General features: G+C 37.7%; 1 protein-coding gene and 1 pseudogene across 1 annotated transcript; both read right to left on the minus strand.

Moving 5' to 3' along the window:
- Positions 1–10,209: 10,209 nt before the first annotated feature.
- Positions 10,210–46,683, minus strand: LOC129657099 (UDP-glucuronosyltransferase 2B31-like; annotated as a pseudogene).
- A 972-nt stretch (positions 46,684–47,655) lies between these two features.
- On the minus strand, positions 47,656–66,814 carry LOC129657100 (UDP-glucuronosyltransferase 2B17-like). Its single transcript, XM_055587412.1, has 7 exons — positions 66,778–66,814; positions 65,509–66,003; positions 64,408–64,573; positions 52,557–52,644; positions 50,456–50,543; positions 48,037–48,256; positions 47,656–47,935 (listed from the first exon to the last, which is right to left on the minus strand). The coding sequence occupies exons 1-7, from the start codon at positions 66,812–66,814 to the stop codon at positions 47,656–47,658; spliced, it is 1,374 nt and encodes a 457-aa protein (XP_055443387.1).
- Positions 66,815–72,089: the final 5,275 nt, after the last annotated feature.

The following is a 72,089-nucleotide window of genomic DNA, read 5'->3' on the forward strand; positions in this document are numbered from 1 at the left end:
TAAAGCTTCTCCATCTTTGGCTGCAAAGAATATAATCAGTCTGATTTCACTGTTGACCATCTGGTGATATCCATGTGTAGAGTCTTCTCTTGTGTTGTTGGAAGAGGGTGTTTGCTATGATCAGTGCATTCTTTTGGCAAAACTCTATTAGCCTTTGCCCTGCTTCATTCCATATTCCAAGGCCAAATTTACCTGTTACTCCAGGTGTTTCTTGACTTCCTACTTTTGCATTCCAGTCCCCTATAGTGAAAAGGATATCTTTTTTGGGTGTTAGTTCTAAAAGGTCTTGTAGTTCTTCATAGAACCGTTCAACTTCAGCTTCTTCAGCTGTACTGGTTGACACATAGACTTGAATTACTGTGATATTGAATGGTTTGCCTTGGAAACGAACAGAGATCATTCTGTCGTTTTTGAGATTGCATCCAAGTACTGCATTTCGGACTCTTTTGTTGACCATGATGGCTACTCCATTTCTTCTAAGGGATTCCTGCCCACAATAGTAGCTATAATGGTCATCTGAGTTAAATTCACCCATTCCAGTCCATTTTAGTTCGCTGATTCCTAGAATGTCAATGTTCACTTTTGCCATCTCCTTTTTGACTACTTCCAATTTGCCTTGATTTATGGACCTAATATTCCAGGTTCCTATGCAATATTGCTCTTTACAGCATTGGACCTTGTTTCTATCACCACTCACATCCACAACTGGGTATTGTTTTTATTTTGGCTCCATCCCTTCATTCTTTCTGGAGTTATTTATCCACTGATCTCCAGCAGCATATTGGGCACCTACCGACCCGGGGAGTTCCTTTTTCAGTATCCTATCATTTTGCCTTTTCATACTGTTCATGGGATTCTCAAGGCAAAAATACTGAAGTGGTTTGCCATTGCCTTCTCCAGTGGACCACATTCTGTCAGACCTCACCACCATGACCCACCCATCTTGGGTGGCCCCACACGGCATGGTTTAATTTCATTGAGTTAGACAAGGCTGTGGTCTATGCGATCAGATTGGCAAGTTTTCTGTGATTATGGTTTCAGTGTATCTGCCCTCTGATGCCTCTAGTAACACGTACCATCATACTTGGGTTTCTCTTACCCTGGACATGGGGTATCACTTCACAGCTGCTCCAGCAAAGCACAGCCTCTGCTCCTTACCTTGGACGAGGGGTATTTCCTCATGGCTGCCCCTCCTGATCTTGAATGCAGAGTAGCTCCTCTCAGCCCTCCTGTGCCTATGCAGCCACTGCTCCTCGGATGTGGGGTTGCTCCTCTCTACTTAATATAAGTAGACTCAATTTAATATAAATAGACTAAATATGTGAACCATGAACTTCCAGATGTTCAAGCTGGTTTGAGAAAAGGCAGAGGAACCAGAGATCAAATTGCCAACATCCTCTGGATCATGGAAAAAGCAAGAGAGTTCCAGAAAAACATCTATTTCTGCTTTATTGACTATGCCAAAGCCTTTGACGCTGTGGATCACAATAAACTGTGGAAAATTCTGAAAGAGATGGGAATACCAGACCACCTGACCTGCCTCTTGAGAAACCTGTATGCAGATCAGGAAGCAACAGTTAGAACTGGACATGGAACAACAGACTAGTTCCAAATAGGAAAGGGAGTACATCAAGGCTGTATATTGTCACCTTGCTTATTTAACTTATATACAGAGTACATCATGAGAAATGCTGGGCTAGAGGAAGTATAAGCTGGAATCAAGGTATCCAGGAGAAATATCAATAAGCTCAGATATACAGATGACACAACCCTTATGGCAGAAAGTGAAGAGGAACTAAAAAGCCTCTTGATGAAAGTGAAAGAGGAGAGTGGGAAAAGTTGGCTTAAAGCTCAGCATTCAGAAAATGAAGATCATGGCATCTGGTCCCATCACTTTATGGCAAATAGATGGGTAACAGTGGAAACAGTGGCTGACTTTATTTTCTGGGCCCCAAAATCACTGCAGATGGTGATTGCAGCCATGAAATTAAAAGATGCTTGCTCCTTGGAAGGAAAGTTATGATTAACCTAGGCAGCAGATTAAAAAGCAGAGCATTACTTTGCCAACAAAGGTCCGTCTAGTCAAGGCTATGGTTTTTTCTGTGGTCATGTACAGATGTGAGAGTTGGACTATAAAGAAATCTGAGAGCTGAAGAATTGATGGTTTTGAACTGTGGTGTTGGAGAAAACTCTTGAGAGTCCCTTGGACTGCGAGGAGGTCCAACCAGTCTATCCTAAAGGAGATCAGTCCTGGGTGTTCATTGGAAGGACTGATGTTAAAGCTGAAACTCCAATACTTTGGCCACCTGATGCGTAGAGTTGACTCATTTGAAAAAAACCCTGATGCTGGGAAAGATTGAGGGCAAGAGGAGAAGGGGACGATAGAGATGGTTGGATGGCGTCACTGACTCAATGGACATGGGTTTGGGTGGACTCAGGGGTTGGTGATGGATAAGGATTACTGGCATGCTGTGGTTCATGGGCTCGCAAAGACATGACTGAACAACTGAATTGAACTGACTCACTGAGATGAAATTGTTCAATCAAAAGATATTGGGTGGCTGAATAGGTTAAAAAAAAAAAAGACTAAACAAAATCCAGCTATATGCTGCTTATAAGAGACTCACTTAGGTCTTAAGGATGCTGCTGCTAAGTCACTTCAGTAGCTCCTGACTCTGTGCGACCCCATAGACGGCAGCCCACCAGGCTCCCCTGTCCCTGGAATTCTCCAGGCAAAAACACTGGAGTGGGTTGCCATTTCCTTCTCCAATGCATGAAAGTGAAAAGTGAAAGTGAATTCGCTCAGTCATGTCCGACTCTTAGTGACCCCATGGACTACAGCCTACCAGGCTTGTCTGTCCATGGGATTTTCCATGTGAGAGTACTGGAGTGGGTTGCCGTTGCCTTCTTTGAAGTTTTAAGGATACTCATAGACTAATAATGAAATTATAAATAAAGATATTCCATGCAAGGGAAAACCAAAAGAAATTGAGACTAACTTGTATCAGACAAAATAGGTTTTAAGTCAAGAGCTCTAACATGAGACAAAGAAGGCCATTATGTAATGGTAAAAGGGTCAATTTTATGAAAGTGTATAACTATGTTAATATATACTCCCAGTATAGAAGCACCTGAATATGGTCTAAAAAAAAAGTCACAGATCTGAAGGGGAAAATAGCAATGAAATAATAATAAGAGACTTCAATATCCCACTTTCAACAACAGAGAAATCATCTAGGCAGAGAATCAATAAGAAAATAATGGAAATTATGAATGATCTGAAACTAGAAATCATACAAAAGAAGAAAAACTGGAAAATTCAAGTGTAAATTAAATAATGCCCTCTTGAACAACCAATGAGTAAAAGAAGAAATAAAAAGAGAAATATGTAATAAGAAATATCTTGAAACAAATGAAAATGAAAACAAAAAATGCCAAAATGTATGAGATACAGCAAGGAGTAATATGATATGTTTATGGTAATAAATGCACATATTAAGAAAAAAACCTCAAATATCCTACCCTGAAACATGAGGAGTTGAAAAAAGAGAAGAAGTTAGTATAAAGAAGGAAATGTTAAATATCTGAGTAAAATAAATGAAATAGAAATCATAAAAACAGTTACAAAAGAAAGGAAACTATCAGTGACATTTCTAAGAAATCAGAGTTGTAAATGTCCCTCTTAATACATTCTGATAAGTTTTGTTATGTTTTGCATTTTCTTGTGTGTGTGGGTATTAGTCACTCAGTCATGTCTGACTCTTTGTGACACCATGGACTGTAGCTCTCCAGGCTCCTCTGTCCATGGGATTATCCAGACAGGAATACTGGAGTGGGTTGCAACTCCCTTCTTCAGGGGATCTTCCTGACCAAAGGATCATGAGGTTCTCCTGTAATTGCAGACAGAGTCTTTACCGTCTGAGCCACCAATTGTTCTTAAATTATTTTTTTAATTTTAATTATGTTTTCATTTGTGATTCATTTATTTTTGGAATATATTGGGAAAATTGCCATGTGTTTGTACATTTCTGAAATTTTTTTTGGGTATTGATTTTTATTGTCATTCTGTTTTGGCCAGAGACTATACATCATATGATTTGAGTTGTATTAAATTTATTGAGACTTTTTTATTCCCTAGTGACAGCCTATTTTAGAAAACGTTATGTGCACTTGAGTAGATTGCGTATGTTACCCATTTTGAATGGGGTATTCTGCAGATATCTCTTTAACCTAGTTAGTTTATAGCATTATTGAAGTTTTCCATTTCCTAGTTCATCTTCTGCCTAGTTTTATATCTGTTACTGAACATAAAGCAATATAGCATCCAAATATTAATGCTGGGTTGTCTGTTTCTCTTTTAAGATCTCTTTTTGTAGATTTATTAATTTCTTTATTTTTGCTATGCTGGATTCTCTAGTTGTGCTGAGCAGGGGCTACTCTCTCGTTGTGGTATGCAGGTTTCTATTTTGGTGGCTTTTCTTATTGTGAGGCATGGACTCTAGCATGCTTGGGCTTCAGTGTCAGTTAATCAGTCATGTCCAACTTCATGGACTGTAGACCACCAGGCTCCTCTGACCATGGAATTCTCCAGGCAAGAATACTGGAGTGGGTAGCCATTCTTTTCTCCAGGGGTTCTTCTGGACTCCGGGATCAAACCCGAGTCTCCTGCACTGCAGGCAGATTCTTTACCATCTGAGCCACTGCTGCTGCTGCTGCTGCTAAGTTGCTTCAGTCGTGTCCGACTCTGTGCGACCCCATAGATGGAAGCCCACCAGGCTCTCCCGTCCCTGGGATTCTCCAGGCAAGAACACTGGAGAGGGTTGCCATTTCCTTCTCCAATGCATGAAAGTGAAAAGTGAAAGTGAAGTCGCTCAGTCGTGTCCGACTCTTTTCGACCCCATGGACTGCAGGGGTCCTGCAGCCTACCAGGCTCCTCCGTCCATGGGATTTTCCAGGCAAGAGTACTGGAGTGGGGTGCCATTGCCTTCTTAGTCTGAGCCACTAGAGAAGCCCAAAATTTATTTATTTCCTTTTGGCTGCACTGGGTCTTTCTCTAGTTGTGGTGAGCGGGGGCTGCTCTCTGGTTGTGGTGTGCAGGCTTCTCATTATGGTAACCTCTCCTGTTGTGGAGCATGACCTCTAAGGTGCTTGGGCTTCAGCAGTGCACCTTGCGGACTCTAGAGTGCAGGGTCAGTAGTTGTGGACCACGGGCTTAGTTGCTCCGTGGCATGTAGGATCTTCCCTGACCAGGGTTTGAACCGGTGTCCTCTGCACTGGCATCCAGATTCCTAACTACTGGGCACATGGGAAGTCTCTTTTCCTTCAATATATTTTGCTTCGTGTATTTTGATCTCTGATGTTAGGTGCATATATCTTTATAATTTATGTACACCAGCTTGGATTGGGAGTGCAGTGAGGCAGCAACTATCAGCACAAAGCTTCCCTACCCTGTTTGTTGGCAAGCCAGCACATGTGCACTCTTTGAGAACAGATTCTAAGCTTCTCTAGCCCTTCTATCTGTCTCAGCAGCCAAAAGGGCTTGTCTCCTCCACATAAGACCTCAGGACTGGGATGTACACTCTATGGCTCCACTTACTTAATCCCCAGGGTACAAGTCTATCTCTGTAAACCTTCTCTTCCTTTCAGATCCGTTCCAAGGGGCAGAAGACCTAAACCTATGTTTTTATCCATCTTACCCAGTTACATGGTAATCTTTATTATATCATTAGTTGTTAAAGAGTTTTTCCAGTTTCCAATTAGTTTCCTGTGTGAACTGTCGCTCATGAAGATATATATTTGATATGTTTATGGGGGGAGGTGATTCACCGTCTTCTTATTCCACCATCTTAATCCAATCCTGTACCATAAATTTAATTCCTACAACTTTAATAGGAAATGTTGTTATTTTCATTTACATTTGAAACATGTTATATTTAAAAATACATCATGTATATGGGAAGACTAAAATTATTGTGGAAATTTTCCTATGCATTTAAATGATAATAGTTAATGCAAATTGCATTTCACTCTATACAGCAATTATTTTTACTGCTTAACAATGTTAGCACATTCAGCCTTTCATCAACCTCATGAGTTAGTTAATACCAATTGTGTGCATAGCGCTGTTGTGTCTAACTCTCTGGGACCTCATGGACTGTAGCTCACCAGGCTCCTCTGTCCATGGAATTTTCCAGGCAAGGAAACAGAGGGGGTTGTTATTTCCTCCTCCAGGGGATCTTCCTGATTCAGGGATAGAACCCGTGTCTCCTGCACGGGCAGGTGAATTCTTTAGTGCTGCACCAAATGGGAGACTCAGTTAACACAACTACCTAATCTGTATTTCACTGAACAGCTGAAATAATGTCATTGATTAACTTGCCCACCCCACATAACTCTGTAATAGTTTTGCAGGGACTTAAATTTTGGCTATCTGTGTTCCAAGTGCAACCTCTAAATCATTATGGTATGGTGGTGGCTCCCCATTCTGAGTTACAGTTATTTTCAAAATGTAACATTGACTGTTATATTTTAATTGTAATATTATGACAAAAGTATAATTATTGTCTCTGTTATCTGTTAGTATGTATAATTTACCCTTAAATATACTGGCTTCAGTCAGTTCAGTTCGGTTCAGTCACTCAGTCGTGTCTGACTCTTGGCGACCCCATGAATCGCAGCACACCAGGCCTCCCTGTCCATTACCAACTCCTAGAGTTCACTCAGACTCACGTCCATTGAGTCAGTGATGCTATCCAGCCATCTCATCCTCTGTCTTTCCCTTCTCCTCCTGCCCACAATCCCTCCCAGCATCAGAGTCTTTTCCAATTAGTCAACTCTTTGCATGAGGTGGCCAAAGTACTGGAGTTTGAGCTTTAGCATCATTCCTTCCAAAGAAATCCCAGGGCTGATCTCCTTCAGAATGGACTGGTTGGATCTCCTTGCAGTCCAAGGGACTCTCAAGAGTCTTCTCCAACACCACAGTTCAAAAGCATCAATTCTTCAGCACTCAGTCTTCTTCACAGTCCAAGTCTCACACCCATACATGACCACTGGAAAAACCATAGCCTTGACTAGACGGACCTTTGTTGGAAAAGTAATGTCTCTGCTTTTCAATATGCTATCTAGGTTGGTCATAACTTTTCATACTGGCTTAGAACAACAATAATCATTTTATCTCTCATAGTTAGTTGTGGATGTTGGCTGGGTTTGGCTAAGTGATGCTTTTACATCATGACTCAGATGGTTAGAGTCTTGTGATGATGGGTTGTAATCATCTGAAGGACGTAGCAGGTAATTGATTTGGGAAAAGTCAAACTGGTGGAAGCCTGGAACTATTGGGACTTCTTAGGCATATCTATGTCTCTCTTCACAAAATGGTCATTTATCATGGAAACTTTGGGTATGAGGAGTAGGGAGATAGAGAAGTGAGAAAGAGAGAGATGAAGATTAACAGACATAGACATAAAGATAGAGACAGAAAGAAAAATGGAGACAGAATGTGTTGTATTTCATAACTGAGCCATGGAAGTTAAGCTGAAACATTTGTGAGAGAGCAACCAGACTTAACTAAAGTTCAAAAGAGAGGAAATTACTCAATGGGAGAGCTGTCATAGTACTTGCAGTTGTGTCTCAAAAGCACTACAAATCTAAGTATAGATGTACACCAGCAGAAGTCCCTAAGCTATTGAAAAATTCATTAAATATTGATGCTTAAACCACAGTAATGAAATTTTTGTGAGTTAAGATTTTACAACTATTGACATTGTAAATACAATGTGGCAATATATTTATTTATAATACTTAAAACATAAAATAGGTGTCCTAAAAAAGGCCCTAATTTGATATTTATATTATCCCAAATTTCCAGTCATTTTAATTTTTGAATGAAACTAATACATTGATAACATGATATTAGAATCTTAGGAGTTAATATCATGAATTAAATATGTTGATTTCACCAATTATTTTTAAAGTCACATAATTAATTATGAATGTCAAATAATGAAATTTAGAGAATAAAAATTTAAATTCCCATCATTGGAAATTCAGTATATTCTTTAAGATCATTTCCTCTGTGGTTATATAAATTTACATAAATTTAATTTTATTTCCAAAGGAGAGTGTCATGCTTAGGCTATGTAATTCCTAGTACTTGTTCTTTATCTAGTAATGTGACATGGAGAGCACTCAACAGTATTTCCTATAATCTACCTGTTTACTCCAGTGACCATATCACTCATGCATACCTATGCTGTAGGTTTGTACACTGACAGCCACTTAAGTGCTAGTGGAAGTATTCAGAATATAATGATGACCATACACAAGTCTTTCTGCCTGACAGATAACTAGATATAGACTCATAAAAATACCATATATTAATGCTTATTTATGGAGTCTAGAAAAATGGTCCTGATGAACCTACAGGGAAGGAATAGACGTGCAAACATAGAGAACAGACATACAAATAGGGAAGAAGAAAGGGAGTAAGTTCAGAGAGTAGCACTGACATGTTTAGACTGCGCATGTGTGCTCAGTCACTTAACATGCCCCTCTTTGTGACTCCATGGACTGTAGCCCACCAGGCTCCTCTGTCCATGGGATTTTCCAGGCAGAAGTACTAGAATGGGTTTTCATTTGCTACTCCAGGGGTCTTCCCAACCTAGAGATCGAATCTGCATCTCCTGCATTGGCAGGCAGATTCTTTACGACTGTGTCAACTGGGAATCCCATATATACACTACCATGTGTAAACTAGATAGGGGCAGAAAACTGCTGTAAACACAGGGAGCTAAACTTGGTGATCTTGGAGAGGTGGGATCTAGAGTGGTGGAGTCAGGGGATGGGATGAAGGCTCACAAGGGAGGGGATATATGTATACCAATAGTTGATTCATGACATGGTAGAGCAGACACTAACAAACTGAAAAGCAAATATATTCCAATAAAAAATAGCAAAAAAGAAAAAGGAAAAAAAGGATCCATTTCCAGAGAAATAGTTCTACCATAATATTTGTTCTACAAATCACTTGTAGGAAAATAACTAATTGACTTAATTTGCATTTCTGAAAACATGAGTGGCCTTTGTCAGTTTTTAGAGGTCATTGGTCATTTCACTCCTGTCAATTTCTTGTTCATATTCTTTATTTATTTCCGTATTGGACTGTTTGACTTTTTGTTGGGGATTTGTAGTAGTTCTCACGGTACAATGACTACTGATCCTTTTTAGGTTGCCTGTGTTGCAGGATAGATTTAAGGAAGAATAGTTAAGCCTACTGGCCTTCCTAGGTGGCACAGTGGTAAAGAATCTGTCTGCAACGTAGGAGACACTGGTTCAATCCCTGGATTGGGAGGATCCCCTGGAGTAAGAAATGGCAATCCACTGCAGTATTCCTGCCTGGATAATTCCACTGACAGAGGAATCTGACAGGCTATAGTCCACGGGGTCCCAAAAGATTTGGACAAGACTTAGCGACTAAAGAACAACATAATAGGAGGCAGGTATCAGCTACTATATTTCTAATTCCACAAATATTCCACTGGGAAATGAGTTATAACCTGGATGAAGGCAAATGGCTCACCATGGTTTTAGATAAGAAGTGATGCTGAGGCACACTGATGCACAGTAATAACCAAGAAGTTTTAGAGGTCTTAAAAATGAAACAAAATTGTGAAATTTTAAACACAATTCCAATTATTCTTTTTTTTTTTTTTTTAATTTTATTTTATTTTTAAACTTTACATAACTGTATTAGATTTGCCAAATATCAAAATGAATCCGCCACAGGTATACATGTGTTCCCCATCCTGAACCCTCCTCCCTCCTCCCTCCCCATTCCATCCCTCTAATTATTGAACAGATTCTGTAGCAAGATAAAGCTACACTATTCTGCACCAAAGTAAAGATAAAATACTTTAAATATCTGCAAAGTAATATGGATATTATAAATAGACTTCTCATTGTTCTTGTGTCTATTCATAACATGTAAAACACTAGCATATTCAAAGATATTTCTTTTCAGTATAACTTTTGAGTTAAAATAATAAATTTCAATATGTACCCATATAGTTTCATGTTTATTTTATTTTTCATGAGCTTTTCTCTTGGCATGACATATTTCAACTCTTATACAGAAAATCCCTTGAAAACAAACTTTAATCTGAGATGCTGAATTGTGAAAAGCCATTTTGTCACAGGAGGACAGGATCCTTATCATAACTCCTTCTTGTTGGATGAGTTCCATCTATGGAGTAAACTTGCTACAGTTCTCAGATACAGATACTCCCTTTTCTCCTTCTTTCCTGTTTTAGCAAACTTCCATAAACAAACCAGACAACACTTTGTGATGACAAATACAACAGTTGCCACACAGGCCAGCAGGAACCCAATCATGTCCAGAGAGTGGAAATAGTACCAGGTGAGGTCCTGGGTGACTGGCCTCAGGTACTTGGCTCCTTTGTGGCATGTGGCAAACTCAATCCAGAAGACTGTTCAGTTCAGGGGCCTTACAGGCTGATCATGGTGAATTCTTGATAGCCTCATAGCATTTTCTTTCTATCTAAAGAAGTACAAAGATACAAACATTGAAAGGAAGCTACTTTGCTTAAGTATACCAATGGCATAGATGGTTTTCAAAGAGTCATACAAATTATTCAAAGTAAATGTCATACAGTTACAGAAAAGTGAAAGTGAAAGTTGTTCATTCCTGTCCAGCTGTTTGTGACCCCATGGACTGTACAGTCTATGGAATTCTCCAAACCAGAAAACTGAAGTGAGTAGCCTTTCCCTTCTTCCAGGGGATCTTCCCAACCCAGGGATTGAATCCAGGTACTCTGGCATTGCAGGCAGATTCTTTACCAGCTGAGCCACAAGGGAAGCTACAATTACAGAAGTAGTAGTCTATTTTTAGTTGGGTTCTCATTGAAAGTTTGATTTTAAGTTGAAATTTTATGATTGACAGTTATTTAAAAATTGAAAATGGAAGGTCAGGTGGGAAACTACAATCTTTTCTACCATAGGAATTGTATGGTATTCTAAACCATTCTAAGCCATTCTAAACACTGTAAGTTGGATAGTTGAAAGGCGAGTTCAGGATGATGTACTTCTCGTAGTATGATAAAACAGAGTAATATTGTAATAAAAAATGAAATGACTCCTAACCAGTCCAGGTGCTTTGACTCTTCTCCATTCCACCATCTATTTTCTACCAGTGGACAAAGTTATTTTTTGGAGATACCTATTAGGTTATTACATCTCTCTACTCAAAATTTCTGTCTGTCTTCTTAACACATTTAGAATAAAACCCAAATCTGTTCTTTGGTCCATAGTATCCTACATGCTCAGACCCCTGGTAATCTCTTCCTTGATCACTTTGTTCAGGCACTCTGTTGTAGGCACATTGGCCTTCTAGCTGTTTCTTGATGTTGCAAATGTTTTCTTACCTTAGCACCTTTGAACTTGCAGTCCCTTTTGTTCTTCTGGAACATTCTTCTCCACAATACCCTGGAGCTTGTTTCAGGTTTTTGATCGAAGTCTTTGTCTCAGTATTATGTTCAGAGTGGCAGGTGTCTTTTCTTGATCACATTAAGATAGTAGTCAACGGCAATTCTTCCATTGTTTTTGTTTGTTTCTTAATTTGTTTATTTTGCTATTTACTCTCTAGACATTTTAAAATTTGTTATATATTCTAAAATAAACCCTTACGTATGAAGCATGCATGAAAGCTGCACAATTTCAATTAAACAGCTCAAAACTCAAATAAGCTAGAAAATCATCACCAAGTGAAACACAAATATAACTCCTACCCAGATCAGGCTGTAGAGTGTTATAAACTCCTGATAGGCATTCCTTCCTTGTGGAAGCTTTCAGTCACTTCTCTCTTCCCCAGATTAAGTACTAGACTGACCTCTAACACTGTACAATGATTTAACTTGTGTACATATTGGAATCACATGGTATGTAGTTATTTGTGTCTGACTCGTGTAGATGTTGGTTGATTCCACTGTTCTATAGTATTCCCTTGTTTGACAGTACCATAAATTATTTATTCATTCTTTGATCATTGGGCATTTGGATTGCTAACAGCTTTTCGGTCATTACTAGTTATGTGGTTGTAATTATTCTGATATATGTATTTTGGTTTATATATTTATAAACGTTTATTAGTTATATATCTAAGAGTGGAATTGCTGAGAGAAGGCTGCATGCATGTTTAGGTCTCTTTAATATTACTAAACAGTTTTCTGAAGTGGTTTATTAATTTGTGTTCTCATCAGCAGTATGGAAAGTTTCCTATTTCTCCACATACTTGTCAATGCTTGCTTGTGATAATTCTCAAATTTTAGCTTTTATGTTGAAGTAAAAATGAGGTTTAATTTATATTTTCTTGATTTCTAATGAAGGGGATAAAGCTGTATATATTTTGCCAGGAAGTGTAATCATTTGTATTGCTTTTTTTAAAAAAAATATGTCTATTGTAAGATTAAAGTAATTTCTATTTTTAGTTTGTAAAATATTTCTTTTGATATCATGAATGGATGTTGACTTTTATCAATTATTTAATCATTGGACTGGTCATAATATTTTTCTCTTTTATATTGACAATTTATTGAATTATATTCATTTTTATACATTTAAACAAACTTTCAATCCTGGAATAAGTCCATTTTGATCAAGATGTTCTGTACTTTTTAAATGACATTCTAGTTCTGTATTTGATTTGTGGAAGGATTCATGTTAAAAAATATTTTTTCCTGTAATGTCATTGCCTTGTTTTGATAGTAAGGATTACGGCCTCATCAAATGACCTGAAAAGACCTAATATATTTGACATTATCTAGAAAAGTTTGTAGAAGATCGATAGTATTTCTTTCTTAAGTATTTGGACATATTTGTTGATGAAGGCATCTGAGCTGGAAATTTCCTTTGTGGGAAATTTTAACAGTTTTAACATATTCAATAAAGTATGGAAATATTTAATTATTAAAGATATATTCTACCAATTTTCATAAAAAAATTGTGTTTCAGAGGACACTGGCAAGAGAAAAGTAACTTACTGATGGAGAGTATATTTGTAAAACGTATATCTGAAAGAGACTTGTGTATATGACACATATGAGTTCTAATAGCTCAATAATAAAAAAGACAAGTTAAAAAGTGGATAAAGGACTGGAAGGGACACGTCTCTAAAATGATACAAATGGCAAATAAAAACATGAAAATATTTGCAGCATAGTAGCCATAGTTCAGTTCAGTTCATTTCAGTCTCTCATGAGTGTCCGACTCTTTGCAACCCCATGAATCACAGCAGCCAGGCCTCCCTGTCCATCACCAACTCCCGGAGTTCACTCAAATTCATGTTCAAGTCGGTGATGCCATCCAGCCATCTCATCCTCTGTCATCCCCTTCTCCTCCTGCCCCCAATCCCTCCCAGCATCAGAGTCTTTTCCAATGAGTCAACTCTCTGCATGAGGTGGCCAAAGTATTGGAGTTTCAGCTTTAGCATCAGTCCTTCCAAAGAACACCCAGGACTGATCTCCTTTAGGATGGACTGGTTGGATCTCCTTGCAGTCCAAGGGACTCTCAAGAGTCTTCTCCAACACCACAGTTCAAAAGCATCAATTCTTCAGTGCTCAGCCTTCTTCACAGTCCAACTCTCACATCCATACATGATCACCGGAAAAACAATACCCTTGACCAGACGGACCTTTGTTGGCTAAGTAATGTCTTTGCTTTTGAATATGTTATCGAGGTTGGTCATAACTTTCCTTCCAAGGAGTAATCATCTCTTAATTTCATGGCTGCAGTCACAATCTGCAGTGATTTTGGAGCCCCCCAAAATAAAGTCTGACACTGTTTCCACTGTTTCCCCATCTATTTCCCATGAAGTGATAGGACCAGATGCCATGATCTTCGTTTTCTGAATGTTGAGCTTTAAGCCAACTTTTTCACTCTCCTCTTTCACTTTCATCAAGAGGCCTTTTAGTTCCTCTTCACTTTCTGCCATAAGAGTGGTGTCATCTGCATATCTGAGGTTATTGATATTTCTGCCAGCAATCTTGATTCCAGCTTGGGCTTCTTCCAGCCCAGCATTTCTCATGATGTACTCTGCATACAAGTTAAATAAACAGGGTGACAATATACAGCCTTGACGTACTCTTTTTCCTATTTGCAACCAGTCTGTTGTTCCATGTAGAAGGCAATGGCACCCCACTCCAGTACTCTTGCCTGGAAAATCCCATGGATGGAGGAGCCTGGTAGGCTGCAGCCCATGTGGTCGCTAAGAGTCTGACACGACTGAGCGACTTCCCTTTCACTTTTCACTTTCATGCTTTGGAGAAGGAAATGGCAACCCACTCCAGTGTTCTTGCTTGGAGAATCCCAGGGACGGGGCAGCCTGGTGGGCTGCTGTCTCTGGGGTTGCACAGAGTCAGACACGACTGAAGTGACTTAGCAGCAGCAGCAGCAGCTGTTGTTCCATGTCCAGTTCTAACTGTTGCTTCCTGACCTGCATATAGGTTTCTTAAGAGACAGATCAGGTGGTCTGGTATTCCCATCTCTTTCAGAATTTTCCACAGTTTATTGTGATCCACACAGTCAAAGGCTTTGGCATAGTCAATAAAGCAGAAATAGATGTTTTCCTGGAACTCTCTTGCTTTTTCCATGATCCAGCAGATGTTGGAAATTTGATCTCTGGTTCCTCTGCCTTTTCTAAAACCAGCTTGAACATCAGGAAGTTCACGGTTCACGTATCGCTGAAGCCTGGCTTGGAGAATTTTGAGCATTACTTTACTACCATGTGAGATGAGTGCAATTGTGTGGTAGTTTGAGCATTCTTTGTCATTGCCTTTCTTTGGGATTGGAATGAAAACTGACCTTTTCCAGTCCTGTGGCCACTGCTGAGTTTTCCATATTTGCTGGCATACTGAGTGCAGCACTTTCACAGCATCATCTTTCAGGATTTGAAATAGCTCAAGTGGAATTCCATCACCTCCACTAGCTTTGTTCGTAGTGATGCTTCCTAAGGCCCACTTGACTCCACATTCCAGGATATCTGGCTCTAGGTGAATGATCACACCATCGTGATTGTCTTGGTCATGAAGATGTTTTTTGTACAGTTCTTCTGTGTATTCTTGCCACCTGTTCTTAATATCTTCTGCTTCTGTTAGGTCCATACAATTTCTGTCCTTTATCGAGCCCATCTTTGCATGAAATTTTCCCTTGGTATCTCTAATTTTCTTGAAGAGATCTCTAGTCTTTCCCATTCTGTTGTTTTCCTCTATTTCTTTGCATTGATCCCTGAGGAATCTTATTTCTTATCTCTTCTTGCTATTCTTTGGAACTCTTCATTCACATGCTTATATCTTTCCTCTTCTCCTTTGCTTTTTGCTTCTCTTCTTTTCACAGCTATTTGTAAAGCCTCCCCAGACAGCCATTTTACTTTTTTGCATTTCTTTTCCATGGGGATGGTCTTGATCCCTGTCTCCTGTACAATGTCACGAACCTCAGTCCATACGCTCTAAGGAAAATGTAAATCAAGACCGCAGAGAGATCATATTCATTATCATGCCTAAAATAAAAATTATAATAGATAATAGCATGTGGTGACAATGATATGGAGGATTAGAACCCTCATATACTGTTGGTGAAAATGTAGAATGTGACCACTTTGGAAAACAGTTTGGTAGTTTCTCATAAATATAAAATTATCCTATGACCCAGTGTATGATATCTAGATAGCTACCAAAAAGCAATAAAAAGCTATGTTCACACAAACATGTATAACAGTGTTTGTAGCTTCTTTTCATTATAGACAAAAGTGAAAAAAAAATGAAATGTCCATCAATTGATGAATGCATTATTAGAATGTGATATGGTATGGATATATTATAGAATACTATTCAATAATAAAAAGTACTGGTACATGCTGCAATATAGATCTAACTAATTTTTTTTGCTAGTTAAAGAAGTCGGTTATAAAAAAAAACACGTATGATGCTATTGGAGTAAAATGTTCAGAATAAGAAAACTACAGAGACAAGAAGATTAGCAATTCTTAGCATTTTTAGAGTTTCAGAAATTCTAAGCATTGAATTGAAATAATTCCTTTCTCAATTTTCAGTCTTCTATGGATGTGCTGTGTATGCTCAGTTGCTCAGTTGTGTCTTAACTTTTTGTGACCCTTTGGACTTTAGCCTACCAGTCTCCTCCAACTGTGGGATTTTTCAGACAAAAATACTAGAGTGGGTTGCTATTTCCTCCTCCAGGGGATTTTCCCAACCCAGGGATCAAACCCATGTCTTCCGTGTCTCCTGCATGCAGACAGATTCTTTACCACTGAGCCGTCAGGGAACCCTTGTATGGATTCTGTCATTCACTAAAAAATGCATACTTGTCACAATATGCTATATAGCTTTCATATTTTTCTTTTTGGCATGGAAATTATTACACTGATTAGTTGCTCATTTGGAGAAGGAAATGGTACCTCACTCCAGTATTCTTGCCTGGGAATCCCATGGACATAGGAGCCTGGCAGGCTACAGTCTATGGAGTCACAAAGAGTCAGATACCACGTAGAGTCTAAACAGCAGCAGTTGCTCATTAAATCGATAAGATTAAAATAAACTTTGAAACAACTGGTTGAATGTAAAAGTAAAATTCAGATTGGTTATATAATGTTAAGTATTTTAAAATTAGCCTCTTAATAAGGGAAAGGAACTCATATTCACTGTTGAAAAGAGAACTTATTGATCTATACATACTACCAAATTAAAGAAATGTTATCCGCACGAAGGATCATAAATGACAGTCCTCAATGCATTGAGCAAATCTGTACTTGACATTGTGTTCAAGTCTAATAGATGTTCTCTTGGCCTCCATGTGACCAATATTATCAGGTTGGTCAACAAACAGGGAGTCCCACCTTGGTAAATCGCATGGTAAATGGCTCAGAGATGCCATTGCCACCACCATGAGTGATAAAAGCTTTGGTTTTCAGGTGATCTAAGAAAGAGATCAATGAGAACAATAAATTCTAAGTCCCATGGTTAGAAACAGAAATTGACAGTATAAGTCAATAAAGAAGGCAATGCTTTCTGCTGAGGATTGCTATGCTCATGAGATCATGCAAACATTTGTGAATTTCCAAAGGAAGTCTGTCTGAGGAAATAAGAGAAAGCTATACATCTCACATGCTAGTAGAGTAATGCTCAAAATTCTCCAAGCCAGGCTTCAGCAATATGTGAACCGTGAAGTTCCAGATGTTCAAGCTGGTTTTAGAAAAGGCAGAGGAACCAGAGATCAAATTGCCAACATCTGCTGGATCATAGGAAAAAGCAAGAGAGTTCCAGGAAAACATCTATTTCTGCTTTATTGACTATGCCAAAGCCTTTGACTGCGTGGATCACAATAAACTGTGGAAAATTCTGAAAGAGATGGGAATACCAGACCACCTGATCTGCCTCTTGAGAAATTTGTATGCAGGTCAGGAAGCAACAGTTAGAACTGGACATGGAACAACAGACTGGTTCCAAATAGGAAAAGGAGTAAGTCAAAGCTGTATATTGTCACCCTGTTTATTTAACTTATATGCAGAGTAAATCATGAGAAATGCTGGACTGGAAGAAACACAAACTGGAAACAAGATTGCCGGGAGAAATATCAATAACCTCAGATATGCAGATGACACCACCCTTATGGCAGAAAGTGAAGAGGAGCTAAAAAGCCTCTTGATGAAAGTGAAAGAGGAGAGTGAAAAAGTTGGCTTAAAGCTCAACATTCAGAAAACGAAGATCATGGCATCCGGTCCCACCACTTCATGGGAAATAAATGGGGAAACAGTGGAAACAGTGTCAGAGTTTATTTTTCTGGGCTCCAAAATCACTACAGATGGTGACTGCAGCCATGAAATTAAAAGACGCTTACTCCTTGGTAGGAAAGTTATGACCAACCTAGATAGCATATTCAAAGGCAGAGACATTATTTTGGCAACAAAGGTTCGTCTAGTCAAAGCTATGGTTTTTCCTGTGGTCATGTATGGATGTGAGAGTTGGACTTTAAAGAAGGCTGAGCGCCAAAGAATTGATGCTTTTGAACTGTGGTATTGGAGAAGACTCTTGAGAGTCCCTTGGACTGCAAGGAGATCCAACCAGTCCATTCTGAAGGAGATCAGCCCTGGGATTTCTTTGGAAGGAATGATGCTAAAGCTGAAACTCCAGTAGTTTGACCACCTCATGTGAAGAGTTGGCTCATTGGAAAAGACTCAGATGCTGGGAGGGATTGTGGGCAGGAGGAGAAGGGGATGACAGAGGATGAGATGGCTGGATGGCATCACTGACTAGATGGACATGAGTCTGAGTGAACTCCGGGAGTTGGTGATGGACAGGGAGGCCTGGCGTGCTTCGATTCATAGGGTCGCAAAGAGTTGGACACGACTGAGCATCTGATCTGATCTGATCTGATACATTAGAGGGTATGTTAGTGCAGAGTTGCTTTGTCCAGTTGACAAGTGTGGACTGATTCTTGATTCAAAGAACACCATGTTCAAAATCACGGAGGTGAAGAAACATTGTTTCTTCATTGTAGGAATAGAGGGAATGATTTATTCTGATAATGTATGGAGAATCTCAGGGGGCATTTGGCAATAGAGGAAAAATGATGGATGTGCTGTTTACAAAGTCATCTTCTATCAGCTACACTTTGATTTTTAGGCAATGTGAGTTACTGAAAGTTCAAGGAAAAGTATGGAAGTTTCCTATAGCATTTTAGATAAAAGCACTACAATAGCAGTAGAGCTGAGATAAGAGTGGGAAGACAAGATGACCTGTCAAGAAGCTATTGAAAATTTATAGGCAAAAGATAATTGTTATCTGGTATTGATGTTTTACCTTGCTGTTCCACTATTGTCCCTGAGATTTTCTCTTAATTAGAACTTAGTATTTTTTTTTTTTTTTTTTTGCCACCTTCTTACCCAGAAGATCATTCTGTGGGGTCCACTTAAAAATTTGAGCATTGTTTCTTAAAGTATCTGGTTTCTTCCCACTGAATCTCCACACAACCTACTATGACCAAGAAAGGGCTCAACTCCACTAATAAGATCACAGGCTCAGAACATTTTAGAAATTAAAATCTAGTAAGAAGTCATCTTGCCCCACTTCTTTCAATGAACAGATGTGGACATTTCTGCTCAGGAATGTTGAATAATGTTAAATAATATTTCAAAAAAAATCAAAGCAGCAAAAATCTGGGACCTTGTTGATCAACTATCATTTTGTTTACTACAATATGCTACAACCAGTTCTAAAGACTTGAGGGAAATTAGCTTGTAAATCATGTAATTTAATAGTTAAAAGCATTCAAGAATCAACCAGAACTATACTGTATACAAAAAGCTGACTGAAATTTCTGCAATTTCATTTCATGTGATTATCTTTTTTTTTTTTTTTTTTTGCCTGAGTTTCTTCTCTGTTTGTAATTTTTTAATATAAATTTATTTATTTTAATTGGAGGTTAATTACTTTACAATATTGTATTGGTTTTGCCATAACAAACTTGTGGTTTGAATCTAGAAAATACTTTGCTTGCTCAGCAGTTTCTGAGCGAAATTGGTGAAAATTTGCTTATGGTTCTTTCTCCATGAAGCATTTTGATAGAAATGGGTATCTTTCTGTTTTATTTTGTGAGCAATATTATACTTTCTTCTATGTGGTATAATGAGATAAAATTTCTTCAACTAGTAGAGAGAATATAAATTATTTTACACTGCATATTGGAAAATCACTTCCTATAATCTTTGAAGTGTAAAATTATTAAGACATTATTTCATTTTTTTTCTTCCAAAAGTATTAATAGTGGGATTATCCAAGCACATATTTTGTACAAAGCTAGGAGAGTGCCACATTAATTTTCATTGATCATTATAAACTGAAATAAGCCTATTACCAGTTTGTTTTGTTAAGAGATCTAATTGCATTTTTTTACAATAGAAAATACTAATTTAGAATGTATCAGCGATGCTAACCCCACCCCAAAGAAATCACTGATGCTGAAATTCTCATTTCTCAATGGGATGAAATACCCCCAAATCTAGATTAGTGGTTCGTTCAGTCACTCAGTCATGTCCGATTCTTTGCGACCCCATAGACTGAGAACAGCAGGCTTCCCTGTCCATCACCAACTCCCAGAACCTATTCAAACTCATGTCCATTGTGTAGGGGATACCATCCAACCATCTCATCCTCTGTCTTCTCCTTCTCCTCCCACTTTCAATTTTTTGCAGCATCAGGGTCTTTTCCAATGAATCAGTTCTTTGCATCAGGTCGCCAAAGCATTGGAGTTTCAGCTTCAGCATCAGTTCTTCCAGTGAATATTCAGGACTATTTCCTTTAGTATTGACTGGTTGGATCTCCTTGCAGTCCAAGGGATTCTCAAGAGTCTTCTCCAACACCATAGTTCAAAAGAATCAATTCTTCGGTGCTCAGTTTTCTTTATAGTCCAACACTCACATCCATACATGACTACTGTAAAAACCATAGCTTTGACTAGATGGACCTGTGTTGGTAAAGTAATGTCTCTGCTTTTTAATATGCTGTCTAGGTTGGTCATAGCTTGTCTTCCAGGGAACAGGCAACTTTAATTTCATGGCTAAAGTCATCATCTGCAGTGATTTTGGAACCCAAAACTTAAAGTCTCTCACTGTTTCCATTGTTTCCCCATCTATTTGCCATGAAATGATAGGACCAGATGCCATGATCTTAGTTTTCTGAATGTTCAGCTTTAAGCCAACATTTTTACTCTCCTCTTTCACTTTCACCAAGAGGATCTTTAGTTCTTCTTTGCTTTCTGACATAAGGATGGTGTCATCTGCATATCTGAGGTTACTGATGTTTCTCCCAGCAATCTTGATTCTAGCTTGTGCTTCATCCAGCCAGGCATTTCTCATGATGTATTCTGCATATAAGTTAAATAAACAGGGTGACAACATACAGCTTTGACTTACTCCTTTCCTGATTTGGAAACATTCTGTCATTCCATGTCCAGTTCTAACTGTTTCTTCTTGACCTGCATACAGATTTCTCAGGAGGCAGGTCAGGTGGTCTGGTATTCCCATCTCTTTCAGAATTTTCCATGGTTTTTTGTGATCCCCACAGTCAAAGGTTGTGACACAGTCAATAAAGCAAAAGTAAATGTTTTCTGGAACTCTCTTGCTTTTTTTGTTGATCCAGAGGATGTTGACATTTGATCTCTGGTTCCTCTGCCTTTTCTAAATCCAGCTTGAACATCTGGAAGTTCATGGTTCACATACTACTGAAGCTTGGCTGGAGAAATTTGAGCGTTACTTTCCTTGTATGTGAGATGAGTGCAATTATTTGGTAATTTGAACATTTTTTGGGATTGCCATTCTTTGGGACGGGAATGAAAACTGACCTTTTCCAGTCCTCTGGCCACTGCTGTGTTTTCCAAGCTTGCTGGCATATTGAGTGCAGCACTTTCAGAGCATCATCTTTTAGGATTTGAAATAGGTCAACTAGAATTTCATCACCTCCACTATCTTTGTTCATAATGATGCTTCCTAAGATCCACTTGACTTCATATTCCAGGATGTCTGGCTCTAGGTGAGTGATCACACCATTGTGATTAATTGGGTCATGAAGATTTTTTTGTAAAGTTAGTGGGGTAAGGCTATTTTTTGTTTGTTTGTTTAAGGTAGGTAGCTGTCTATTACTTGTTAAGGCTGGCAGCCTGATTCCAGTTTCTCAAACATGAAAATAGTAAAGGTTGTTTGGGGTAGTTTAGGGCAAGTATTTCACAGCTAATGAACGAGTACTGATGGATTTATACTGCCATAAATAACTACAGGACTTTAGCAGGAGGCGTCTTTTAATTTTTTCTCCGCTAACACTGACTCTTCCATGCTTCCCAGTTTTTACCTCTCCTCCTCCTTCCCACCTCTGAGAAAGTAGTTGTTCATCTAGTCAGTCAAAACAGTATGTTGATTAGGTCAAGTTGCTAATGGTCAGTACTGCTGCTGCTACTGCTGCTAAGTTGCTTCAGTTGTGTCCGACTCTGTGCGACCCCATAGATGGCAGCCCACCAGGCTCCCCCGTCCCTGGGATTCTCCAGGCAAGAACACTGAAGTGGGTTGCCATTTCCTTCTCCAAGCATGAAAGTGAAAAGTGAAAGCGAAGCCGCTCAGTCGTGTCCGACTCTTCGTGACACCATGGACTGCAGCCTACCAGGCTCCTCTGTCCATAGGATTTTCCAGGCAAGAGTACTGGAGTGGAGCACCATCACCTTCTCCAATGGGCAGGGCTAAGAGACCTTAAAGCTGGAGCCGATGCCCCTTCCTGTCATCTTTTTCCATTTTAACAGGAGAAAACCCTGGATCCCAGGCTTCTCTCTTGATCTTTTCCTCAACAAATGATTTTAAGACATATGCTGTTTTCATCTTGGGAAAAGAGAGAGCAGGAGTAGGAGGAAGGATTTGAATGTTTATGCTCCAACTCAGTCTTTTTCAAAATTCTATTTTAAATATCGAATATTGAGTGCAGCTATCAAGTGAACTGCAACAGGATACCTCTCGGCTGCTCAGAACACCCGTAGTCCCCCCAGGAAGTCCTCTAGGAAACACTGTGATTTGTGGGGCAAGATTTGGATGTTTTTGTGTTCTTACTATTAACTTAATAGCACTAGAATACCAAACATAATCTCTAAGATAGAAATGTCTCTCAGAACAAAGTAAAACTTGAATTGGAACATTAAGCACATATGTCCCCCTTGTTCCATTTTAAAATTCAACTTCCAAAGAAAAATGAGATATACCAATTCATTTTGGTCTAACCATGTTATGATATTCTCTGTTTCTGTCCCTTTGCAAAAAACATTCTAACGGACCCACTCCAGACTTTAAAGAGATTCATTCAAGTAGTTGTTCAGTACAAAGGCAATTTAACAGACCTTCTGTGGAATCTGGGCAAGGGTTGATGCAATCATGTTAGCCCTTTCTTCTGGAAGGTTTTCAACCATTGACCCCAAACTCAGTAATACAAAGCCATCTTCTCCAGAGCTTTGGACAAACTCTTCGATTTCCTGAAAAGAAGTAGTTTGTTGTATTATGAAGGGGAATCAGCAGAGAGAGGGTTTTTGTTTCATTCATTCTTTCTTTAGTTTGTTTGAAGAACATGAATACATACATTTCTAAAGAGAGATAATTGTTAGAATAGCATCATCTTCTAATATGCTATACTATTAAAACCATTTAGAAAGAGATGTGATATGCAATTTATTTTCTTTAACCAACATATTATCATTGACTACTAACAAGAATGGTGATTTATTTATCACTTACTAACACAGGATGTCACTAAAATGAAAGTCTCCAGTGAAGAACACTTCACATTGTGAAAACACATTGATTTTCTTCAGTGAGTTTTTAAAACAATGTAATTTTTATTCCATGTCTCAAACAATAGCAGGACCAGGAATTTTTTTTCTCATTCTCTGTTAAATATTGCTAAGATCCAGAAACAATGGCTTAGTAATTTGTCCCAGGATGACAGGATTATACAAGCACACAAGTAAAATAGTATGCTTATTAAAACATATGGCTTGCTCACCAGGACAAGATTCATGACCTTACTGTGTCCAGAAATCCAAAGTTATGCCTTCAACTTTGCTAAATTCCAAACTGTTCCTTACATTACTAAGTTCTCCTTAATATCACCAACCAGAACTCAACACCTTAGAATTATCTTTTTCTGATTTCCTTTTATTGAAAATTGATGAAACTCTCTCAAAGTGCTATCTTGTTTCCTATAATAAGTTAAACAATCCTAGCCTAGCAAGATCAAGTTATTATTATTTTTCTTTTTCTTTCTTGGTTTGTTTTGGAGAAGTTGACAAAAGACAGGTATTTAAAAGGACCTGAACTCCTAATAGAATTCCTCAAATAAAATGAAAAACAGTCTGTAGCTCAGCTTCATGAATTTGTATGTCATTCTTTGTCCAATGTATTCATTACTAAATTGATCTACTTTTCTTCTTGGCAGTTTTCAGGACAGGTCTTCTGATATAAAGGCTTTCCTGATTACAAGGATAAGTATGATAATATAAGGGTGATGGGCTTTCCCTAGTGCCTCAGATGGTAAAGAATCTACCTTCAAGGCAGGAGACAGACCTAGGTTCAATTCCTGGGTAGGGAAGATCCCCTGGAAAAGGGAATGGCAACCCACTCCCATATTCTTAACTGAAGAATTCCATGGACAGAGGGACCTGGTTGGCTCTAGTCCATGGGATGGCAAAGAGTTGTACACAACTGAGTAACTAATACTTTTGCTTTTCACTTTTTCATGATAATATAAACAGAGTAAGAGGTTACATATAATTGCTTGCCAAAAGAAGAAAAGCGCTTTAGTTAAATCATCTCTATATAAATAAATAAGAACTCTCAATTTATTAACCATTATTTATTATTTATTTATTGGTGTTTCAAATTCTCAATATCCACAAGTTCCCTAAATTTAAGCCTCAGCTAAAACTCTGATCTATTAAACTTCTCATGATATTACAGTAATTGCCTGAAAGAGACAAAGACTGCTGAAAGTATTTTTTTCTTGTCTTAAAATTTTATTTCTGTTTTCTTCCTAGCTCATGCTCTGATAATACTGGGTATGCTACATTAATTTCATCTCTGTTAAGGAAATAGCTTTTCAAAATTTCCATAGCTTATTTCACCCTATTTTTATTCAAAATCTAATGAAATTGCAATATCATATATTATCACTATTTTTATATGGGATGTTAAAATGTTGAGTATAAATTTGATTTTATTTCTGATCTCGGCCCAGATATTTTAAGGATACTGACACTATGATATACAGGGAATGTGATATACAGATTTTGCCTGAAAGCTATTTATTTTGGGTGGGTTTTGCACCATGAGTGGGTAACTACTTGGGTAAAACACCTGATCCAGCTATCTAGAACTAATTATGGTTCATGACATAAAGTTACAGAAAACTTTCATCTACATTTTTAAATGTGGATCCTATTGTGCAGGTTTTGAACTGTGGTGTTAGAGAAGACTCTTGAGAGTCCCTTGGATAGCAAGGAGATAAAACCAGTCAGTCCTAAAGGAAATCAGTCCTGAATGTTCATTTGAAGGATGGATACTGAAACTGAAGCTCCAGTATTTTGGCCACCTGATGCAAAGAACTAACTCATTAGAAAAGACATGATGCTGGAAAAAATTGAAGACAGGAGAAGGGGATGACAGAGGACAAGATGGTTGGATAGCATCACGATCTCAATGGACATGAGTATGAGCAAGCTCTGGGAGATGGTGAAGTACAGGGAAGGCTGGTGTGCAGCGGTCCATGGGGTGGCAAAGAGTCAGACATGACTGACCTACTGAAAAACTTCAGTGGATCTCCTGACTCACAAATTGAGCCCACATCTCCTGTAGCTCCTACACTGGCTTGTGGTTTCTTTATCACTGGACCATAAAGGAGCTTGAACATCAAAGATTTGATGCTTTCTTAAAATGCGAGATTCAGAAAACTAAGATCATGTTATCTGGTCCCATCACTTCATGGCAAATAGATGGGAAAACAATGGAAACAGTGAGAGAATTTATTTTCTTGGTCTCCAAAATCACTGAAGATGGTGACTTCAGCTGTGATATTAAAGACGTTTGCTCCTTGGCAGAAACTATGACCAAGCTAGACAGCATGCTAAAAAGCAGAGACATTGTCGACAAAGGTCCATCTAGTCAAAGCTATGGATTTTCCAGTAGTCATGTATAGATGAGAGAATTGGACTATAAAGAAAGCTGAGTGCCGAAGAATTGATGCTTTTGAACTGTGGTGTTGGAGAAGACTCTTGAGAGTCCCTTGGACTGCAAGGAGATCCAACTGCTACTGCTGCTACTGCTAAGTCGATTCAGTAGCGTCCGACTCTGTGCGACCCCATATACGGCGGCCCACCAGGCTCCCCCGTCCCTAGGATTCTCCAGGCAAGAACACTGGAATGGGTTGCCATTTCCTTCTCCAATAGGAGATCCAACTAGTCCATCCTAAAGGAAATCAGCCCTTAATATACATTGGAAAGACTGATGCTGAAGCTGAAACTCCAATACTTTGGCTACCTGATGCAAAGAATGGACTCATTAGAAAAGACCTCGATGCTGAGCAAGATTGAAGGCAGGAGGAGAAGGGGATGACAGGATGAGATGGTTGGATCGTATCACGATTTCAATGGATATGAGTTTGAGCAAGTTCTAGGAGTTGATGATGGACAGGGAGGCCTGGCATGCTGTAGTCCATGGGATCACAAAGAGTTGGACATGACTGACCTGAACTGGACTGAACTGGATTGTGGCACTAGAGAAGATTCTTTAGAGTCCCTTGGACAGTAAGGCTATCCAACCAATCAATTCTAATGGAAATCAATCCTTAATATTCATTGGAAGGACTGATGCTGAAGCTGAAACTCAAATACTTTAGCCACTTGATACAAAGAGCTGACTCATTAAAAGAGATCCCGATGCTGGGAAAGATTGAGGGCAAGAGATGTAACGACAGAGGAGGCGGTGCTTTGATGGTATCACTGCCTCAATGGACATGAGTTTCAGCAAGCTCCAGGAGATGGTGAAGGACAAGGAAGCCTGGCATGCTGCAGTTTATGGGGTCAAAAAGAGTTGGACCTGCAACTGAACAACAACAACATTGTGCACGTTAATACTAAACCAGGTACTTCGTCCTTGGTATTTACCTTACTATATGTGTTTACAAAGCTGGTGTGAGATCAGGCAGCTTGAAAAGTGAGGGTTGAAAGTTATTCTCTCAATCATGTCTGATTCTTTTTGACCCCATGAACTGTAGACTGACTGGCTCCTCTGTCCATGGAGTTCTCCAGGCAAGAATACTGGAGTAAACTTCCATTTCCTTCTCCAGGGGATCTTCCCTACCCTGGGATAAAACCCAGGTCTCCTGCATTGCAGGGAAATTCTTTACCAACTGTGGTATTAAAGAAATCAGGCCATTTACATGATTGAAATAGAACTATACCTATGAAATTAGGCACTGTGTCATGAGTGCTAAGTAACTTCACTAGATTCCAACTCTTTGCACACCCATGGACTATAGTCTGCCCGATTTCTCTGTCCGTGGGATTCTCCAGGCAAGAATACTGGAATTGTTTGCCATGCCCTCCTCCAGGGGATCTTCCCAATCCAGGGATCCAATCTGCGACTCTTACATCTCCTGTATTGGCAGGCCAGTACTTTACCACTAGCACCAATTTTTAGAGAGGCTTATTTTCATGAATTGTATTATCAGGATGCAATGATTTCTGGTCTGTTTTGTGTTGTGAAGTTCTTTCATCTCAGATAAGATCAGAAAAAATACTGAAGTGCATTCACAAAATTTTTGGAAAAAATATCATGAGTTTGACAGTATATATACACATACACACATCAGAAGGAATCCCTCCAGTGTAGATATTGGTAAGACTGCTTAAAACTTCAAATATTATTTTAATATTTTCTTCTTTTTTTGATTTCTGAGGCAAATTCCTTTGGCCAAAAGTTCACTAAAAAAATTAAGTCATGGTAGCCAATAGTTATGAATCACTATGTTTTTGGCACTGTGTTAAGTGCTTCATGTACATGTGATCTAAGTCATTCTAATGGTGTCTGACTCTTTGTGATGCTATGGACTGTAATCTGCCAGATTCCTCTGCTCATAGGATTCTCCAGGCAAAAATACTAGAGTGAGTTGCCATGCCCTTCTCCAGCAAATCTTCATGACCCAGAGATTAAACCTGAGGTTCTTTACCGCTAGTGCCATCTGGGAAGCCCAGGAGCTTTATGTATCTGGTGGATTAATTTTATTCTCAGTAGTTATGGCCTATAAAGTAAACCATATGTTTCTTCCTATATCTCATGCATCCATCTGCTTTTTATATATTTCTTACCTATCATAGTATCATATATTAAAGCACCAGACTCCATCAGTTCAGTTCAGTCACTCAGTTCCATAGTCTTTAAATACTCTCATATATTTCCAATTTTAATATGGCATTATCAGAATTTGATTCTTTTAGATATTTCATTGCAATTTACTTTAATAAAATATGAGAGATCACTCCCACATCACCTCAATCTTATGTATCTTTTGATTTGTACTTTATTATATGTGATTGTTTAACATTCATATTTTTTCTGGCTGACCAGTCTGTAAGACCCCCAAGGACCACCATTGTGTCTCTCTCTTCCACCCCTCCTTCTTCTGTGAGAGTATAGAATTTGGCATTTGGCAGACAAAGAATACACATTTGTTGAAAAAATATTATTTCTCATGTGTTGGAAGACTTTTCCTAGTGGCTATATCCATATAATCTTGCACTTCTCTCATACTTTTTATGACTGTTATATATCCCAGAATATTCAGTAATAGTGAAACATGAAACACACAGTAATGAAAGAATGGTGTGAAGAAATTTTATATAGTGCCCATGTCATTTCCAGGAGAAGGCAATGGCACCCCACTCCAGTACTCTTGCCTGGAAAATCCCATGGGAAGAGGAGCCTGGTGGACTGCCATCTATGGGGTCGCACAGAGTCGGACACGACTGAAGCGACTTAGCAGCAGCAGCATGTCATTTCCATAAGACAGTATTTGGGCTGGGAATGGAAAAAAACTCTTTTCAAGATCAAAATTTTACCTTATGCAGGGGTTTGGCAGGTTTTCAGTGGAGTCTTCCAACAAAATCAAAACTTGGTAAGACTGGTTGGGGAAATTCAAAATCCCAATAGCTTATTATCAACCAAAATCAGTTTTACTCATCAATTCATACAATGTAGTACATCTTCCTGAAAAAGAAAATAGGGAAAGGAATATATGGAAACTTGTGAATATATATCCATTTTTTCTTAGAAGATAGACCAATAAAGTTACAGTTCTGTATTGGCCAAGATGAACAAATAATGCCAGCATTTACAATTTGAACAAACATATGTAGAGAAAAAAGAGAGGGAAGAACACATGTAAGTGAGAAACTTACATAGCTCATAATAACTTCTTCCCTTGGCACCTTTGAATCTTTCTAGGTTCATGTAACTATTAAAGATTAACTCTTGTATCACATGTTACAAGTTCACTCAGTTCAGTTCAGTTCAGCTCAGTCTCTCAGTCATGTCTGACTCTTTGCGACCCCATAAATCACAGCATGCCAGGCCTCCCTGTCCATCACCAACTCCCGGAGTTCACTCAGACTCACGCCCATCGAGTCAGTGATGCCATCCAGCCATCTCATCCTCTGTCGTCCCCTTCTCTTCCTGTTCACTAATAGATTTTAATTCTAAGTCAATTTCCCTCTGTAATTATTTACACATGTGACGAATATTGCAATCTAAATGATCTTCTTGTTTTCCACTGTAGAGCATTAGATTTGTATCACTTTCATGATATTTGTGCATTTTTACTTAATATTCTGATCTTTTAAACATTTTTAAACTAACTGAGGATCCCATCTTCCAGAGAGAACCCAGCATTGTGTGATTGCTATGAAGCGATTGTCAGGGGAAGCTTCTGGTGCTAATAGGTTAGAAGGAGGATTCTAAAATGGTCCTTGCCAGGATTGGTGTCAGAATGGTGGAGAGAGATCCCCAAAATGGCTACCACCAGAGCCACATCCCCAGGTGTAGTCCCAGCTGCACAGTACCTCTCCAGGAGATGCTCCAAAAACAGCAAGCGGTTCTTGCCCAGGCGTCTTTCAAACTACTGATTTCACTGGCACTCAAACTAAGTGAGATTTTGTGTACACCCTTTGAGAACAGTCTCTGTTTACAGTTTCCTGTTTACTTGAATGTAAACCCCTCTGGTTTTCAAAGCCAGACATTCTGGGGTATATCTTACCAAAATAGGGAGCTTGATGTGGGGGCTAAAACCCCTGTCTCCTGGAGAAGGACCTCTATGGTCGTGATATTCCTCCTGTTTGTAGGTGGCCAACCTCAGGGTATGGGTCCCAGTTAGACTGTATCTCTGCTCCTCCTACTTGTCTTGTTGTGGCTCCTTCTTTATATCTGTAGTTGTGGAAAGTCTTTTCTGATAGTCTTCAGGTTGTTCTCAAAGATAATTGCTTTGTGAGTAGTTGTATTTTGGTGTGTCCATGGGAAAAGATAAGTCTAGGGTCTTTCTACTTCACCAACTTGATCTCAGTCACATAGATATTGTTTTCTAAAGATTATTAATGACTTTCCACATTAAATATGGACCAACAGCATGAAGAATTTGCACTTCTCACACTTGTTTTAATCTGGTCTTCAGGTCACCTAGCCAGGCACCAGAGGATCCTGGTTACACATGAGAACTTTTCAAAGTATAGAAAAAGGTAAGAAAAGACCCTCCAGTAGTTTAGGAAGCCTCCCTAATGATGCAGATCTCACCGGGAATCAATAGCCTCCCCTCCTATAGCTAAAGTCTCAACCTTTTCAGTATGTTTTGAAGAACAAACTTATTGTGGGACAAAATTCTTGAACCATCTGTGATCAAGAAAGTGTATGATGATTGAGATGCAATAAATGAAATAATGGCTTTCACCTTCATCTTTATGTTATTTATTTTTTCTCTCCTAGGAAATTTGAAACATTCTGACTGTATAGATTACTACAAACTAATGGCAATGGAAGGCTGCTTGATAACTGTCTAAAAAGGAAAAAAGGATGGGCAACTAAGGAACTATCTTATAATTCAGTCTGTCAAGTGTGTTCCTGTGTCTAAATGTGTGTCTTTGGTCTCCAGAAAAATTATAAATATTGGTAAAACTAAAAACAAATATTAAAAAGCACATCAGAATGAGTGATAAGGGAGATACACCTGCTAAAGACTGATAAAAATCTTCCTTTTTAGTATTTATAACTTGGTTAAAGGATCTCCTTTGTTAATTTCTATTCTTAGACTAAATCAGCAATGCTGTGATGGCTCCTTGTTAAAGGAATGACATAAAAATTCTGGAAAGCCAGGCTAGAAAACCTGCCTTGGTTGCAAAAGTCTATTTGCACCAGTCACTTGCACCTCTGTCCCATTGAGATGAGATCAGTAGCTCAGTCGTGTCCGACTCTTTGCAACCCCATGAATTGCAGATTGCCAGGCCTCCCTGTCCATCACCAACTCCCGGAGTTCACTGAGACTCACGACCATCGATCAGTGATGCCATCCAGCCATCTCATCCTCTGTTGTCCCCTTTTCCTCTTGCCCCAATCCCTCCCAGCATCAGAGTCTTTTCCAATGAGTCAACTCTTCACATGAGGTGGCCAAAGTACTGGAGTTTCAGCTTTAGCATCATTCCTTCCAAAGAAATCCCAGGGCTGATCTCCTTCAGAATGGACTGGTTGGATCTCCTTGCAGTCCAAGGGATTCTCAAGAGTCTTCTCCAACATCACAGTTCAAAAGCATCAATTGTTCAGTGCTCAGCCTTCTTCACAGTCCAACTCTCACATCCATACATGACCACAGGAAAAACCATAGCCTTTACTAGACGAACCTTTGTTGGCAAAGTCATGTCTCTGCTTTTGAATATACTATCTAGGTTGGTCATAACTTTCCTTCCACGGAGTAAGCGTCTTTTAATTTCATGGCTGCAGTCACTATCTGCAGTGATTTTGGAGGCCCCCAAAATAAAGTCTGACACTGTTTCCATTGTTTCCCCATCTATTTCCCATGAAGTGGTGGGACCGGATGCCATGATCTTTGTTTTCTGAATGTTGAGCTTTAAGCCAACTTTTTCACTCTCCACTTTCACTTTCATCAAGAGGCTTTTGACTTCCTCTTCACTTTCTGCCATAAGGGAGGTGTCATCTGCATATCTGAGCTTATTGATATTTCTCCCAGCAATCTTGATTCCAGCTTGTGCTTCTTCCAGCCCAGTGTGTCTCATGATATGCTCTGCATATAAATTAAATAAGCAGGGTGACAATATACAGCCTTGATGTACTCCTTTTCCTATTTGGAACCAGTCTGTTTTTCTATGTCCAGTTCAAACTGTTGCTTCCTGACCTGCACACAAATTTCTCAAGAGGCAGATCAGGTGGTCTGGTATTCCCATCTCTTGAAGAATTTTCCACAGTTTATTGTGATCCACACAGTCAAAGGCTTTGGCATAGTCAATAAAGCAGAAATAGATGTTTTCCTGGAACTCTCTTGCTTTTTCCATGATCCAGCGGATGTTGGCAATTTGATCTCTGGTTCCTCTGCCTTTTCTAAAACCAGCTTGAACATCAGGAAGTTCACGGTTCACATATTGCTGAAGCTTGGCTTGGAGTATTTTGAGCATTACTTTACTCGCGTGTGAGATGAGTGCAATTGTGCGGTAGTGAGCATTCTTTGGCATTGCCTTTCTTTGGGATTGGAATGAAAACTGACCTTTTCCAGTCCTGTGGACACTGCTGAGTTTTCCGAATTTGCTGGCGTATTGAGTGCAGCACTTTCACAGCATCATCTTTCAGGATTTGGAATAGCTCAACTGGAATTCCATCACCTCCACTAGCTTTGTTTGTAGTGATGCTTTCTAAGTTCCACTTGACTTCACATTCCAGGATGTCTGGCTCTAGGTGAGTGATCACACCATTGTGATTATCTGGGTCATGAAGATGTTTTTTGTACAGTTCTTCTGTGTATTCTTGCCACCTCTTCTTAATATCTCCTGCTTCTGTTAGGTCCATACCATTTCTGTCCTTTATCGAGCCCATCTTTGCATGAAATGTTCCTTTGGTATCTCTAATTTTCTTGAAGAGATCTCTAGTCTTTCCCATTCTGTTGTTTTCCTCTATTTCTTTGCATTGATCGCTGAAGATTTCTCTAAGCTTTTTTATGGTTTTGGATTATTTGTTTAGTATATGTTCACACATACACTCCATTCACAGCCCAGCATCCTACTTTGATTTTTTGCTATTTTTTTGACATGTCTTTCTTCACTTTGCTGTGCATGTGCTTATTGTGTTACCTCACTTACAAGCTGCTTTTCTATGACCTATGATTCCTGATTAACTTTTATCTTAGAAACTTTAATCTCTGAATTATTTATTTTAGAAACATTGGCCATTGGATTATTTGCTTAGTAGTTTACTTTAGATAGGCCTAATCATCCTCCCACTTCATTCACCAACCAGCTTTCTACACTGACTGTTTGGCATATGATGCCCTTTATCACTTCACATTAACTCGCATGCCCTGATATGGAATCTCATCTAAGAGTTTATTTTCTATGACCTGTGATTCTTGGTTAAATTTTAGCAGATTTGTTCCTAGACTTTGGTCTTGGTTCTATTCTTCGAGCCTCTACCTCCTATCAGTTCAGTTCAGTCACTCAGTCGTGTCCATCTCTTTGCCACCCCATGAATCACAGCATATCAGGCCTCCCTGTCCATCACTAGCTCCCGGAGTTCACTCAGACTCACGTCCATCTAGTCAGTGATGCCATCCAGCCATCTCATCCTCTGTTGTCCCCTTCTGCTCCTGCCCCCAATCCCTCCCAGCATCAGAGTCTTTTCCAATGAGTCAACTCTTCACATGAGATGGCCAAAGTACTGGAGTTTCAGCTTTAGCATCATTCCTTCCAAAGAAATCCCAGGGCTGATTTTCAGAATGGACTGGCTGGATCTCCTTGCAGTCCAAGGGACTCTCAAGAGTCTTCTCCAACATCACAGTTCAAAATCATCAATTTATCAGTGCTCAGCTTTCTTCACAGTTCAAATCTCACATCCATACATGACCCCTGGAAAAACCATAGCTTTGACTAGATGGACGTTTGTTGTCAAAGTAATGTCTCTGCTTTTGAATATGCTATCTAGGTTGGTCATAACTTTCCTTCCAAAGAGTAAGCGTCTTTTAATTTCATGGCTGCAGTCACCATCTGCAGTGATTTTGGAGCCCCCAAAAATAAAGGCTGACACTGTTTCCACTGTTTCCCCATCTATTTCCCATGAAGTGATGGGACCAGATGCCATGATCTTCGTGTTCTGAATGTTGAGCTTTAAGCCAACTTTTTCACTCTTCTCTTTCACCTTCATCAAGAGGATTTTTAGTTCCTTTTCACTTTCTGCCATAAGGGAGGTGTCATCTGCATATCTGAGCTTATTGATATTTCTCCTGGCAATCTTAATTCCAGCTTGTGCTTCTTCCAGCCCAGTGTTTCTCATGATGTACTCTGCATATAAGTTAAATAAGCAGGGTGACAATATACAGCCTTGACATACTCCTTTTCCTATTTGGAACCAGGCTGTTGTTCCGTGTCCAGTTCTAACTGTTGCTTCCTGACCTGCATACAGATTTCTCAAGAGGCAGGTCAGGTGGTCTGGTATTCCCATCTCTTTCAGACTTTCCCACAGTTTACTGTGATCCACAGAGTCAAAGGCTTTGGCATAGTCAATAAAGCAGAAATAAATGTTTTCCTGGAACTCTCTTGCTTTTTCCATGATCCAGCAGATGTTGGCAATTTGGTCTCTGGTGCCTTTGCTTTTTCTAAAACCAGCTTGAACATCTGGAAGTTCATGGTTCACATATTGCTGAAGCCTGGCTTGGAGAATTTTTAGCATTACTTTGCTAGCACGTGAGATGAGTGCAATTGTGCGGTAGTTTGAGCATTCTTTGGCATTGCCTTTCTTTGGGATTGGAATGAAAACTGACCTTTTCCAGTCCTGTGGCCACTGCTGAGTTTTCCAAATTTGCTGGCATATTGAGTGCAGCACTTTCACAGCATCATCTTTCAGGATTTGGAATAGCTCAACTGGAATTCCATTACCTCCACTAACTTTGTTTGTAGTGATGCTTTCTAAGGCACTTAACTTCACATTCCAGGATATCTAGCTCTAGGTGAGTGATCACACCATCGTGAATATCTGGGTCGTGAAGATCTTTTTTGTACAGTTCTTCTGTGTATTCTTGCCACCTCTTCTTAATATCTTCTGCTTCTGTTAGGTCCATACAATTTCTGTCCTTTATCAAGCCTATTTTTGTATGAAATGTTCCCTTGATATCTCTAATTTTCTTGCAGAGATCTCTAGTCTTTCCCATTCTGTTATTTTCCTCTATTTCTTTGCATTGATCACTGAGGAAGGCTTTCTTATCTCTTCTTGCTATTCTTTGGAACTCTGCATTCTGATGCTTATATCTTTCCTTTTCTCCTTTGCTTTTCGCTTCTCTTCCTTTCACAGCTAGTTGTAAGGCCTCCCCATACAATATATGTAATATTAATCTTGAATATTGCATATGGAATATATATGTAATCTTAAATTAACCTTGTAAATCTTCTTAGGCATTGAGAGCAATAAATAATTTCTGCCAAGGATGGTTTCTAAAATTTTTACATTAATTTCCAAACACAAATATATATATATATATATATATATATATATATATATTTGAGTAAAAGGTAGTGAGGGAACATCTCTCTTGGCAAAGAGAAGTTTGGTTAGTTGAGTGATATGGAGAACGTCTGTTATGAAGACCTCCACAATGAAGAGAAACTAACCTTCTCTATTTTGTAGCACACTTAATGCTTACCATAATATTTCTCCAAATCATAGATGGAGTTTTAAAATTAGAGTCTTCTATTTTTCTTCCATATAATACAATATGCAAAGTCGTTACTCCGGGGCCAGACTGCTGTTTTAACCCCATCTCTGTCACTTCTTCCCCATGAAAACTTGAATAGGTTACCTTACTTAAGTTTCTATATGTATAAAATGAGAATAATATTGCCTATGAATAAGATCTCTATGTATCTATCCTATGAATTAATAAATATGATGGTTTTAGATTTCCTGGAAGAGAGTAAATTCTCAAAAAATATTTACTAATTTCCTTCTGCTCTCCAAATTAATAAACAACAGCAATGAAGAGGAAGCTCAATAAATATTTGTTGTTGAATGGATACACTCACAGAATCAAGATTAGAAATCATTCAGATATGAAAAATGTATTGGACTGTCACCTTTTGCTTAATTTTTCAAACTGCAGATGCTATAGAATCAGAAAGCAAACATCAATAATCAAATATTAGCCCCAGATGTTTTTTTATATTCTAATATGAATCCCTGATGTTTTAGGTTTCCATAGTTAGTTCAGTCACTCAATCCTAACCGACTCTTTGCAATCCCATGGACTGCAGCATGCCAGGTTTCTTCCCTGTCCATTACCAACTCCCAGAGATTCCTCTACCTCATCTCCAAGATTTGGTGATGCCATCCAGTCATCTATCTCATCCTCTGTCATCCCCTTCTCCTCCTGCCTTCAATCTTTCCTAGCATTAGGGTTTTTTCCAATGAGTCAGTTCTTCGTATTAGGTGGAGCTTCAATTTCAGCATCAGTTCTTCCAATGAATATTCAGGACTGATTTTCTTTAGGATTGACTAGTTTGATCTCTTTGCAGTTCAAGAGACTCTCAAGAGTCTCTCCAGCACCACAGTTCAAGAGCATCAAGTCTTTGGCACTCAACCTTCATTGTGCTCCAATTCTCATATCCGTACATGACTAATGGAAAAAACATAGCTTTGACTACATCAATCTTTGTCAGCAAAGTAATGTCTCTGCTTTTTAATATGTCTAGGCTTATTTTAATATGCTGTATAGGTTTGTAATAGCTTGTCTTCCAAGGAGCATGTGTTTTTTAATTTCATGGAGCAGTCACCATCTTCAGTGATTTTGGAGCCCATGAAAATAAAGTCTGAAAAAGGAAATGGCAAACCACTTCAGTATTTTTGCCTTGAGAACCTCAGAAACAGCATGAAAAGGCAAAAAGATATGACACTGAAAGGTGAACTCCCTAGGTTGGTAGGTGTCCAATATGCTAATGGATAAAGTGGAGTGGAAAAATAACTCCAGAAAGAATGAAGAGCCTGAGCCAAAGTGAAAACAAAACCCAGTTGTGGATGTGACTGCTGATGGAAATAAAGTCTGATGCTGTAAAGAATATTGCCTAGGAACCTGGAATGTTAGGTCCATGAATCAAGGTAAATTGGAAGTGGTCAAACAGGTGGTAGCAAGAGTGATCATTGAAATTTTAAGAATCAGTGTACTAAAGTGAGCCAGAATGAGTGAATTTAATTCATCAGGTGAACATTATATCAATTGTGGACAAGAATCCCTTAGAAGAAATGGAAAAGCCCTCATAGTCAACAAAAGAGTCCGAAATGCAGTACGTGGATGCAATCTCAAAAACGACAGAATGATCTCTTTGTTTCCAAAGCAAACCAGTCAATATCACAGTAATCCAAGAATAGCCCCAACCACTAATGCCAAAGAAGCTGAATTTGAATGGTTCTATGAAGACCCACTAGACCTTCTAGAGCTAACACCAAAAAAGATGTCCTTTTCATTATAGGGGTCTGGAATGCAAAAGTAGGAAGTCAAGAGATACCTGGAGTAACAGGCAAGTTTGACCTTGGAGTACAAAATGAAGCAGGGCAAAGACTAACAGAGTTTTGCCAGAGAACACACTGCTCATAGCAAATACCCTCTTCCAACACACAAGAGAAGATTCTACATATGGACATCACCAGATGGTCCATACTGAAACAGATTGATTATATATATTTTTTTGCAGCCAAAGTTGGAGAAGCTCTATACAGTCAGCAAAGACAGGATTGGGAGCTGACTGTGGCTCACATTATTAACTCCTTATTGCCAAATTCAGCCTTAAATTGAAGAAAATAGGGGAAAACCCTAGACCATTCAGGTGTGACCTAAATCAAATCCCTTATGATTATACAGTGGTAGTGACAAATAAATTCAAGGAATTAGATCTGATAGACAAAGTGCTTGAAGAACCATGGACAGAGGTTCATAACATTGTACAGGAGGCAGAGATCAAAACCATCCCCCAAAAAGAAATGCAAAAAGGCAAAATGGTTGTCTGAGGAGGCCTTACAAACAGCTGAGAAAAGAATAGAAGCTAAAGGCAAAGGAGAAAAGGCAAGATATATCCATCTGAATGCTGAGTTCCAAAGAAGAGCAAGGAGGGTTAAGAAAGCCTTCCTAAGTGATCTATCCCAAGGAATAGAGGAAAGCATTAAATGGGAAAGACTAGAAGTTTACTAAGTAAATGACATTTAATCCGCTGAGAGAGAAGGAATAATACTAGATAACTCTCAGAGAAACTCATCCACAACTACACAATTTTTCTTCTTAATAGAGAGACTAGATGATGGAGATGTTAGAGAGATTAAAATTATAGAAGATTTGAATCTAGAGTGAGATGTCAGGAACTTTGATTCTGAAAGCTAAAAGGAACATCAGTTCAGTTCAGTTCAGTTGCTCAGTTGTGTCTGACTCTTTGCGACATAGAAATGTGGCAGATTCATGTTGATGTATGGCAAAACCAATACAATATTGTAAAGTAATTAACCTCCAATTAAATAAATTTATATTAAAAAAGAAATGCTTAATTTTAAAGACAAATAAACACAAAGTTTATACAAAATATCAGATTGCTTTGTGTATATGCATGTGTGTGTGTATATATATATATATATATTTTTTTTTTTTTTTTTTACTGATCCAGGTTTAAAAAGATATTTCCTCATGACTAACCTTCATTTGATTTTAAATATATTTAATGAAGTTTCTTACTATAGCATATTAAAAATGGCTATTACTCTTAGTAACTCTTCCTATTAAGAGGTGAGGCGAATTCTTCACCCTTTGAATTTGGGCTTGCCTCCTGACCTGTTTTACTAATAGAAGGTAGCAGAAGTCATTTTGTGTGACTTTCAAGTCTACACCTAAAACTTTCATATAACCTATTCTTGAACTCTGCTACCATCTAAAAAGGTCCAAGGTTTTCTGTTGGAGAGGTCACCTGGAGGAAACAATCAAAGTATCCTGCTAACCTGCCAGACCCCAGCCATGTGAGTGACACTTTCTTGGACTCTTCCACTTCTGCCAAGCCTGGTAACTAACAGTAGCATAAAGATTAAGCCCAGGCAAAACCCATTGAAGAGGCATTTTCCTAAGCCCAGCCCAAATTTCTGATTCATAGGGTCATGAGCAAACCGCATGTTTTCTCTTTTAATCTGTGAGTTTTAGGATAGTTTCTTTTACAGCAATAAATAACAGACATTATAATTTATGAAAAGTGCAGTGCATACATAGCTTTCAAAATAAATAAGCCACAAATATTAACATATGGGACTATTACTGTCAAATAGAGGAACATTTCCAATGTCACAGAGTTCTAGACTACTTTGGACATTCTCCTGAATAGTTGATACCTTTTGACTAAGAGGTTGTTATATTTCCATTTTGACACTAAACATAAGAAAATACAAATTATACCACTCTAACCCACACAAAGAAGATAAGATTTCTTTTCATCTACTGGAGGGAAAATGTAATAAACCAGGCTTACTTAATACTTCACTGTAAAATTTATCCCACTTCTTCTTGTTAAAAGTCTCAAATGAAAAGTCAAAATATAGGTCATAAACCATATTTGTTACTCTCTCCATAAATATCATTTTGTCACTTATTTAAACTCTGATAATAGGTATGTAGGAAGGAGGTCATATAAGCCCTCCACAGAGTTTTTCATATGTATTGCCAGTGGTAAATCAAAGACTGTAGACCAAAGGTAGGGTAGGTAGTTTAGCCAGCAGTGCAGCAAAAGGAGAAATTGCATCTCTAAGAACATCACATCTGGACTCTCTCAGTCTTTTCATAAGTTTTTTTGTTTAAAACTCTGTCCGCACAGAGCTTTTGAACAGTATCAGAATATTTGTGATATGTTTTTTGCATCTTTAAATCATATATCCACAATGTACTCTTCAGTAATTCATATGCCCATATCTTGATCTATTTCATAAAACACAAATCAGGCTCATTCTTAGTGAAGGATGTAGGATAAGACACAAATTTAAGGGCAGAGGGTTTACTGGGATCCACCAGGATGGAAGCTGAAGATGCTAGCACAGTCACTTCATGATCCCTCTGAGTAAGTTCATCCAAAATTGTTTTAAATTGATCCAGTCACTCTATTCCATTGGCTATACCAGAACCTTTTCACAGAAGTCACAGCTGAAATAAAAAGAAAGCACAAGAAGAAAAGCCCATCTCTTAGACATCTTGATAAAATCCAAACCTTCTTCATAAGCTTCCTTAACTTCAGAGGTAGCTCTCCCTTATATCTGGGACAGAATCAATTAAGTAGTTAAACTATAACTGCCACTTGGTAAGGTCACAATGACTATGAGCTAAAGACTGTTGCCAAGAGTCTGCCTTAGCAATTTCTCTGCAAGCTAATCTCCAGTTCAGAGGCTTTGGAAAGCAAATAGATAAAAGCATAGATGATTTTGTGCTTCTGTGTACAATAAATCCCAGAATCACTGTAAATGCTCTGGCTCTAGGGTAAGAGGAAATTACCTAGGATGTAGGAAATTTGCAGATAAGAAAGCAGCGTGTGTCAACACAGATACATTCTGATTTATTTGAGCATTCCAAGCATTTCTTTCTGCATATTTTTACACCTATTTTATTAGCTCCATTTCATTTAGCTCACCTTTGTTGTTTTGAGTGAAGTTATTCCTTCCTTTTTTCTGCTTTATATGAACATGAGCATCCTTTGAGTATAACTTCAGTCAGTTTAGTATAGCTTTAGTCACTTTCCTTTGAGAATATTGCTTCTAAATTATGATCATTTCCTTTTCTGAACATTTGTGTCCTTCCTTCTATTCCTCTAACTTCTTCAGCACTTCCTCAAAACTTACTCTTCGAAAGAATTTATTCCCTAAGTACCTTCTTCTGAACTTCATTTTGTATCTTACTTTTGTAATTGAGATATACGATATTAAAAAAAAAAATCTTACCAGAAATTCCTATCAAATTAGAAGCAGGAAGGGGAAGATGCATGTAATGTAAATAATATATTGACCAGAAATTAGATGAGACTCTCTCTTAAGAAGGATTTGGATATAGGTTCCAAGCAAAACATTCATTCTGCGAGTGATATAAGCTTTGATATCCTGGACACTGAGGAAAGAGATAAAGGAAAAATATAGATTTGAAAATCTAGCAAAGGAAAGGGAAATGGATACTGCATGTCCTTGATGGAGGCATTACTTTTAGTCATGACAATTTTGGTTATGAAGCCTCTTGTAAGTCCCTTTAGAACACAAAACAAATCTCCCTGGGAGAGTAAAGAAGTGATATTCACAAAGTGGTGTTGGTGCAGAGAGTACTGACTATTGTTTTGTGAAGTATAAAAGGTACGTACGGGGAATCTAGGTTTAGAGAGCAATGTGAAAAATCATGAAAGCCTGAAGGAACATAGTTTCCTCAGAGTATGAGGAGAAATTTACTGTGATTATATAAATATTTGCTCTGTAAGCTGTGAGGAGTCTTGGAAAGTTTCAAGTCCTGGAGAGATATATCCTTATTTCATTTTTGAAAATTTCTTATGGCAGGTTGTGAGAATGTAGATATGAGATGAAAGAACCCCACAAAAAGGGAGCTGGCTAATCTGGAAAGTCTGAAAATTTCCAGAGGAGAGGTAATTAGCACTTGAAAGAACGTGAAATTGAAAGTGCTAGTTACTCAGCCACGTCCAACTCTCTGTGACCCCATGGACTGTGGCCCTCCAGGCTCCTCTGTCCATGGAATTCTCCAGACAAGAGTACTGGAGTGGCTTGCCATTCCCTCCTCCAGGGAATCTTCCTGACCCAGGGATCAAACCCTGCTTGGAGTCAGTGTTGGAGTTGCAAATCAAATGGTTTCTTGTTGAATTATTATTTCTCAGATTGATTTTATTTTAGCTTTCAGTGTTTGTGTCTATGAGCTATAACAAGAAGATCATTCCAGTGATCCATTTACAAAATGAGTATTGGGTCATAAGGTGTTCTGTTTCTTATCACCATGTCTCTATAGAACCTGTTAATATAAAGAAATATTTTCCTTCCATGACGGGAAGGACAGAATCATAGAATTTAATTTTGTATTAGTTTATTAGTTCTTTTTTTAAATTACTGGTGTAACAACTTACTACACACTCAGAGCTTTAAACTTTACAAATTTACTTCTTAGATCAGAAGTCTGATGGACTAAACTCCAGGTGCTGGCACAGCTAAGCATGTCTTTCTGGAGGCTTAGGGCAAGAATCTATTTCTTTTTCTTTCTCAGCTTCAGGAGGCTGCCTGCATTCCCTGGTGCATTTCTCCCCTAGTTCCTGCTTTCCAACCCCTTCCTCCATTCCAAATTCAGCATCAGCAGATTGATTTCTTCTTATCTTTCTATGTTTCTGGTTTTCTGAACCTAGGTAAAGTTTTCTGCCTTTAAGAAAATTTGGATATGACTAGATTGGCTAGACCTGGATAATGCAAGCTATTCTCTTCATCTCAAAGTTTTAAATTATAATAACATCTACAAAGTTCACTAAAATTCACCATGTGTGTTGGCAATTTCACAGTCTGGGGATTAGGGGTTAGATGTCTTTGTTGGTCATTATTCTGCTAACCATAGTCTATCCTCTGGGCCCCAGAGTTTCATATTCATCACACATGTAAAATATATGCACCTCATCCTTTAGTTTGTAAAAGTCTCAACACATTACAACATGATCTCAAAATCCTAAATCTCATCCTTTATATCATCTCAGTCAGGTATTGGAGAAGCTCTGGATATGGTCCATTATGGAGCATAATCCCTCTCCTTTGAGTCTAAGGAACAAGTTATTTGCTCCCCAAATATAATGATGACAGATCTAGCATAACACTATAGACACTGTGCTTCAAAGGAGGAGGAAATGGGGAGAAAGTGTAACTTCCACCACTCCCTCTCGTCTGAATGATTCACACCTTCAGTGTCTCCAAAGAGTCCTTTGTGTGACTGAATACTCTGATCTTTGATCTTTCTGAAGTATTAGCAAAAAATTTGATAGCCACACACTTGGCTTTTTCCCCAGAGCATTTTTGTTTTGTTTTACAGTCAATCTCTTAATACTAGTTTCCTTTGCAATCTGGACAAACTGAATTTCACAAGTCATCAAGTCCAGGTTACTTTCTGTTTAACACTTCTTTCATCACTTTAATGTCTCTACTGTCACATTTTACTATAAACAGGAAAAGAAACCAGTCAGTATCTTGAAGCTTTGTTTGGAAATCTCAGGTAGATGTACAAGCTTGTCACTTACAAATCCTTCATTACATGTAGTCATAGTACACACTTTCTTTAAGCTTTCTGATACTATATAACAAGATTTACCTTTCGTCCAGTTTCTAATCATATGCTTTTCATTTCCTTTTGAGGACTCACTGGCAACAAATTTAATGTCAATATTTATATTAACAGCTTACTTTTTTTTGATTTAGGTATTCTCTAAGCCAGTTTATTTATTTATTTATTTTTACTATGATCCTTGTTATATTTTTTGGAGTAAATATTGCAGTGACTTGCTTATATTTCCTGCCCATAAGATATTTCTCAGGCTATTTATGTCTTTCTATGTTGTGTACTCAATAATATATTGCCAATGGCTTGGGAGTAATAAAACAATTAATTCTTCTAAGAGAGGCAATATAACGAACATTTTATTATATAGTAGTGGGAAAACCCATTTCCTAGTACATCGTAGACAGAAATCATTGACCTGCATCTAATGTGTTTTGTCCCTGAGGGTCTAGTCAGTAGTTTTGATATAGAAATAAAGAAGCCCATAGGAATGACAGAAATAATAATGTTATTATTCACATAGCCACAAGAAGGATCATCCATATTATAGTCAGTTTATTATTATTAGAGAAAATGTGAAAATTATCAGGATGTTCTCTCAGGTGATATAATCTTAATGTATAATCTATAAAACATCATAAACATCTAAAAACTCTGTAAAATATCATAAATCTAACTAAAGCCTGATTATTCATCCAAATCCATAGAGTAAAATCCCAAAGAATCTGAAATTACTGGAATATATATATTTTAAAGACAAATTGCTATGTAGTACATGCCAGGCCAATTCTAAAATAACATTCTATATAGGTTGTTTGGAAGGAATTCAAATCAAGAAAGAACTTGACCTGTAGTTCAAAAAAAATTTTTTTTGAAAAAACTCAGACTGATCTTACATTTTTAAAGAAAGGGGCTTATTTATATTTTTCTAGGATAGATATGACTCTGCCACTTTTTCCCCAAACTTATACCCATCCACTCCTACCCTAGCTGAGAAATTTAGAATTGTTTATCTGATTATTCAGAAACAATTAGATTGATTGAGTCACATTCTGAATGGGCAAGTGAGGTGGTCCAGTGGCTAAGACTCCATACTCCCAAAGCAAGGGGCTTGGGTTTGATCCCTGGTCAGGGAACTAGATCTCACATGCTGCAGCAACTAAAGAGTTCACATGCTGCAACTAAAGATCCTGCATGTCACAACTTAAAAAAAAAATCCTGCATGCAGCAACTATGGTTAAATAAATAAGTTATTAAATGAATGGGCAAGTGAAGAGACAGTAAATTCAGGAAACTATGGCTTAACATTTCTATTGCCTCTTCTCACTTAAAACCAGAGAGGAACTAGCCATCTTTAGACTGACTTTTGGTCTCTAATCTCTGTTCCACAAACGGTTTAAGTGGACTCATAGCAGCCCATGCCATCTGTCTCAGGTGACACACCAAGTATGCTATTCCCCACTTTACATGGTACTCAGTTGAAAAAAGGGAATATGAGCAGGGGCAGAGTTGAAAATCATTTTGAACCAGGAATCAGAGCTTGTCAACTCAGCCTTTTACCAAACTCTGTGCTGAGTAGCAAGTGGTTGGAATGAGAGCAGGACTCCCTCTGGCGCTGCTTGCAAGCTTCACATTTTATTAGAACCCATTGGGACAAATGGGTTTCTCAGGTGGTGCCAGTGATAAAGAACCCACCTGCCAGTGCAGGTGACATAAGAGACATGGTTTCAGTCTCTGGGTCAGGAAGATCCCCTGGAGGAGGGCATGGCAACCCACTCCAGTATTCTTGCCCAGAGAATCCTATGGACAGAGGAGCCTGGCAGGCTGCAGTCCATAGAGTAGTAAAAAGTCGGACACTTGAGGCGACATAGCACATAGCATATTGAGATGAAGTCTGGTTGATGGATGAGTCTAGGCATTCTTTTGCTCCCGGTCATAATACTAAAACTCCTTCTTAATTTATATTCATATAAATTTCTCAACACAAAGCAAAATTTGCAAAATTTAAGCAATTTTATAAAAATATGGAACTGACTGAAAAGACTGAAGGTGAAAGTCACTCAGTAGTGCCTGAGTCTTTGAGCCACATGGACTATACAGTCCATGGAATTCTACAAGTCAGAATACTAGAGTGGGTCGCCCTTCCCTTCTCCAGGGGATCTTCCCAACCCCAGGATCAAACCCAGGTCTCCTGCATTCAGGCAGTTTCTTTACCAGCTGAGCTACCAGGGAAGCCCAAAAGATACTTGATTACACATGCATTTTGAAATTTTACCTCCTTTTGCAGTGTTGACTGGAAAAAAATATGCAAAACCTCAAGCTAGAGTTAGGTTTTATTTGATGGGAATATTAGGACTTGAGCCAAGAGACAGCATCTCTGGCAACCCCGGAGAGAGCTGACTCCAAGGAGGTAGCATCACCAACTCAATGGACATGAATTTGAGCAAACTTTGGGAGTAGTAGAGGACAGAGGAGCCTGGCATGCTTCAGTCTGTAGGGTCACAGAGTTGGACACAACTTAGTGAATGAACAGCATCAACAACAATTGTAACAGGTATGAGGTGGGATTTTGATTTGTATTTCCTGATGCTTGGTGACATGAAGTCCCTTTTCATGTACCTGTTGGCCATTTGCACATCTTCTTTGGGAAAATATCTATTCAGTACCTCTGGTCATTTAAAAAAAGTGATATTGAGTAATGAATTCCTTATATCATTTATATATTAATCTCTTATCAGATATGTACTTTTCAAAAAATAGTTTTCAATTTTGTAGGTTCCTTTTCATTTTATAGATCATTTCCTTTGCTGTGCAGAAGTTTTTGAGCTTGATACAACCCCACCTGTTGAGCATTACATTGGTTCCTTGTATTTTTGGTGTCATATCCCAAAACTTGTTTCTAAGACCCTTGTCAAAGAACTTTTCCTCCTGTTTTAAGATAGCAGCTTTATGGTTTCAGGTCTCATGTTTAAGTCTTTAGTCTATTTCTTAGTCTACACCTTATCAAGGGCTGAATATGGGAATGAAAGCAACCAGGCAACTATTTTTTTTTTAACTTTTTACTTTATATTGGGGTATAGATGATTAACAATGTTGTAATAATTTTAGGTGACCAGAGAAGGGACTTAGCCTTACATATACATGTATTCATTTCCCCCACAAATACCCCTACTATCCAGGCTGCCACATAACATTAAGCAGAGTTCCATATGCTATACAGTAGATCTTGTTGGTTATCCAACAAGATTTTAATATAGCAGTGTGTACATGTCAATCCCAAACCCCCTAACTATCCCTCCCCCTGTCGTCCCCCTTAACAATTATAAGTTCATTTTCTAAGTCTGTGAGTATCCTTCTGTTTTGTAAGTTCATTTGTAACATTTCTTTTCAGATTTCATATATAATGGATGCCTTATGATATTTCTCATTCTCTGTCTGACTTATTTTACTGAGGATGACACTCTCTAGATTCATCCATGTTGCCGCAAATGACATTATTTTATTCTTTTTAATGACAGAGTGATATTCCATTGTATATATGTGCCTCATCTTTATCCATTCCCCTGTTGATGGTCATTTAATTTGTTTCCATACCTTGTCTATTGTAAACAGTGCTACAATGACAGTGCATGTATCCTTTGGATCATGCTTTCCACTGGACACATGCTAAGGAGGAGATTGCAGGGTCATATGGTAGCTCTAATTTTAGGTTTTTAAGGAAATTTCATTAGATTCTCCATAGTGGTTGCACCAATTTAAATTCCCAATAAGGTGACTAATTTTAAAGATGATGAAAAATAGAGACTTAGGTCATGGAATCAAAGATTTTCAGAAATATCTCAGTTGTATAATATGAAGCAGGTAGCAGTTGCTATATTCCTAATTCCACAAATATTCCACTGTTAAATGAGTTAAAATGGATGAAGGCAAATGACTTTCCATGGCTTTAGGTAAAAAGTGATGCTGAGGCTGGATGGATAGTAAAAACAAAGTGTTACTGGACTCAAACATGAAACAAAGAGGAGCATCTTTTGATACAATTCCAATTATTGAATAGCTTCTATAGCAAGATAAAACTATAGAATTCTACACCAAAATAGAGTAAAAATTCTGAATATCTACAAAATAATATGGTTACTATGAATAGACTTATTGTTTTCTTGTAGCTATGCACAACCTGTGAAACAGTTAAATTCAAAGATTTCAGTATAATTTTTGAATTAAAATGATAAATTTCAATATATACCCTATAGCTTTATTCTCACTGAGGATTTCACCAGTTTTATTCTTGGCATGACTTATTTCTAATTTGTAAACAGGTATAAAATCTCTTGAAAACAATTTTGATGCTAAATTGTGAATTGTTGTTTTGTCACAGGGGAAGCTCATCATAACTCTTTTGTGCTGGAATAAACTGGAGGAGTTCCATCTAGGGGCATAACGCCTTCAGCTACTCCCTTTTTTGCTTCTTTCCTGTTTTAGCAAACTTGCGGTAACAAAAGAGAAAGCATTTTGTGGTGACAAATACAACAGTTGCCACACAGGCCAGCAGGAACCCGATCACGTCCAGAGAGTGGTACTGGAACCAGGTGAGGTTGTGGGCTGCTGGCCGCAGGTGCTTGGCTCCTTTGTGGCGCATGACAAACTCAATCCAGAAGACTGCTCGGTCCAGGGGCTTTATAGGCTGATTGCGTTGAATGGTGGATAACCACATAGCCTTCTCTTTGTAGCTAAAGGAAAAGCAAAGAAACATCAATTTATAAAATGAGCTAGCTTGTGGGGCAATTGTTGTATTTGTTACCACCAAATGTAGTGAAACAAATATACTCACGAAGGATTGTTAATGACTTCCTTCAATGCGTTGAGCAGATCTCTTGATGACATTGTTTCCAAGTCCACTCTGACAGCTGCTCCCTTGGCCTTCACTCCCACAATGTTATCAGGTTGATCAGCAAACAAAGGAAGGCCCACCATAGGGATCCCATGGTAGATAGCCTCATAAATGCCATTGGTTCCACCATGAGTTATAAAGGCTTTGGTTTTTGGGTGACCTAGAATTGAGTGAATTTCAGTAAAATTATTAATTAAAAGTCTTAAAAATAAAATGAGAAATGAACATTATAAAGCAACTGAAATAAGCAGTGTCTTTTAGATAACATATGAAACTGTATTTAAATTGCTTCAGAACTCAGAATAAGAAATCCCTAAGTCTGCTGGAGAGGTAAGTGAAGACTTCATAAAGAGAGATGTCACTTGAACTTCACAAATGAATCCGAGATTGGTAGGTGAAAAACCTGAAAGGGAATTCTGGGTAAAAGAAAACATTTTTGAAACAAAAACAGGGAGGGCATGTCAGAAATATAATCTCTAAAACAATAATGAAACCATTTAGTCTGATAGGAAGTGTATCAAGGAAACAAGAAGGGTAAATGGGAGTGGCAGTGGAACCAGAGGAAGGAAAAGCTGCAATTTATCTTGAAATGTGTGATCGCTTGATGTAAAAGATATGGATGTTTTCTGATAGAAAATGGAATGCCACAGGTAATAAAAAGAGGAACTCTTTTTTTTTTTTAATTTTATTTTATTTTTAAACCTGAAACACTGTGTTAGTTTTGCCAAACATCAAAACGAATCCGCCACAGGTATACATGTGCTCCAAGTATCATTTAAAATATCCCTAAGGAGTGCTCAAAATTCTCCAAGCCAGGCTTCAGCAATACGTGAACCATGAACTTCCAGATGATTAAGCTGGTTTTAGAAAAGGCAGAGGAACCAGAGATCAAATTGCCAACATCTGCTGGATCATCGAAAAAGCAAGAGAGTTCCAGAAAAACATCTATTTCTGCTTTATTGACTATGCCATAGCCTTGGACAGTGTGGATCACAATAAACTGTGGAAAATTATGAAAGAGATGGGAATATCAGACCACCTGACCTGCCTCTTGAGAAACCTGTATGCAGGTCAGGAAGGAACATTTAAAACTGGATATGGAACAACAGACTGGTTCCAAATAGGAAAAGGAGTACATCAAGGCTGTATATTGTCACCCTGCTTATTTAACTTATATGTAGAGTACATCATGAGAAACACTGGGCTGGATGAAGCACAAGTTGGAATTAAGATTGCCGAGAGAAATACCAAATACCTCATATATGCAGATGACACCACCCTTATGGCAGAAAGTGAAGAAGAATTAAAGAGCCTCTTGATGAAAGTGAACGAGGAGAGTGAAAAAGATGGCTTAAAGCTCAACATTCAGGAAAGTAAGATCATCACATCTGGTCCCATCACTTCATGGGAAATAGATGGGGAAACAGTGGAAACAGTGTCAGACTTTATTTTTCTGGGCTCCAAAATCACTGCAGATGGTGATTGCAGCCATGAAATTAAAAGACGCTTACTCCGTGGAAGGAAAGTTATGACCAACCTAGGTAGCATGTTAAAAAGCAGAGACATTACTTTGTCAACAAAGGTCCATCTAGTCAAGGCTATGGTTTTTCCAGTGGTCATGTATGGATGTAAGAGTTGGACTATAAAGAAAGCTGAGTGCTGAAGAACTGATGTTTTTGAACTGTGGTACTGGAGAAGACTCTTGAGTGTCCCTTGGACTACAAGGAGATCCAACCAGTCCATCCTAAAGGAGATCAGTCCTGAATATTCATTGGAAGGGCTGATGTTGAGGCCGAGACTCCCATACTTTTGCTGCCTGATGTGAGGAGCTGACTTATTGGAAAAGATTCTGATGCTGGGAAAGATAGAGGGCAGGAGGAGAAGGGGACCACAGAGGATGGGATGGTTGGATGGCATCACCTACTCAATGGACATGAGTTTGGGTAAACTCCGGGAGTTGGTGATGGACAGGGAGGTCTCGCATGCTGTGGTTCATGGGGTCGCAAAGTGTCGGACATGACTGAGTAACTAAACTGAACTGAACTGAAGGAGTGGAAAAGATAGGTGTAAGGAGGGAATTCAGAGACAGAACAGTGCACAGAGTTACTTAAAATTTCACAGTGAAAAGTAATTATAGCCAAAGTAAACATATCTTGCTTCTGGATGTGAAGGATGTGACCATGTATAATACAATGCTGTTAAATTTTCTCCTTTTCCCCCCCACCTCTGGGGTTGGAAATAGCAATGAAGGAATAAAGTTTTCTTAAACTCAAAGAAATGTTGGATGTTTGTTTCCTATTGAAGTAGTATCACTCTGCTTACCTGCTCATGTTTTCAATATTTTTCGGCCAAGTCTTACCAAGAAGGTCGTTTTGGGGGATCCACTTATACAGACGAGTATTGGGCCCTAGGGTATCTGGTTTCTTGCCATCATATCTCCATAGAACCTGTTAAGGTAAAGGAAATACCTTATTCCATGAATTAAACTTCAAAGTCATAATGTTAAAATTTTAAGCAAATAAAATTTAAATGCCTCTGTATAACAGATAAATAAATCTGAGCGTAAGGCCTTAATTGATAATAACTGCTAATATACTACTTAATATCAATACCTACATTTGATGTGCTCATTTTTAGGTTCAATCTGAGATGGAATGCAATCATGTCACATATGATGACATAGACAAATAGGTTTTCTAACTTCTGTCTTGTCTACTCACCTGAAACTGTAGAACACATGATCCAATAAAATTTTTCTCAGTTTATGATTTGCTTTAAAAAATACTTACAAATAACTAAAAATATATTTTGTGTACAATTAAAAAATTCTTTTTATTTAAGATAATAACATTACATAAAAGAAATATAAAATTCAAGAATATTTGTTAATAGAATGTATGAAAATTTGAAATCTGAACTATTGCAGAAAATCTAAGTTTTGCTATACTTTTGTATTTTCAGTTATTCAGCTGGTCCTCAGAATATCTCATAATTTAGACTCTATGTCAGAAAATGAAATAACATTTTTGAAGTAAACTTTAAATAAAGCATTCCATGAACTTGTAAAAAAAAAAAAAGAAATTTTTAGATGATCTAGTGCAGAAAGACTATGGCAAATTACTAATAAACCACATATTTTTGTTTTAGTTTGTATTCTAAATCTCATTTTCAAATTTATTCACCAATTTCTTTTTAACTGTTATAGAAGTGCTTATTTATATCCAAATGTTAATACAATTTATTTTATTAGAATTTTACAATTTTTGATTGCAAAGAAGAAAATGCACGCAATCTGCAAACTAAGAGAAATGCTCTGCTTATTTATAGTTTATTAATAATAAGTTAACTAGGGCTGTCTAGAAAATATAACTTCATTCATATTACAAATTGTTAAACACTACTTCCAAAAAGAATGACAACTGCAATTTTTTTTTTTTTTTACATGAATCCAGATTATTGGAGAAAGAAATGGCAACTGACTCCAATAATCCCACCTGGAGTATCCCATGGACAGAAGCAAGGTGGGCTACAGTCCATGGGATCATAAGAGTCGGACACGAAATTGACTAAACCACCACCACCAGATTATTACCACTATTATTATACTAGGCTTGGAAATGTTTTACCTTTAGAAAAAAAGAGTCGGTTGGTAATTTGTAAGGGACAACAAGGCTGTTGAAAAAGTTTCAAAACTGTGTCACTAAAGTTATTCAACTGACCCTGAATGCTTCAACAATGAAGCAGAAAGCACCGACAGCATTGATTAATACGGTCTCTAGGTATTATACGCAGCAAAGTAAGGACCAGTTTTGTAATTCCAAGCTATTCTCATAATAGATTATAATTTATTAGTGTTTAACTTTTATTTGCTCTGTGAATGTAAAGTAACTTACTTTTTCACAGAAAATTAGCATAAACAATTAAGAGAAGCCAACCTTTCTCTGAGTAGCAGCCTAGAAAGCAAACTGATTAGATCTGTTCCAAAACTTAGGGAATGTAAAAGGGACCAGGAATTCCTGGCAAGTACAAACTGCAAGAATCACTTCAAACTTTTATCAGTATTGCTTAATATTATTGAGAGGCTACATATACCATGAAAATTCAACTCCTGAGAACATCTGTGTGTCGTGTCTTCAGGAGTCCTTCGGGAAAATGGGCAAATAACAAGACAGAATTTAGTGATTTCTTTTCCTGTGCACACTACCATTACAATACCAAAATTCACGCTGCATCTCTTAAATATTTTTCTTTGTGATTACAGTGTTAATCCAAATTTAATGTCAGTTGAAGACATTCTATGTACTGTTCTACCATCTACCATATATATTTTGTTTTTTATATATATAATCAGATAATTTGGAGATATCTTAATAGTTTGTCCTTCTTGCATAATATATCTGTAATCAGGCTTTTTACAGAATTTAATAGTTTCCTTAAGTACTCATCCACTGTTAATTTACTTTACGTATTTTTTGTGGAATCTGGGCAAGAGCTGATGCAATTACATTGACTTTTTCTTCTGTTATGTTACTGATCATCTTCCATTTCCTGTGAAAAAGAATTTACTCATCACTCATCGTGAGAAACAACAGCATAGCAAACAGTATTGAAAAGTTTGCCAAAAAAGAAAAAAAAAAAAAAAAACAACTAAAGAGACAAAATCAGATATAGTCTAGAAATCATTAGTCACTTTTTTTTTTTAATATCATGGTAAAATGAACACAACATAAAATTTTACCATCTTAATCATTCCTATGTGTATGGTTCGATAATGTTAATTATATTCACATTGTGCACCAATCTCCAGAACTTTTTCATCTGGCAAAGATGGAAATCTGTACCCATTAAGAAACTCCATTTTCATCTTTCCTCAGTCCCTGGCAACCACTACTCTACTCTATATTTGCACAGATTAGTCTAGATACTTTTTTCAAGTTGAATTGTACAGTCTGTCTTTTCACCTCTGGTTTAATTAACTTAGCATAAGATTCATTCATGTTGTGACATGTGTTCAAATTTTCCTTTAAAGACTAAGTAATACTCCATCTTTTTGTATCTACAACATTTTATTTATTTGTTTATGGACATTCAGTTGCTTCACCTCTTGGCTCTTATAAATAGTGATTTCATGAATATGGTGTGAAAACATCTCATTGGGATCTTCATTTCAATTATTTTCAATATATAACCAGAAGAGGAGTTGCCAAATCATATGTATCGGCGCTAGGCTTCAACAGCACATGAAATGAGAACTCCCAGGTGTACAGGCTGGATTAGAAAAGGCAGAGGAACCAGAGATCAAATTGCCAACATCTGTTGGATCATAGGAAAAGAAGGGAATTCCAGTGAAACATCTACTTCTGCTTTATTGACCATGCTAAAGCCTTTGACTGTGTGGATGACAACATACTGTGGAAAATTCTTAAAGAGATGGGTATACTGCCTTACCTGCATCCTGAGAAACCTGTATGCAGGACAAGAAGCAACAGTTAGAACTGGACATGGAACAACTAACTGGTTTAAAATTGGGAAAAGACTAACTCAAGACTGTATCTAGTCACTCAGCTTATTTAAGTAATAGACAGAGTATACCATGCAAAATGACAGGCTGGATGAAACATAAGCTGGATGAGTCATAAGCTTTTGATATTGGGAGAAATATTAACAACCTCAGATATGCAGATGACACCACCCTAATTACAGAAAGTGAAAAGGAGCTAAAGAGCCTCTTGAGAGTGAAAGAGGAGAGGGAAAACACTGGCTTAAAACGCAACATTCAGAAAACTAAGATCAGGGTATTTGGTCCCATCACTTCATGGCAAAGAGATGGGGAAACAATGGAAACAGTGAGAGACTTTATTTTGGGGGGCTCCAAAATCACTGTGAATGGTGACTGTAGCTATGAAATTAAAAGATGCTTGGAAGGAAAGCTGTGACCAACTTAGCATATTCAAAAGCCAAGACATCACTTTGCTAACAAAGGTCCATACACTCAAATTATGGTTTCTCCAGTAGTCATGTATTGATGAGAGAGTTGCATTATCAAGAAGGCTGAGCACCAAAGAACCGATTCTTTCAAACTGTGGTGCTGGAGAAGACTGTTGAGTGTTTCCTGGATGGCAAGGAGATCAAACCAGTCAATCCTAAAGGATATCAATCCTGAATATTCTTTGGAAGGACTGATGCTTGGGCCAATACTTTGGCCAGCTGATGTGAAGAGTTGATTCAATGGAAACGACCCTGATGCCGGGAAAGATTGAGGGTGGGGGGAAGGAATGACAGAGGATGAGCTGGTTGGTTAACATCATTGACTCAATAAACATGAATTTGAGCAAGCTCCAGGAGATAGTGAAGGACAGGGAAGCCTGGCATGCTGCAGTCCGTGGGGTGGCAAAGAGTCAAACACAATTTAGCAACTGAATAGAAAGAGTAACCTGTATTGACAGGTTTAAATTAGGAAGTGTGTATTATTCTTACCACATACTATATAGTTAGTATATAAAGTGATTTCCTTCCTGCCCTCTTGATTCTGGAACATGCTAACTTCACATCTTTGACTTTGGTCAGTTGTGGTACTCAATATTAAACACCAAAAATTCATTTTAGAAAATTTTGAGGAAACGCCATACTGTTTCTGAAGGTGAAAGTGTTAGTTGCTCAGGCCTGTTTAACTCTTTGTGACCCCATGGACTGTAGCCCACCAGGCTCCTCTGTCCATGGAGTTCTCCAGGCAAGAACGCCAGAGTGGTTTGTCGTGTACTTCTCCAGGGGATCTTTCCTACCCAGGGATCAAACCTGGGTCTCCCCCATTGCAGGCAGGTCCTTTGCCATCTGAGCCACCACAGAAGCCCCTACTGTTTTTAGTAATAGCTGTCTTTTTTAACAGATGACATCCCTGAAGTCCTTGGGAAGGAAATGGATGAGATGAGATCAATTTCTTCTATTATGTGTATTTGTATAAACGTGTTTGTGTATAAGCGGGAAATGAGATAGAGCCAATACACAGTGGTGACAAGGAGATTCTGTGAAACAATATTATAGAGAGACTCTTCATCAGTTATGCTATTAATTACTAATAGATTCTTGGAAATTTACAGTGCAGGGTTCATTTCACCTCTAATTCTTTATTACTATAGATTTACTAAATCATTTATTTATTTCAGACAGATTTTCTGAAGAATTATTTTAAATTTTAGTTTATTCATTATGATTTCATTTTCCTTACTGTGAGCACTAAGAAAAATCCATGATTCAAATTTATGTCTGTCATTCTCTCATTTTCTTACATGAAACTTTGTCATAATTTCCTCAACTCTGTCTCGCTAAATTACTAATTACTGCTATTGAAGAGTCTGGCTTATAGTTTGAAAGTTCTATGAAACCGTCCTATGAATCTTATATATAACCCAGAGATATGCTTGAATAGCAAAGTCAGACACGATTTAGCAATTGAACAACAACAGCAATGCTGGAGCAGTTACATTTTTGAGTTACCATATTACTTGGTTTGTTTATATATGACATCCTTTGTCATGAACTAATATTGTATAATTGATGTCACAGTAGAACATGCTATGTATGTAACAACTGTGAGGGAACCTAACATCATCACCTCAGTCCCCCCAGGAGCACAGTGGGAGAAATACCCTTTGGCCTTCTGCAGTAGAGGTGTGGTCACATTTTAAGTTCACTTCAAACTAAATAAAGCTCCTCAGAAGTTCAGTTCAGTCACTCAGTCATGTCCGACTCTGTGACCCCATGGACTGCAGCATGCCAGCTCCTAGTGAATCCGTATTTTCCTGCAACTGTTTCTGAATTATTTTGTCTTGTGATTCTTGACTCCACTTCATTTTTGAAAATTGTTGCATTTTATTCTACTATTAACAGAGAAATTCCACATTTCTCAATATACTGTATTACAAAAAATATAAATGAGCAAAATTTTCCTGGATATTTGATATAATCCATGCACTCACCTTTTCTTATTTCTTTCTTCTGTTTTAAATTCACTATTATTTTCTCTCTTGAGATAATGACTGAACTCCTCTATCATAGAATATATACTTTCTGATCCTAATTTTTGGCATAAATTTTTTTTCAAAACTATTTTTAACAGAAAAAAGAAATAAAAAAATGTTCAGACTTTAATATTGCAGACTACATATTGTTTAGCACATTTTTCAGAATTTAATTTCACCCTAATGATATCAGTCACAGTGATAAGGTCACTAAACTTTCTTATGTCTCACATAGTGCATCCAAGTAATGTATGCATTCTAGTGACATATAGCAGGATTTAAAGTTACTTGTCTTCAATGTTTTGTCTCAATGACTTGCTACCCAATGGTGCTTCATCTATACTCTGAAAAATGCATCTGTTTGTTATTATTATAATATATTCTCTTTTCACAAATTAATTACTGATATGTACTGGCCAGTCTCATTCCCTGATAATTTTTATGAAAATAATATAGTCTTATTGCAAAAAAAAAAATGCAAAAGCATAGAAAATTAAAATAAGAATATATTTACTAAACTCTCTATCCAGGAATTCCTTAGTTTCAAATTCACATGTTTTTATAAGAAATTGAAATATATCTTAAACAGAAAATATTATATAATTTCAGATCTATAACTTGATTTGATAATTTATATTTTATAATGTGATTTCCATTTTATTATTTATTGAAACTCTATTTTGTCTAGTAATTATCATTACTTTTTGTGGTGAGTATTATTAAGATATAGTCCCTTGGAAAATATGATGATTATAATATTATACTGTTGTGTATATTCACTGTTCTGTAGTTTATGTCTCTAGGACTTATTTATTACAAGATGCAAACTTGTACCCTTAAATATCTCTCCTATTCTCTTGTCCTTTAGTCCTTGGTAATCTTTATATTACTTCTGTTTTTACAAGTTTGGCATTTTTAGATTCTGGGTCCAAGTGATATCATACATTGTTTTTTCTGTTTTTTCAAAAAGATAAATAAAACTGACAACATCTGACTGTATTTACCAAGGAAAAAGGATTCAAAACATGAAAATGAAATAGGAGACATTACAACTGATATGACAAAAATATGTAGGCTCATAACAAACTACTATGATGAATTACATGATAACAAATTATACATTGGAAAAGAATAGACAGCTTCCTAGAAACACACAATCTAAATAACCAAGACTGAATCAGGAAGAAATAGAAAATCTGAACTGTCACAATGAGTAAAGATATTGAATCATAAATCAAAAATCTCCTAGCACACAAAGCTCAGAACCAGATGCATTCACTGATAAATTATATGAATATTTAAAGAAAATTAATGTTAGTCCTTCAGAAAAGTCTTCCACAAAATTAAGGGGTTGGAGGGAACCTTTTCAAACTCATTCTACAAGGCCAGCATTACCCTGATACCAAATAGATAAGCACATTACAAGAAAAAAACTACAGGCGAATATCCAGACTGAATGTATATGCAAAGATTATCACTAAAATATCAGCAAACTGAATTAAAGAATACATTTAAAAGATTATATACCATCACCAATGGAATATTTCTCTGGGATGTAATATGGTCCAATATACCCCAAAATACTTGTAATACATTGCAATAATAGAATGAAATATAAAATAACTTGGTCATTTTAACAGATGTACAAAAAAAAAGCATTTGAAAAGATTCAGCATTCTTTCATGATAGAAACCCTCATTTTTTAGGTATAGAGGGAACATACCTCAATGCAATAAAGGCTATAAATAAATAAATAAATAAATATATATATATATATACACACACACACACACACACACACACACACACACACACACACACCCAAAGCTAACATCAGAGAAGACAATGGCAACCCACTCCAGTACTCTTGCCTGGAAAATCCCATGGACAGAGCGGCCTGCTGGGCTGCAGTCCATGGGGTCGCTAGGAGTCGGACACAACTGAGTGACTTCACTTTATTTTTCCACTTTTATGCATTGGAGAGGGAAATGGCAACCCACTCCAGTGTTCTTGCCTGCAGAATCCCAGGGATGGGGGAGCCTGGTGGGCTGCCGTCTATGGGGTCGCACGGAGTCCGGCACGACTGAAGCGACTTAGCAGCAGCAGCAAAGCTAACATTATCCTCAATAGTGAAAACTTGAAAGCTTTTTGTGCAAGACCAGGAACAAGAAAAGGATGCCACTCTTACATTGATTCAACACTGTACTAGAAATCCTAGTTAAAATAACTAGGCAACACAAAGAATAAAAGGATTCTTAATCAGAAAGGAGGGCTTCTCAGTGGTAAAGAATCTTCCTGCCAATGCAGTAGATGTACAAAATGCAGGTTCAATCCCTGGGTCAGGAAGATTCCCTGGAAGTGGAAATGGCAACGCATACCAGTACTGTAGCCTGGAAAATTTCACGGACAGAGGAGGCTGGTTTGGGTTGGGGGGGGGGTGGCCTATAGTTCAGAGGGTTTCAAAGTCAGACACAACTGTGTACTTGAGCACACATGCATGCAAACAGAAAGAAAGAAGTAAAATTGTCAGTTTTTTTGCAGATGGCATAGATTTTAGCACAGAAAAAATAGATTTAACCACAAAACTGAGCTAATCAGCAATTCAGTAAAGTTGCATGATATAAAATCAATATAGAGAAATCAGTTACATTTGTATGTACTATTAATGGAAAAGCTACCCCATGTACAATAGGACCAAAAATAAGAAAATAACTAGAAATGTAACCAGTAAAGTGAAAGATCTTTACAGTGATAACTCCAAGACTTTGTTGAAAGAAATAGAAGAAAACATAAATAAATGGAAAGACATCCTATGTTCATGGATCAGGATATTAATATTGTTAAAATATCCATGCTACCCAAAGCCAAAGGCATCACACCTCCAAATTTCAAATTATAGTACAAAATTGAAGTCGCTCAGTCATGTCCGACTATTGTGACCACATGGACTATAGCCCGCCAGGTTCTTTCATCCATGGGATTTTCCAGGAAAGAATACTGGAGTGGCTTGCCATTTCCTTCTCTAAAGGATCTTCCCAACCCAGGGATTGAACCCGGGTCTCTAGCATTGAAGGCATATTCTTCACCAGCTGACCCACAAGGGAAGCCCATCTACTTTGCTAAAGTAAAAGGTGATATCATTTAAAGCAATATGGTACTGGCCTATAAATGCAAACATACCCGTGAAGCATAATACAGGGTCTAGAAAAAATCCCTGCATATATAGTGAACTAAAATTCAACAAAGGAGCCAAGATACCCAATAGGGAAAAAATAATCACTTCTTTTACTTCTGAAAAACCTGAATAAACATAGGCAAAAAAATGAAATGATACCCCTACCTCACACCCTCAAAATATTACTTCAGATTTATCAAAGACTTAAGCATAACACCAGATACCATAATACTTTTAAAGAAAATGTAGAGATGATCTTCTTAACAGTAGTCTTGAAAGTGATTGTTTTTGAATATGACATTAAAAAAAAATCAACAAGTGGGACTACATCAAACTTAAAAGCTTCTTCACAACAAAAGAAACAATCAACAAAATGAAAACACAAACTACAGAATGGGAGAAAAATTTCACAATTACATACTGAGTGAGGAACTAAGGTCCAAAATATATATAGCACTCACAAAACTCAGTAGCAACAAAAAAATCAATTAAAGAATAGGCAGATAAACAAAACAGACATTTTTCAAAAAGACGTCCAAATAGCCACCAGTTATCAATATCACTAATTATCAAAGAAATGCAAATCAAAGTTAGAAAGTCTACACCAAGAAGAGAAAAGTGTTAATGAGAATGTGAAGAAAAGTGAATGCTTTTACACTGGCAATGGGAATGTAATGAACCCAAAATCTATAAGCATTTTTACGACTTGATGCATTTTGTCAAATATCCTAATTCTTTAAAAAATGCAGAAATTTTCTAGAATCCAATAATTACTGGAAAAGTTAGTAGTGTGAATAAACACTTTCCTTATGCAATTAAGTCCTCACAGTCATTAGTTGGAATTAAATCTTGTTTCTTCAGCTTGATAATAATAGCAAATATTGCTAATTTATCATGATTATACTACTATTCATGTTTCCCTTCATTTTTCTTCCTCCTCTCCTAACCTCCCCTCTTACTAACATTATCACTTTCCTGAAATGAAAAAATGGAAATTTCAAAAACAGGGTTAGATAGCACAGAGCTTTCACTATCTTATCTCAGCCTTTGGACTCTGGGAAGGTTACTATAGGTAATCCAAGCAATTTGCAATTAAAACAGATATTACATGCTGCTATATCTAAAATGGATAACCAGCAAGGACCTAAATGATAACATAGGAAACTCTGCTCAATATTAAGGGGCAGCCTAGATGGGAAGGGAGTTTTTGGGAAAATGGAGACATGTATGTGCATGGCTGAGTCCCTTTCCAATAAAATTGGAGTCAGTTTAAAAAACAGAGAGAGAAAAAAAAAAAACAGATATTGAATTTTACCCTTGAAAAAGATATCAATTTCATTTTGCCACCAATAAAGAGTAAACAAAAACGATCTATTAAGGGTTCACAGGACCTCCTTGGTTGGCCCAGTGTCTAAGAACCCTCCTGGCAGTGCAGGGAATGTGTGTTTGATCCCTGGTTTGGAAAGATCTCACATGCCTCAGGGCATCCCCAGGGGCAACTAAACACGAGCACCACAACTACTGACCTTGCAAATCTACAGCCTGCAAGCCACCTCGCTGCAACTAGAGAAAGTCGGTGCAGCAACGAATACCCGGTATGAATAACATTTAATTAATTTTTTAAAAGAGACCACAAAACAGTTGGCTAAAGATTACTTGCTTTCTATTTATGTCTTAAGTCAATTTAAGACTAGATTCTTGCTTTCTTTCATAAGGAATATTACCCTATAAATAGAATTCCTTATATTTTGAAACTACAGATGGTTTTAGATTCAATTGGTAGAAATTGTGGGCCCCCCTTTTTTAAAAAAAAAATCTGTGCATTATTTATGGTTCTTATATATGCAGGGTAAATTTTCTCTGGGTACATTCTGTTAAGCATCTATGATGTTGAGACCTGCATTCCTTAAGGGAACTTTTACTGAGGTTTTCTAAAGGGTTCTGGATAAAACTCATGAGAGTCCCTTGGACTGCAAGGAGTCATTTCCAGTCAATCCTGAAGTCAATCAACCCTGAATATTCTTTGGAAGGACTGATGCTGAAGCTGAAACTCCAGTACTTTGGTTACCTGATATGAAGAGCCAACTCATTAGAAAAGACCCTGATGCTGGGAAAGACTGAGGGCATGAGTAGAAGAGGACGACAGAGGATGAGATGATTGGATGGCATCACCTATTCAATGACATGAGTTTGAGGAAACCGCCAGGAGATGGCAAAGGACAGGGAAGCTTGGTGTGCTGCAGTCCATGGGGTAGCAAAGAGTCAGACATGAATGAGCAATTGAACAACAAGAGGATTAGTGTAGTTAGATGTTTTCTAACATCTGTTCTATTATGATAGATGGAGTTATCTCTTTTATGCTGTAAGATGTAAACCGCTGGGATTTCAAATGAAGAAAGGTTTAAATGCTGATGTGAAAGCAAGTAAGGGTTGGATTTAGCTGCAGATTACTAAGGTGTACATTTATATTGTTGAAGAAGATTTTTCATTTTATCTAGAGCCCTGGTAAGGAGCCTCAATACTTAACAAAAAATTTTTACATCTTGCTTGTCTGATTGCCAAAACCTTTAAATTCTTAATATTAAAAAAAGTTTAAATGTCAATTAAACTTTATGTAAAGTAAATTTTGTTGAATTTATTGAATTATGTTTATACCTTTTAATTAAGTGAACTTTTAAAATTTTCTTTTAAAAGATTCCATGAGATATCTATTCTCTGACAGTTTGCTGAATAATATAATCTTGATGATTAGGAATATCATCTCAATTTCAATTAGAAATTAGATCTATGTGGCTGGCACACATTGGATTATTGACAGTATGTTATAGTAACAAAATAAAAATAATTAAAATAATTAATATTTCTTCTGGATCACTGAGTATGGGCCAGTGACATTTTAGATATTTCACATGTATTAACACATTTTTTCCCTCAAGGACAATATGAGGTTGGTGTTATTATTATAAATTAGTGTGGTTATATCTCTATGAACATTTTTGTCTAGTTTTCCATCACTGCCTATATCTTGCAACAACTTACTAAATGGTGTCCCTTTCCACTATTGCCCCTTTACAATCCAACCCTGTGACTATATCCTGTGATTGTTTTTTTTAATGTGATCATCTCTCCCTTTTCTTCACCCTTTTAATTTTCTCCCTTATGTCCTAGTAGATGTGCCAAACTCCTTATAATTATGTGTCTGCAACCTAACTCTCCAGCATTTTCTGCCTCTTTACTCAGCCTCTTCCTGTTTAGACTGAACTTGGACTTCTTGGGAACTGACATTCCTATGCTTTTCTTTTGTATCTTCCTCTACCTTCAGTTCAGTTCAGTTAAGTAGAGTTCAGTCACTCAGTCATGCCCAACTCTTTGCGACCCAATGTATTTCCTACTTTAGCATTCCAGTCCCCTATAATGAAAAGGATATCTTTTTTGAATGTTAGTTTTAGAAGGTCTTGTAGGTCTTTATAGAACCGTTCAACTTCAGCTTCTTCAGCCTTACTGGTTGGGGCATAGACTTGGATTACTGTGATATTGAATGGTTGGAATATCAGAGATTGAACAGAGATCAATCAGAGGTCGATGGAAATGAACAGAGATCATTCTTGGAAATGAACAGAGATCATTCTGTCTAATGAGATTGTATCCAAGTATTGCATTTTGGACTCTTTTGTTGACTATGATGACTACTCCATTTCTTCTAAGGGGTTCTTGCCCAAATAAGTAGATATAATGGTCATCTGAGTTAAATTCACCCAGTCCCATCCATTTTAGTTTGCTGATTCCTAAAATGTTGATATTCCTTACCTTCAATTATTCCTGAGCATCCTTTAGATTTAACCTTAATTATCAATGCCTCCAAGATATTTCCAGGAGAAATATTAATAACCTCAGATATGCAGATGACACCACCCTTATGGCAGAAAGTGAAGAAGAACTAAAGAGTCTCTTGATGAAAGTGAAAGAGGAGAGTGAAAAAGTTGGCTTAAAGCTCAACATTCAGAAAACTTAGATGGTGGCATCTGGTCCCATCACTTCATGGCAAAGAGATAGGGAAACACTGGCTGACTTTATTTTTCTGGGTGCCAAAATCACTGAAGATGGTGATTACAGCCATGAAATTAAAAGACGCTTACTCCTTGGGCAGAAGGTTATGACCAACCTCGACAGCATATTAAAAAGCAGAGACATTACTTCGCCAACAAAGGTCTATCTATTCAAGGCAATGGTTTTTCCAGTAGTCATGTATGGATGTGAGAGTTGGACTATAAAGAAAGCTGAGCACCAAAGAATTGATGCTTTTGAACTGTGGTTTTGGAGAAGACTCTTGAGAGTCCCTTGGACTTCAAGGAGATCCAACCAGTCCATTCTAAAGGAGATCAGTTCTGGGTTTTTATTGGAAGGAATGATGTTGAAGCTGAAACTCCAATACTTTGGCCACCTGATGCAAAGAGCTGACTCATTGGAAAAGACCCTGATGCTGGGAAAGATTGAGGGCAGGAGGAGAAAGGGATGATGGAGGATAAGATGGTTGGATGGGATCCTCAACTCAATGGACATGGATTTGGGTGGACTCCAGGAGTTGGTGATGGACAGGGAGGCCTGGTGCACTGCGGTTCATGGGGTCGCTAAGAGTTGGACACAACTGAGCGACTGAACTGACTGACAAGATATTTTCTATGATTCCTGCTGGATGCTTCTTTGGCATTTTGGTCTTTCCTTATAGTAGCACATTTTATTATTTGTTCTCATTCTGTCTTTCTAGGTAGAGTGTCAGGTGGCAGAAACTGTGCCCACACCATTCCTCTGGATTTTAGCACTTATTTCTAGACTATGCTTGTCCCTTTTTATTTAATTCTTTAATGACTATATGATTCTCTATTATGTACTTAATTATCAAGGCCTTAGTTTTACTGACATAGTCTCAAAGTCTCCCAGGTATCCCACTTTATTTTGCAATGATAATGAAATTCAAGTACTTGTGTTGGTATGGAAATATATCAGTTTCTAACTGGAAGGTCACTTTATCCAGCTTCCCATATATGATTCACTGTAATCAAAATTCTAGAATTTTGTAAGATTATTCTTATTGAAAATGCAAAGTTAACAAAGCACAACAAAAAAGAGTAGGTGACCTGAGGCAGGGGTTTGGCAGGTTTGCAGTGGAGGCCTCCAACAAATTCAAAATTTGGAAGCACTGGGTGAGGAAATTCAAAATCCCAGTGGCTTCGAATAAGCCACATATCAGCTTTTCCAACTGTCTCTAATAATGTAGTGGGTCTTCCTTAAAGGAAAAGCAAAAACAAAATAACAGCAAATATTAGATCAAATGAGAATATTACCATGTGAATATATTAGGTAATATGGGGATAGGAATTTGGAATAATATAGGGAAAGATATTTGAAAGTGTATGTTCTTTGATAAAGCAAATATATATATATATGTGTGTGTGTGTGTACATATAATATGATATGATATAATGAAATATGATCTGGAAATGTATGCATACATTGAATAATATAATATATATTATGGAAAATGAGCTACACAAGTAAAAACAATTTCTAAATGCTACCTAGATACTTGCACTACAAATGTGTTTGTAATCCCTTAATCTACTTGTCTTCATTTATCAAGATATTTTATGAGGTTTCCAGTGACGTTTTAAGGTTGAAAGATGAAGTTTCATTAGTTACTTATATAATTGTTGGGAGATAGCCTAAGTGCCTCAATTTGTGGTTTACAATTTCCTGGAGTGTCCTGTACTAGTAATGGGCCACAAGGTTCTACGTTACCCTATGATTTAAGTGTTTCCATAATATTTATGGAATTGATGGGTCATTTTATATTTTCATTCCCTCATTTCCTTGTAAGAGACAAATCCTGTGGCTTTATCTTTATGTGGTCACCTTCCAAAGCACTTGGAAAATTAGGACTTCATGCTACCAATCAAAAAGATGACTTACCCAGTACTTCACTGTAAAACTCATTCCATGTCTTCTCATCAAATGTTTGGAACCAGAGGTCAAAATAAAGTACATATATCATATTTTTGACCCTTTCCATGAATGTCATGTGATCACTTAATGCTGAAAATATAACAGGCACATAGGATGGTGGGAATGAAAGTTTTCCACTATATTTTTCAAACAAATAGCCAGGTGAAAAACGGAGACTGTACACTAAAGGTATTCTAAGTATCTCAGTCAGCAGCTCACCACAGGGTCCAGCAGCTTCTGCAAGAAGGACATCAAACCCTGATTCCTGTAGTTTTGTCATAAGTTTCTTTTTTGAAACAACTTCTTTACAGATTTTCATAAGCATTCCAGAAAATTCAAAAAGTAAGCTTTTCAATTCTCCCAATGATGAAACATTTGTCCAAAATGAATTTTTTGCCATATATGTCCATTTCTCAATCAAATTCTTGACAGCATTCTCAAAATCATCTTTAGTTAAAGATACAGGGAAAATCTCAAACTTAAAAGCAGATGGTTTGTTGGCATCAGTAATAGTGGAAGCTGAAGATATTAGAACAGTCACCTCATGACCTCTCATGACTAGTTCATCCAGAACTGCCTTCATATTCATCCAATGACTAAATTCCACTGGCCACACAAGCACCTTTCCACAACTCCCAGAGCTAAAATAGCAAGTCAGCTGTAGTAGCAACAGAAGTGAGAGCCATTTTATAGACGTTATGCTTATATGCAGTACTTAGAAAGTACTCTATCCTTTTGGTATTGTTCATGCTTATATCCAAGGAGAAATCAATCAGGAAGTTAAAATGTAACTCCTACACTTCAAATAACTAAATTTTTTGAGTAGTCAGCACCTATGGAAATTAATTGAAAGGGCAAAGTGTAGAACATTTCATGATAATAAAGTGTTTAATATTGTTTTGTCAGTATTATCACTGATATAAAAGTCAATGATCTTGCACATGCAAGTCAATTATGTTATTAACATGTAAGAGAGAAATGTATAGACTACTGTAATAACAATAGCATGTGAGTGGATCTTGTGTCTGCAGTCTCCTTGACACTGAAGTAGATAAGATGACATCCATAAGTTGGAAGGTCAGGAGTTCCAAATACCTGTACCCCCCACAAAAACAATAAATGAACAAGTAGAAACCAATTTAAATTACACTGAGTAAGTTCTGGACTACAACAAAAATGGAGCAGAAACCTTTGCAGAATGCAAAAACTGAGGATGGCCATGTAGCAAAGCATGGGAAAGGTTTTTAACTAGATCACCGTCTCTTCCATTTCAGAGTAGCTTGACACCAGCAAGGATTCTCTCAAAGGGATTTCATCCCATGGAGAAAAGGAGAATAGAACTCTGGCAAGTCTCACCATCATAGACATTTGCAGTCTTTGCTACTGAGAACTTACAGTCTTTACCAGGACTGATTCCAGCTGACAGAGCTGCCCAGAGTCCTTGCTACTGTGTCCTCCTTGTATTTTGACAAGTCACTGTGGGGATACCTGGTCTTGGGGCCTTGTCACCTCCATACACCCCCATACTTTCCTTGATTGTGACCACAGTGCCCTGACATGTATGGGATGAGAGCTGCTGCTGCGTGCTCTGCCCCCAGCTTCTACCTTAGTTCTTGGTCTTATAACAAAAGCCATGCTGCTATTGCTTGAACCTGACTCTGTATTCCTAGTTGTAGTTTTGACTGGTTATTACTTAGTCTGAGCTGCTGCTGTTCTACAACTTACTCCTGGGTCCTAAATCTCAGCTTCACTTTAGCATTGTTTGGGCCACAGTGCTCCTACACTTTACCTCACTGTGCTAAGTCAGTGCTTTGCCCCACCACAACTGGGAACACACCACTGCTGCTCTGCAGTCCACCTCGTGGGTCCTGACATGTGGCTTTAACAGGCCATCACTGGGACCATGGTGCTACTACTCTGTGACTTCTCCTGAGGCCAGAGTTGGAAGTTTGACTCATCATTCCAAGGCTGTACTGCTATATGACACTGCACTCCTGGGCCTAAGCTACTGTGGAATTCCATCATATCAGGGCTTGCACCACTGCTGCATTCTCCCTACTCCCAGTGTTGCTGAAGCAAACAACAAACATAGACCCCAGTTCCATGGGAGAATTATATATGCTTGTACCTTCGAGACTGGTACAGCTGCCCCCCCCCCCCAGTACAGTTGTACCTCAGGGACAAAGCGATATAATTGTTCCATGTGAGCCTGACCTAAGGTCTTTGGCTCCCCTTCCTTTCTGAGTGCCAATATAAATCTCCTCAGTTACAACTAACTTCCATTGGCCAAAGAAATCAGTAGGACCTCAGAAGCCTTTATTGCCAAGTACCTCAATGGCCCTAGCCAACACTGGAGAAGGCAATGGCACCCTACTCCAGTACTCTTGCCTGGAAAATCCCATAGACTGGGGGCCTGGAAGGCTGCAGTGCATGGGGAGCTAAGAGTTGCACACGACTGAGAGACTTCACTTTCACTTTTTGCTTTCATGCATTGGAGAAAGAAATGGCAACCCACTCCAGTGTTCTTGACTGGAGAATCCCAGGGACAGGGGAGCCTGGTAGGCTGCTGTCTATGGGGTCACACAGAATCGGACACGACTGAAGTGACTTAGCAGCAGCAGCAACACTACCACTACCTGTGAGAACACTCTAGCTTTGGTCACAGAAGACCCATGCAGTCTGCACAGATGTTGATCTATGCTGATGGAGATGCAGAGAAATTATGCAGTCATGCACTCCCGAGAACAAAGATATTACATCCTACTCACCTAGCACCCTCACAGCCAACTTAAGGTGAAAATCTTTCCCCAACAAAGTGAGTTGAAAAAGACTGGAGAAGGTGACAGTTACCTCTAATACAGAGACATCATCAGAAGCAATCAGAAAAGTGGAAAAACAAGGAAAATTAACATTACCAAAGTGACAAACTGCTACTAATAGACCCCAAAGAAATATAGATCTACAAGTTACCAGAAAATAAGTCAAAGCAATTGTTTTAAGGAAGATATGTGACATTTTATAGGACATAGACAATTCAATGAAATCAGGAGAAACAATGCATGAACAAATAAAAAGTTTAAAAATGAGAAAGGGCTTATAAAAACAAATAAACAGAAATTATAGAGCTGACGAATACAGTGAATTTAAGAATACAACTGCTATCTTTAACTTTAACTCTTAAATTATTGCAATAAATTAAAATCCAATGAAGATTTTCAACAGTAGAGTCACCAAGAATTAATAGAAGGGAGAATACTCAAATTTGGGGACAGATCTCTTGATATTATCCAGAGATGGGGAAAAAAAGTAAGTATAATGAAAAAGAATAAAGTAAACCTGTGTGAACTGTGGGATACTATCAAGGAAAGAGTATTCACATTATAGGAATCCCAGAAGGAGAAGAGGGAGAAGAGCAGACAGAAAATTAATTTAAATAGTTAATGGATGAAATTTCCCAATCTGTGGAAAGCTGAGGACATCTAAGTACATGAAGTCCAAATATCCCCAAACAGATTCAATCCAAAGAGCTCTTCATTGAAAAGCATTATAACCAGGCACTCAGAATTCAGAAAATATAGAATTTGGGAAGCATCAAGAAAAGAAAAGACTCATCATATACAAGGGAATACTGATGAAATCATCAGTAGATTTCTCTGTAGAACCTTTTAGGCCAGAAGGAAGTGTATGTTGTACTTAAAGTACTCAAAGAGAATACCATCAACCAAGAATCCCTTGTTCACCAAGTCGTCCTTCAGAAATGACAAAGACTTCCCCAGACAAACAAAAGCTGAAGGAATTCATTGCCAGTAGACCTGCCTTAGAAGAAATGCTAAATGAGGTTCTTCAAGCTGAAACAAAAAGACATTAATTAGTACCATGAAAACATATGACAACATAAAACTTACTAGTAAAAGTAAACATATAGTGCAACATAGAATGCTCTAATACTGCAATGATAAACTCTATCATATAGATTAAAAACAAAAATGTATTAAAAATATCTGTATCTACAATATTTTATTAATGAATGCACAATACAAAAATATTTTAAGTGAGACATTAATAACATAAAATGTGGAGGGTGCCAGTTAATATGTAGAATTGTTTCATGAAATAGATGTTAAGATTTTAGTTTATATTAGAATGTTTTACTGTAAGACACATTATGAAAGCTTCTTGGTAATAACAAAGCAGAAACATAGTAACTACACAAGTCATAAAAGAATAAAAGTATACTACTCCCAAAACATCAATTTACAAAGTAAAACAGCAAGGGAGATAGAAAAGAAATTACAAAGAATCTGAAATCAATTCACAAAATGATGACATATGTTAATAATTATTTTAATATAAGTAGACTAAATTGTTCAATCAAAAGATATTGAGTGACTGAATAAGTCAAAAGAAAAAGACAAATCAAGATCTGACTATAATGCTTCTTATAAGAGACTCACTTAGGTTTTAAGGATACTCATAGACTAAAAATGAAATTATGCATAAAGATATTCCATGCAAAGGGAAAGGGAAAGCAAAAGAAAGTGGGGGTAACTTGTATCAGACTAAATAGGCTTTAAGTCAAGAACTCTAACATGAGACAAAGAAGGCCATTATGTAATGGTAAAAGGGTCAATTTTATGAAGTGTGTAACTACTGTTAATATATGCACCAAGTATAGAAGTACCTGAATATAGTAAAAAAATGTCACAGATCTGAAGGGAAAAATAACAATGCAATAATAATAAGAGACTTCAATATCCCACTTTCAACAACAGAGAAATCATCCAGGCAGAGAATGAATAAGAAAATAATGGAAATTATGAATGATGTGAAACTAGAAATCAAAAAAAAAGAAGGAAAACTGGAAAATTCAAGTGTAAATTAAACAGTGCCCCCTTGAACAATGAATGAGTCAAAGAAGAAATAAAAAGGGAAAAAATAATAACAAATATCTGTAAGAAAAATATCTCAAATAGCCTAACCTGAAATATGAGGAGTTAGAAAAAAGAGAATACGTTAGTATAAGGAAGGAAATATTAAATATCAGAGTAAAATAAATGAAATAGAAATCAGAAAAACAAATACAAAAGCAAGGAAACTATTGGTGACATTTCTAAGAAATCACAGCTGTAAATTTTTGTTATGGTTTGCATTCTCTTGTGTGTACGTATGTGTGTTAGTTACTCAGTCATGTCTGACTCTTTGCAACCCCATGGACTAGTTCTCCAGGCTCCTCTGACCATGGAATTCTCTGGGCAAGAATACAGGAGTGGGTAGCCATTCCCTTCTCCAGGGGATCTTATGAACCCAGGGATCAAACCCAAGTCTCCTGCACTGCAGGCAGATTCTTTACCATCTGAGCCACTAGAGAAGCCCAAAATTTATCAATTTATTTCCTTTTGGCTGCACTGGGTCTTTCTCTAGTTGCAGTGAGCAGAGGCTACTCTCTGGTTGTGGTGTGCAGCCTTCTCATTATGGTAACCTCTCTTGTTGCAGAGCATGACCTCTGGGGTGCTTGGGCTTCAGTAGTGCACCTTGCAGACTCTAGAGTGCAGGGTCAGTAGTTCGAGAGCATGGGCTTAATTGCTCTGTGGCATGTAGGATCTTCCCTGACCAGGGTTTGAACCAGTGTCCTCTGCACTGGCAGTCAGATTGCTAACCGCTAGACACGTGGGAAGTCTCTTCTCCTTCAGTATCTTTTGCTTTGTGTATTTTGATCTCTGATGTTAGGTGCATATATCTTTATAATTGACATATACCAGCTTGGATTGGGAGTGCAGTGAGGCAGCAACTATCAGCACAAAGCTTCCCTACCCTGTTTGTTGGCAAGCCAGCACATGTGCACTCTTTGAGAACAGATTCTAAGCTTCTCTAGCCCTTCTATCTGTCTCACCAGCCAAAAGGGCTTGTCTCCTCCACATAAGACCTCAGGACTGGGATGTACACTCTATGGCTCCACTTACTTAATCCCCAGGGTGAGGGTCTATCTCTGTAAACCTTCTCTTCCTTTCAGATCTGTTCCAAGGAGCAAAAGACCCAAACCTATGTTTTTATCCATTTTACCCAGTTACATGGTAATCTTTATTATATCATTAGTTGTTAAAGAGTTTTTCCAGTTTCCAATTAGTTTCCTGTGTGAACTGTTGCACATGAAGATATATTTTTGATATGTTTATGGGGAGGTGGTGATCTCACTGTCCTCCTACTCCACCATCTTAATCGAATCCTGTACCATAAATTTAATTCCTACATCTTTAATAAGAAATGTTATTTTCATTTACATTTGAAACATGTTATATTTAAAAATACATCGAGTAAATGTGAAGGCTAAAATTATTGTGGCAATTTTCTGATGCATTTACATGGTAACAGTTAATGCAAATTGCATTTCACTCTATACAGCAATTATTTTTACTGCTTAACGATGTTAGCACATTCAGTCTTTCATCAACTTCTTGAGGTAGTTAATACCAATTGTGTGCATAGCGCTGTTGTGTCCAACTCTATGGGACCCCATTGATTGTAGTCCACAAGGCTCTTCTGTCCATGAAATTTTCCAGGCAAGGAAATAGAGTGGGTTGCCATTTCCTTCTCCTGGGGATCTTCCTGACTGAGGGATAGAACCCGCATCTCCTGCACAGGCAGGTGGATTCTTTACCACTGCGCCAACTGGGAGGCTCAGTTAACATCACTACCTAATCTGTATCTCACTGAACAGCTGAAATAATGTCATTGATTAACTTGCCAAACCCCACATATGAAACTCCAGTACTTTGGCCACCTCATGCAAAGAGTTGACTCAT

The sequence above is a fragment of the Bubalus kerabau genome, chromosome 7 (genome assembly GCF_029407905.1).
Source record: "Bubalus kerabau isolate K-KA32 ecotype Philippines breed swamp buffalo chromosome 7, PCC_UOA_SB_1v2, whole genome shotgun sequence".
In the NCBI taxonomy this organism is placed as follows: Eukaryota; Metazoa; Chordata; class Mammalia; order Artiodactyla; family Bovidae; genus Bubalus; species Bubalus kerabau.

Excerpts from the sequence above, each read along its gene's own strand:
- LOC129657100 (XM_055587412.1), bottom strand. The coding sequence starts at position 66,814 with ATGGGGGTGTATGGAGGTGACAAGGCCCCAAGACCAG. Across the intron at positions 66,004-66,777 it reads TGACAAGGCCCCAAGACCAG|TACTGCATATAAGCATAACG; the intron begins GTATCCCCACAG and ends GTACTTTCTAAG. Across the intron at positions 47,936-48,036 it reads GAAGTCATTAACAATCCTTC|CTACAAAGAGAAGGCTATGT; the intron begins GTGAGTATATTT and ends CTTTTCCTTTAG.